This window comes from Myodes glareolus, chromosome 11 (genome assembly GCF_982192425.1).
Source record: "Myodes glareolus chromosome 11, mMyoGla1.1, whole genome shotgun sequence".
Classification (NCBI taxonomy): Eukaryota; Metazoa; Chordata; class Mammalia; order Rodentia; family Cricetidae; genus Myodes; species Myodes glareolus.
In genome coordinates, this window is record NC_142036.1 from 9,788,873 (window position 1) to 9,860,961 (window position 72,089).

The 72,089-nt window shown below is 38.9% G+C and overlaps 3 pseudogenes across 3 annotated transcripts; all 3 read left to right on the top strand.

The window, feature by feature from the left end:
- Positions 1-1,794: 1,794 nt before the first annotated feature.
- LOC148120362 (immunoglobulin heavy variable 3-64D pseudogene) lies at positions 1,795-2,412 on the top strand (annotated as a pseudogene). Its single transcript, XR_015739282.1, has 2 exons — positions 1,795-1,929; positions 2,030-2,412. The product of XR_015739282.1 is annotated as an immunoglobulin heavy variable 3-64D pseudogene (transcript).
- A 15,156-nt stretch (positions 2,413-17,568) lies between these two features.
- Positions 17,569-18,162, top strand: LOC148120363 (immunoglobulin heavy variable 3-23 pseudogene; annotated as a pseudogene). Its single transcript, XR_015739283.1, has 2 exons — positions 17,569-17,670; positions 17,771-18,162. The product of XR_015739283.1 is annotated as an immunoglobulin heavy variable 3-23 pseudogene (transcript).
- Positions 18,163-33,516: 15,354 nt separating this feature from the next.
- On the top strand, positions 33,517-34,114 carry LOC148120364 (immunoglobulin heavy variable 3-21 pseudogene; annotated as a pseudogene). The gene is made up of 2 exons (XR_015739284.1): positions 33,517-33,627; positions 33,732-34,114. The product of XR_015739284.1 is annotated as an immunoglobulin heavy variable 3-21 pseudogene (transcript).
- The last annotated feature ends 37,975 nt before the right edge of the window (positions 34,115-72,089 follow it).

Genomic DNA, 72,089 nt, shown 5'->3' on the forward strand with positions numbered 1-72,089 from the left:
CTCACCAAGGCCAGCAGGACAGGGACTGATGGAGCATGTGATCAAACTGGACTCTCTGAATAGGGCTGACAAAGAGGGTTGACTGAGAAACCAAGGAAAACACACTGGGTTTTGATTCTACTGCATGTACTGGCTTTGGGAGAACCTAGTCTGTTTGGATGTTCACCTTCCTAGATCTGGATGGTGGGGGGGAGGATCTTGGACTTTTCACAGGGTATTGAACCCTGACTGCTCTTTGGACTGGAGAGGGAGGGGTAAGGGAATGGACGGAGGGGGGGGGAAATGGGAGGAGGTGAGGAGGTGAAAAATTTTAATAATAATAATAATAATAATAATAATCCACATATTTACTAAAAAACACAAAAAACAAAAACAAAAAAAAAAAGAAATAAGTGAAACACCCCACCAGTTCTTAGTTGGATGAGAAGATGGTCCCAGATAAAGTTGCCTACGAAGTTATTTGATACTTATTAATGATCCTTAATTGCCTTCTGGAATTTATTGTTTTGAATCTCAGTTATACAGTTTTTACTATTTTTCTTTATTCCTTAGGATCTCTAAGTGTGATATTTTTCCACCCAGTTCCTCCCTCATCTTCCAATCATGGGTCCCTACCAATCTTATTCTTATTTAAGCACAGTTAGTGTTGTCCATATCTGCATGTGTGTGAACCCAAACACTGCAACATAGGAAATACACCAGGGACTATACCCTCAAAAAAGAGTGACTATATCTCTTGTGCAGAAAATAAATTTCCATCTTTTTTCAGTAAGAAATAGGGTTGAAGAATTATCAGTGCTATCTATACCATGGTTTTGACTGGTTTGTACTTATTTGGGTTCAATGGAAAACAGCAGCCATTACGGACCCATGATTGTAATATCCACGACATTTCCAGAAGACAGCATTTCACAGCACCCCTCCCTGTGTTCCACTCCTTACATTCTTCCCACATCCTCTTCATCAGTATTGTCTGAGCCGTGGAGGAACTTGAATGATACTGGAAATCTTGTATCATACAACATATTGAAGATGGGGAAGGACAGTTTCTGCCTCATAGAGAGAATCCAGATTGAGTTTTCGAGACTCTGTGTGTTTGGTGCTCTGGCTTCCGTAGAAATAGAACAGTAGTCAAGACAGGAAAAGGCATCTTAAGTGAAGGGTAAGAGGGAAAAAGCACAGGGTAATACAGAGGTTTTGAAAGGAAAATTTGGGTATAATGAGAGAAAGGGACTGCATGGGTAGAAAGCATGACAATTTGGGAAAATAAAAACAATGTCTTCTAAAAATACAAACTTGATGCAAAAGTTTGGCGTTTGTTACAAAAATGCATTAAATGTCCCCATTGTGCTGACTATATAAATATGCAGAAATAAAAACTGAACTAAGACAGCATGAAGACAGACATGTGTTGCCTGGTATCAAGATGGGAAAGGGAAAGGCAGAGTGGGTAGTAAAATTTGATCATAGGAAGAATTTCAGGATGCAAACAATTAAGTGCTGCAAATATAAATTTGTCCCCACAGCAATCACTGAGAGGAAGACAGACAGCAACAAGAACATTTTCCATGCTCATAGTGAAAAGAGAACTAAATAAATTGTGGCGAATCCCTAACAAGGAAAATGTGTACACAGAGCTACATTAGTGCTTTACTTTCTATAACTCTCATCAGTGTGTATGGTGTCTCATATCTGCTCTGAGTACTGCCTTCTGCTCAGGTCCAACTACAGAGTCGGTTATGGCAGAAAAATATGCAAATAAGGCTTCTGTGCGCCCATAAAATTCAGTCCTGCCCTGACCCTGCAGCTCTGGCGGAGGACACAAGCCCTGGAATTAAAAGTCCTCCCAGACAGGGTTTAGCATTGAGCACAGGACACTCACCATGGACATATGGCTTATAATGGTTTCCTTTGTCCTAATTTTAAAAGGTAATTCATAAAGATGAGACGCTGTGTGTTGTGTGGACATGAGAAAGAGAAAAAAAGTCTTCTGTGTCAGTTTTCTAACCAGAATTCTTTGTTTTTACAGGTGTCCAGTGTGATGTACAGTTGCTGGAGTCTGGCGGAGGCTTAGTGCAGCCTGGACAGTCCCTGAAACTCTCCTGTGCAGCCTCTGGATTCACCTTCAGTAATGCTTACATGAACTGGGTCCGCCAGGCTCCAGGGAAGGGACTGGAGTGGGTTGCACGTATTAACACAAATGGCGGTAGCACCTGGTATACTGATGCTGTGAAGGGCCGGTTCACAATCTCCAGAGACAATGCCAAGAACACACTGTACCTGGAAATGACCAGTCTGAAATCTGAGGACACAGCCACGTATTACTGTACAACAGACACAGTGAGTGAATGTTACTGTGAGCTCAGACAAAAACACATCTGTGGGCAACACCGGACCAGCAGAGGGCGCTGAGAGCACTTAGAGATCTTAGTCACAGAAGCTGCCACTCAGAGAAGTATGGAAGACTGGACTTCTCTGTGCCTGCACTGCCTCTCCATATCACACTTAGGGATTTTCTCTGGAGATATAGTGTGGAGTAATCCCTGAATGTCCACATTATTATTTAAATTTCTGCTTCCAGTTGTGTTGTGTGTGTTTATTTATTATAGTGTTTCTCCTTGTTTCTTTTTATCTCTCTCTGTCTCCCTACCTCTGTCTGTGTCACAGTATCTATCACTCTTCCTCTTCCTCTCTCAATCTTTCCTATGAGTCAGAAGGTTAACAGATAGCTCTGGGAACCCAGAGGAGAGGTGATGTCCTCATGAGCACACAGTGTTCTGCCCTCCATCCTCTGTTTGAGATCATTCACCTTGACCCGTGGAAATGTACAGAAGAGGATGCATAAAGCTGACATTTTTTTAATAACCACAGAAATGAATCTTAAACCCAAAAGAATGAGTTGACTGTAACTAATGGTATGAGTGCCATTTACCAAAGGAAAGAATGAGACCATATTATGGGAATGGTGGAGAAGGGAAGCCTGTGCTGTGGAAATGGCAATGTGGTCCTACTAAGACGTTATAAAAACTGGGGACTTCCTCAGGGAATTACACAAGATGATGTGACTCTGCAATCTCACTTTTTTATCAGTAGAAAAAGAAGCATAGTTGGTATAGGAAGACAGTAAAGAAGGGAGAAGAGAAAAGAAGAGACATGTCAGTAGGAGAGGACAGAAGGTTCAAATGAGTGAGAGAAAGAGGAGAGCAGATAGTGGGATGAATCAATGTAATTGCAGTACATTATTAATGAGCATGGCTATTTGTTTTTAAGTAGAAATAATGACAAAGGTGGGAAAATAACATTTTCAAATATCCTATGAACTTAATATACATGTATCCATCTGCCCTTGTAAGTTTGTTTTTTTTGGGAAGGATTGTCTCTGTGGTTGTATATCTGTCTGTGTATATGTGTCTGAGTATCTGTGTGCTTGCTTCAGATAGGCATACTTTTTCATCATCTATAATTAGTTTACATTACAGAGGTTACTATAACATGATCACCACAGAAACATGCTCTGAGGTCAGGTGAGCAGCAACACTGGGATTCAAGTTTGCCTTCAGGCTCAGGGCCTCCATTACCCTAGGCAAGCTCTGAAGACAGTTTGGTTCCCATTCTTCCTTAAGATCCCAGCGAATAAGGAGAACACAGCACTCATAGCCTTGGTTCCCCATCAGTATTTGCCAGGAATACTGCCTCACCTTTGTTAAGATCTAACTCCATCACTGCCACTCACAAAAACAGATTATGCACAAAAAACTGAGGGACATAAAATGTATAGTACCCATACACAAGAAACGGTGGATATTCTCCAGGATCTGACAAGACAAGTTGGTTAGAGCTCCTCATTTCCCTTCCCTGGTGATTTACATTACCAAGACATGGGAGAAAGTCCTGCAGTCCATGTCCTCTATGGTTATCCTCTCCAGAACACAAACAGTTCCCACTGTTCAAGAATGTCATCCTTCCATGTCTTGTCATCACTCTGCCTCCTTATTACTTCAGATCACATAACCCTGAAGCCTGACTGGATGCTATTACTTTTCATGGGGTTTTATGAACTGAAAACTTTCTCATTCCTTGACAATGCAATATTCATACAACCTGGGTTCTTATGTACTACAAGTTGAAGCCAGAGAAAGTGAGATATAAAAATACAAAGAGAAAAGCAGACTGCTGTAAATAAAGATGTTCAATGAAAAGTGTGCATGTATTGTGTCACCAATTATGAAGGTAAATAGTCTGAGCCTAATAAGACAGGATCCATGTCAGTCAGTTGTGTTTTTTCCTAGATGAACACATGGAATTTCATGTACTCAATGTTCATTATCACAAGTTATATTCTGGATGAGGGAAAGGAATAATGTCTTTACTGAAACCTAAATAAGAAATTTTAAGTTTTTGTAAGTATGATTTCTGGCCATTATGAGCCCAAACTCCAACAGAAATACACGTTATGAATTTTTGGTGACATTAAAATACATCCAGTGAGTGATACCTTGCTCTACCATCATTGATTGAGTGTGGACTCACTGTAAACATTCCCATCTTTTGCCTGATATGTCTGCATAGTGTGACTCAAAATATTTCTTGTTTGTCAGGGATTAGAAACCCAGCCAGAACCAGGAAAATGTTCCTGAGTATCTACTTCCATTTCTACTAAGAAGCACAAACAAAATTCTGTCACCTTAAGTGAAAAGCAAAACCTCCTTTGCTTCCTTTTATCTTCTCAGGAACCACCCCTAATGCAATGCAGCCCTCAGGCTGAGAAGACCCATCTCGTTCTTACTAGAGCTTTCAGCAAAGCATGACTGTCCTGGTGCTGATCCTCTACCTCATGACCTTTTCTAACTGTAAGTGTTTCAGAGTTTCAGGAGAGAGAACCAGGTACATCATGCATGTAATATTTGAATGATAGTGATCTTCGCTTTCCCCAGGGGCACTGTCCAAGGTCCATGTGAAGGTATCAGAACCTGACCTGGTGCAGCCATAATACACCCAGACCCTTACTTCTACCTGCACTGTCTCTGTGTTCTCATTAACCAACTGTCATGAACACTGGTTTCAACAGTCTTCAGGATAGGCTCTGGAGTTAATAAAAATAATATGATATAATGAGAACACTGATTGTAATTCAGTTCTAAAGACCAAGGTCACCATCTGTAGGAACACCCCCAAAAGCCAAGATTTCTTAAATCTGAAAAACCGCAAACTGAGAACAAAGCCATATGTTACTCTACCAGAGACACTGTGATGGAACTCAAGTGTGAAACTGTATAAAACCCTCCTACAGAAATTCAGGACCAGCAGGAAATACTAAAGGCCAATAGAGACTCCCCAGTACTATCACAGGTCTTTTCAGAGTGTTGAATCAAAGCAGGTGCACAAGTCCAGGAATTATTGGTCTCTCAGTTTCTTGGCTTGCTCTGTGTATGAAAGACATTTTTCCTATTGTAATCTTCTAGAACTTAGTCTGTATTAATTTTTTAATGCATCTGAATATTTATGAAGTCTTGTTTTCTACTGTAATATTTATTTTTCTACAACTCTCAAGCGCATCTGAACAAGATAGAGTGCATCATACATGGCAGACCTGGATATGCTGTGGGTACCAGGATCAATCTTGAAGAGACTAAGAGACCATTGAGACTATGGTCCTTAGTTTCACAACAGAGGTTCAGTTAATTCTCCAGTTAGAGCAGAATTTAGGAATTGGTAAGAGTCAACAGATCATGCAGGACTGGATAAACTGATAAACCATTAACCTTGATTTCCTCCAGTCTCTCTATCATCCCCATGTGAAACATGAACATCAGTTTTATCATTGATCCTGGTTAGACTCTGGTACTTATACCATGGAACTAATGCGGCTAGAGATAGCAGCTGAGCTTCAGGAGTCTGCAGAAGGTTTTTGGATAACATATTGCATAAGTTGTTCCTGAGTTTCATGTCCCTTTCTGGAAATGCTGTCAAATCACATTGTAATTTGTAGGTCTTGGGGTCTATTCTGGTCTTCTCAGGTTCCTGGCATGCAATCAATTTGTTTTTGGATAAAATAAAGTACCCAGTCTCTATAAACTATAAATGAAACATCACTACACCTTTCAATGGGAACATGCATCCGCTCTACATATGTATATAAGGACTTTCAGGAAATTAGAAACAAAGGCCATGCCATTAGCAATTTCTAAATGAGATAAATGAGTTGCTTGGACAAGGGGCAACATTTTCATTTAAATTATATGTTTTTTTTTACATTTCCATGCTCATTTCCTGATATCACAGTGACATTGTCTCTCCAGCTGGATCATCTGTCTGAAAGACTTAGGTGTAAATTCCTATAAAGACAGCCACAATGAATGGTGCTTCTACCTCACACTGCTTGTTTTCGCCATATTCAAATTGTAGATTATGTGTGTTTGGTGTTATGGCTTCTGTTTTGCAGATTTTGAAACTAAAATGGAGACCGTAGGAAGGGAAGACCTCTTAAGTGAGAAACAGAGAGGATCAATGTTAGAGGCACATAGATAATGGAAAGCAAAAGTGAGGTTGCTGAGAGAAAGGGGATGAGTAGGAAAGAAACAAGAAAATTTTAAAAAATTGTTAAAATCTTAACAAAGAACAAGTTCATCCTAAATCTTAATCAAAAGCTCAGGTTATGATAATTATATTGATTGGAGAAATGAAAACTAGGCTAACACAATATAAAAGCAGTCATGAGATGCCTGGTATAAGCAAGGAAGTAGATAATGGCAGAGAATTTAAATAAATCAATGAGAAAACATCATGAGGCAAACACAATAGAAAATAGAAATATGTTTACATAGTAACCACAAAGTGGTAGAGGGACAATAACTAGACTTGTCTTATATTAAGTTTTCAGCTGCCTAAAGACAGTCTCAGAAGTGACAAAATTTGCAACTGTTTCCATCGCAGGCAAGGAGTTCTGCAAACATCAACCGGCAGATCTGGGAAAGACACATACCAGGAAGAAGGTATGTCCAGTATGATCACCACTGAACGCAGAAAACTCATCACGGACTTTACACTCAGTTGAATTTCCTTAAAATTATGTTGAAAGGTAATTCATAAATATGAGACATTGTGTGCTATATGTGCTCGAGAAAGAAAAATGACTCCAGGATAGTTTTATGATCATATTTCTCTGGGCTATCAGGTGTCCAGTGTGAGCTGTCACTGGTAGAGTCTGGGGAAGACTTAGTACAGTGTTGAAAGTACCTGAGACTGTCCTATGCAGACTCTAGATTCATGTTGCGTGATTACTGGATTAAGTGGGTTTTCCAGGCAACAGGGAGGGTATGCAGTGGTTAGCATGCTTTAATGGTGATAGTAGTTCAATTTACTCTGCTGATGCCATGAAGGGTGAATTCACCCTCTCCAGAGACAATGCCAAGAACTCTCTGTACCTTGAAAAGAGCAGTCTGAGGTCTGAAGACACAACCATATATTTTTCTGCAAAGCACACAGTGAATACTATTGTGAGCTCAGACACAAACCAACTTGCAGTGTCTTAAGAACTAGCAGGGGGCACTAAAAGCACAAAGAGCTCTGTTTCACAGCAGAGCCTGTTCAGAGAGGCATAAAAGACTGAACTCCTCTGAGACTGGGCTCCCTCTCCCCATCACATTCAGGGATTCTCTCTACAGGTGTAGTGTGTAGTAATTCTTGAAGTGTCTAAATGTTTATTCAAATTTCTATTTTCAAGTGTGATGTGATTTTGACTTATTTATTAAACTGTTTTCTTCCCCTCTCCTTCCCTCTCTCCCATCTATGGATTTGTGTACATGTTGATATGTGATTCATTCATCTATCAGTTTGCACCATATTTTTTAAAGAGAAAACAGTCAAATTACTTTTATTCAAAAAGGATAACAGAATATCAAATGTGGAGAAACATAATTCTAAGGAAACAATATCAAAGTTCCCAGACATAGTGGGATACATAGCTCTAGCATCAGACAATCAAAGGTAAACAGACAAATTGAACACAGTCAAGTAATGTGATTCCCTTTTTTCTTGTTTATTTTTATTTATTTATTAACATTTTCCACCTCCTCCCCTCTTTCCATTTCTCTCCCTCTCCCCCTTGCTGCTTCTTCTCCAGTACTAAAAGTAGTCAGGGTACCTTGCTCGGTGGGAGTCCAAGGACCTCCCCCCTCCATCCATGTCTTGGAAGGTGAGCATCAAAACAAACTTGGCTCCCAAAAAAGTCAGTACATTCAGTAGAATCAAAACCCAGTGCCATTATCATTGGCTTCTCAGTCAGCCCTCATTGTCAGCCACATACAGCAAGTCCAGTCTGTTCACATGCTCGTTCATCCCCAGTCCAGCTGGCCTTGGTGAGCTCCCTTTACATCAATCACCCCATCTCAGTGGGTGGACCCATCCCTCGTGGTCCTGACTTACTTGCTCATGTTCTCCTTCCATCTGCTTTTCATCTGGACCTTGGAAGCTCAGTCCAGTGCTCCAATGTGGGTCTCTGTCTCTATCTCTATCCATCGCCAGGTGATGGTGATCTGCAAGACATTCATCAGTGTGGCTATGGGAGAAGGCCAGTTCATACACCTTCTCCTCTGCTGCCCAAGGACCAAGAGGGGACATCTCCTTGGACATCAGGGAACCCCTCTAGAGCCAAGTCTCTTGCCAACCCTCTAATGGCTCCCTTAATTAAGATATCTTCTTCCCTGCTCCAATATCCACCCTTCCTCCATCTCAACAATCCCATTCCACAAAGCTCTCCCCAGTCCTTCTCTTCTCCCTTCTCTCTCCTCACCCCACCCTCACCCCCGTGTACCCAACTTTTGTCTGGCTATCTTGTCTACTTCCAATATCCAGGAGGATAAACATATGTTTTTCTTTGGGTTCACCTTCTTATTTAGGCTCTTTAGGGTCTCAATGTTCTTTGTTCATGGCTAGAATCCACTAATGAGTGAGTACATACCATATTCATTTTGGGGTCTGTGTTATCTCACTAAGGATAGTGTTTTCTATTTCCATCCATTTGCATGCAAAATTCAAGATGTCACTGTTTTTTACCGATGAGTAGAACTCTAGTGTGCAGATGTGCTACACTTTCTTTATCCATTCTTCCATTGAGGGGCACCTAGGTTATTTTTAGGTACTGGCTATTATAAATAGTGATGCAATGACATAGTTGAATAAATGTTTTTGTAGTATGATTGTGCGTCTCTTGGGTATATTCCCAAGAGTAGAATTTCTGAGAAACTGCCACACTGATGTCCAAAGTTGTTATATATGTTTGCATTCCCACCAGCAATGGATGAGTGTTCCCCTTATTCCACATTGTCTCCAGCATAGGTTATCACTGGTGTTTTTGATTTTAGCCATTGACAGGTGTAAGATTATATCTCAAAGTTGTTTTGATTGCATTTCCCTGATTGTTAAGGAAGTTAAACATGACCTTAGGCATCTTTTGGCCACTTGAACTTCTTCAGTTGATAAGTCTCTGTTCAGTTCAGTACCCCATTTTTAATTGGGTTATTCATAATTTTAATGTCTAGTTTTTTGAGTTCTTTATATATCTTGGAGATCAGGTCTTTCTCTGATAGGGAGTTGGTGAAGATCTCCCATTCATAGATTGCCTTTTTGTATTACTGACAGTATCTTTGCTTTACAGAAGCTTCTCAGTTCCAGGAGGTCTCATTTATTCATTGTTTCTCTTATTGACTGTGCTACGGAAGTGGTCTTCTGTGCTCATGTGTTGCAGACTATGTTCCACTTTCTCTTCTATCAGGTTCAGTGTGGTCAGATTTATATTAAGGTCTTAAATTCATTTGGACTTAAGTTTTGTGCATGGCAATAGATATAGATCTAATTTCTTTCTTCTACAAGTTGACATCCACTTATGCAAGCACCATTTGTTGAAGAAGCTTTCTTTCTTCTATTGTATAATTTTAGCTCCTTTGTCTAAAATCAGGTGTTCATAGTTTGTAAATTAGTATCCAGGTCTTCAATTCGATTTCATTGGTCAATGCCTCTGTTTTTCTGCCAATACCAAGCTGTTTTCCTTACTGTAGCTAAGTAGTAGAGTTTGAAGTCAGGCATGGTAATACCTCAGGAAGTACTTTTATTGTATAGGATTGTTTTGGCTAAACTGGTTGGTTGTTTTTTCCATATAAAGTTGATTATTGTTCTTTTAAAGTCTGTGAAGAATTTTATTGGGATTTTGTTGGGAATTGCCTTGAATCTATAGAATGCTTTTGGTAGAGTTACAATTTTTACTATGTTGATCCTACCCATCTAAGAGTATGGGAGATCTTTCCATTTTCTGGTATTCTCTTCAATTTCTTTATTCAAAGACTTAAAGTTCTTGTCAAAAAAAGATCTTTCACTCTCTTAGAGTTACCCCAATATACTTTATGTTATTTGTGGCTATCATGAAAGTTGATGTTTTTCTGATTTTACTCTCTGCTTCTTTATTCTTTGTGTATAGGAGTGCTACTAGTTTTTGGAGTTGATTTTGTATCCTGCCACATTACTGAAGGTGTTTACCAGCTGCAGGAGTTTTTTGGTAGAGTTTTTGGGGTCGCTTATTTACACTATTTTATCATCTGCAAATAGCAAACGTTTGACTACTTCCTTTCTAGTTCGAAATTCCATTGATTTTCTTATGTTGTCTTATTGCTATTGCTAGAACTTCAAGCACTACATTGAAGAGGTATGGCGAGAGTGGACAGCCTTGTTGTGTTCCTGATTTTAGTGGAATGGCTTTAAATTTCTCTCCATTTAATTTGATGTTAGCTGTCGGCTTGCTGTATATTGCTTTTATTATATTTTTGTGCTTACCTTGAATTTTTAATCTCTCCAAGACCTTTATCATAAAGGGGTGTTGAATTTTTTTCAAATGATTTTTCAGTATCTAATGAAATGATCATGTTTTTTCTTTAAGTTTATTTAAATGATGGATTAGATTGATAGATTTTCATATGTTGAACTGGCCCTGCATCTCTTTGATGAAGTCTACTTGATCATAATGGAAAATTTTTTGGATGTGTTCTTGGATTCAGTTTGCCAGTATTTTATTGAGATTTTTTGTGTCAATATTCATGAGTGAGATTGGTCTGTAATTCTCTTTTTTAATTGAGTCTCTGTGTGGTTTTGGTATCAGGGTAACTGTCACTTCATAAAAGGAGTTTGGTAACGACTCTTCTGTTCCCATTTTGTGAAACACAATAAGGAGTATAAGTATTAGCTCTTTTCTGACGTTCTTGTAGAATTCTTCATTAAAATCATCTGGTCCTGGGCTTTTTTTTTTTTTTTGTTAAAGAGGTTTTTGATGACAGCTTCAATTACCTTTGACTAATGTGTCTATTTAAATTGTTCACGTGGTCTTGATTTAATTTTGGTATATGGTACTTATCTAAAAAGTTGTCCATTTCTTTTACATTTTTCAATTTTGTGGCAAACAGGTTTATTGTAGTAAGATCTAATGATTTTCTGAATTTCCTCTGTGTCTATGGTTATGCCTCCCTTTTCATTTCTGATCTTGTTACTATGCATGTTCTCTCTCTGCCATTTAATTAGTTTGGATAGGGGTTTGTCAATCTTGTTGGTTTTCTTCAAGAACCAGCTTTTTGCTTCATTGATTCTTTGGATTGTTTCCTGTGTTTCCATTTTGTTGATTTCAGCCCTCAGTTTGATTATTTCCATTCTCTACTCCTCCTGGGTGAGTCTGCTTCTTATTTTTTTCTAGAGCTTTCAGCTGTGCTGTTAAGTCTCTAATGTCAGCTTTCTTTGTTTTCTTTATATGGGCAGTTAGTGGTATGAACTTTCCTCTTAGTACTGCTTTCATAGTGTCCCATAGGTTTCGGTTTGTTGTGGGTTTTTTTGTTTGTTTGTTTAATTCAAGGACGAATTTTATTTCTTTTATTATTTCCTCCTTGACCCAGGGGTGGTTCAGTCGTTGACTGTTCAGTTTCCATGAATTTGTAGACTTTCTGGGGGTAGAATTGTTGTTGAATTCTGACTTTATTCCATGGTGATCTGATAGTACACAGGTTGTTAATGAAATTTTTTTGTATCTGTGGATGTTTGCTTTGTTACTGATTATGTGATCAATTTTTGAGAAGGTTCCATGTAATGCAGAGAAGAAGGTATATTCTTTTCTGTTTGAGTGGAATATTCTATAGATGTCTGTTAAGTCCATTTGGTTCATTACATCTGTTAGTTCTCTCATTTCACTGTTAAATTTCTGTCTGATTGATCTGCCCATTGGTGGGAGAGGAGTGTTGAAGTCTCCTGCTATTAGTATGAGAGATTTGATGTGTTCTTTGACTTCTCGTAATGTTTCTTTTACATATGTGGGTGCTTTTATATTAGGGATATAGATATTCAGGATTGAGCCTGCCACTTGATTAATTGTTCCTGTTATGAGTATAAAAGTGTCCTTGGTCTTGGATAGATGTGTTGCAGACACTAAGAGACCATGCATGGATACAAGCCCAGACTACTATATCCAGCAAAGCTTGCATTCAACATTGATGGAGAAAATAAGATATTCCAGGATAAAAACAGATTTAAACAATACGTAGCCACAAACCCAGCCTTACAGAAAATATTAGAAGGAAACCCACAAACCAAAGAATTCAACAACATCCACAATAACACAGGCATCTGAGAACCCTCCACCAGCACAACTCAAAGAAGGGAAACACACAAACACTACCACCACTAAAAATAACCAGAGATAACAACCACTGGTCATTAATATCACTTAATATCAATGGACTCAATTCACCTATAAAAAGGCACAGGTTAAGAGAATGAATACAAAAACAGGATCCAACATTCTGCTGTTTACAAAAAAACACACTTCAACCTCAAAATCAGACACTACCTCAGAGTAAAGGGTTGGGAAAAGGTTTACCAATCAATTGGACCTAAGAAATAAGCGGGTTTGGCTATACTAATATCTAACAAAATTGATTTCATTCTAAAATCAATCAGAAGAGATGGAGTGGACACTTTATACTCATAACAGGAACAATTCATCAGGAGGAAGTCTCAATCCTGAATATCTATGCCCCTAATATAAAAACACCCACATATGTAAAGGAAACATTACTAGAACTCAAAGCACACATCAAACCCCACACTTTAATAGTAGGAAATTTCAACACTCCTCTCTCCCTAAAGCTTCTCTTGGAACTAAAAAGGATATGCACTTAGGATATGATATCCTCTGCTGTCTACACAGCATGACTGTGGAGTCACTCAATGTTTTGCATTCAAGATCTGTACAGTGTAAATTATATAATTTCCTATTTATATGCAAGTAAGAATCTAGACAGTGCAACAAATATGTTTCTTCTTCTTCTTTTTTTGAAAGTAATTTAATTAAATTATAAAAGTTTCCATTTCCGCCCCTCTTCCCACCACCCTCCCACTCCCCCCACTCCCTCTCCTCCTCCCTCTCCATCCCTAAGAGCAGTCAGGGTTTCCTGCCCTGTGGGAAGTTCAAGTTCCTCCCCCTTCCCTCCAGGTCCAGGAAGGTGAGTGTCCAGACAGACTGGATCCGCAAAATCCAGTATATGCAGAGGAAACAAGTCCCAGTGCTATTGTCAATGGCTTTTCAGAAAGCCTCCGGGCCAGCCACATTCAGAGAATCCGGCCACATTCAGAGAATCTGGTTGGATCGCGTCCTCCTTCAGTCCCAGTCCAATTGGCCTTGGTAAACTCTCATTAGATCCATTCCCTTGTATCAGTGGGTGATCGCATCCCTCGCAGTCCTTATTTCCTTTTTCATTTTCTTCAGTCCCAGAACCTTCATCTGTCGATGGATGGAGATAGAGACAGTGACCCACATCGGAACACTGGACTTAACTCCCTAGGTCCAAACGAGAAGCAGAAGGAAAGAGAACGTGAGCAAAGAAGGCAAGACCAGAGAGAATCTTCTTTTTTTTTTTAACTCCAGGTCATCGAAGGAACTATGGTCAATTTTCAGAAATTCAAGGGAAAAGTGCAAGCCTTGCCCAGGACTTCCCTTTATCCTCTCAGGAACCTCCCTCAATGCAAAGCAGCCCTCCTGCTCAGACTAAGAGCCCAGGACTGAGAGGCCCCATCGCCTTCTCACTTAGTCCTCCAGTAGGGCATGCTTGTCCTGGTGCTGCTTCTCTGCTTGGTGACCTCTCCAAGCTTTAAGTGTTTCAGGGTTTCAGGAATGAGACCCAGGCATATCATCTGTGGGGTGTATGAATCAGGAAGATTGTACTTATTCCCAGGTGCCCTGTCCCAGGGACAGCTGAAGGAATAAGCCCCTGGTCTAGTACAGTCCTCGCAGACCCTGTCCCTCACTGGAACTGTCAGTGGATTCTGATTAACTAGCTATTGTGTAAGCTGTGTCTGTCAGTCTCCGGGAAAGACTGGAAAGTTTCTGAAGTGGATACGAAGAGTGTGGAGAGGTGGAAGCAGAAATTATAATTTCGTTCTCAAATCCCAAGTCAACATCAGCAGGGAAACCTGCTGTTGCACAAATTCTAACTGTTCTTAGTGGTAAAAATCCTGAGTCAGTTATCAGGGGCAAAAACTGAAGGATCAGAAAAAGAAGAGTATTCAGTCAGTAGAGAGTTCTTATCTCTACCAATGCTCAGACCAAATGGGGAAGATTCTGTCTGTACAAATCCTCTGATTGTGTGCTGTCTCTCCAAAATCTCAGACTGCCTCTCAGACTGAATCCTCAGACTGCATCTAAGTTTTTGTCTCCTTCTGTCTTATATTCCTCTCTCTGCCCATTCAAGTCACTCCTGTGTCTGTTTCTCTGGTACTGAGATTAAAAGCATATAATCCCAGGTGCTGGGATCACCTTTGTATGAGCTCTGTTTCTAATTTTCACAAATTCAATCTCTTGTAGGCCAGGGTAGGTTTGCACTCACAGAGATCTGTCAATCTCTATCTTCCTAGTGCTGGGATTAAAGCTTTGTGCCACCACTGCCTGGCTTCTATGGCTAACTAGTGGCTTAGTTCTGCACTCTGATCATCAGAAAACTTTATTTGTTAGATCACAAACAAAATGTCACTACACCTCCATAGCGATGTTTTCATAAAACTGAGCAATCTTCAAACTTTGGACACAGCCATGCATTACTGTGCCAGAGACATGCTGAGAGAACTCCAGTGTGAGCTTGGGGAGAAACCTATATACTCAGACCAGCAGCAGATGTGAAGGACCAACAGATACTCCCAGAAACAGTGGTCATCTGGAATATGCTACATTTGCAACTGTTTGATGTCATAACCTTTGTTATTTTTTCTTTTACACAAGGAAATCCTCTAGAGTTCACTTTACTTGTCATAGCCTATTAATTTTGCCTTTTAATTATACACTAATCATCTGTGTAATCATCCACACAATCCTCTAGATGTCTAATTGCTCCTTGTCAAACAAATCAGCAGAGAGAAAGAGGGAGAGAGAGAAAGAGATAGATAGATAGATAGATAGATAGATAGATAGATAGATAGACAGACAGACAGACAGAAGTCTGTAATTATGAAACCTTTTAAGACAGTTTTGTAAGAATTTTGAATAAGCTTTAATTCAACCTCTTAATTTTTAAACTAGTGATAGAGAAATCACAACTTCCTTGAATTGATGTTACTTTTCAAAGTTAGCTTAAAAAATGAACCACCCACAGTTTCCTACTTCTAAACTAATAGGACCTTGATAAAAGTGTACAATTGTTATAACTGTTGCAGAATTAAATTTTTTTAAACATTTCCATTTTGGTAAAAATTACCTTCCACATTGAAATCCAAGCTAATGATTCCTTTATGGCATATCGTGCGACTCAGACCACAAAAATCTCAGCCACAATTAAGCACATCCTTGAAGACATCAGCTGTGGTCCCTGGTCCATACGTCTTCAGCCCTTTCCATAGCAGCTGAGTTTTATGACTTTCACAGTTTGTGTTTTTCGTAGTGCTTTTGTTGCTCCCATAATTATTCCTCTGGATGCACTGTTGTTAGTTTGTGTTTGGTGTTCTGACTTCTGTTTTGTAGACTTGAAACTAGAGTGGAAATCAAGACAGGAAAAGACATCTTAAGTGAAGGACAAGACAGAAAAAGCACAGGGTAATACTGAGGCTGTGAAAGGAAAAGTTGGGTGTAGTGACAGAAAGGGGTTGAGAGGGTAGAGTGCATGAAAATTTGGGAAAATAAAAACAAAGTCTTCTGAAAATCTTCTGAAAATACAAAATTGATGTGAACATCTTGTGTTTTGTTACAAAAAATGTATTAAATGTCCCCATTGTGCTGACTATATAAATATGCAGAAATAAAAACGGACCTAAGACAGCATGAAGACAGCCTTGTGTTGCCTGGTGTCGAGGTGGGAAAGAAAAAGGAAGAGTGGGGAGTAAAAGGTGATCATAGGGAGAAATTCAGGAGGCAAACAATTGAGTGCTTCAAATATAAACTTATCTCCATAGCAACCACTGAGAATACAGACGGTCACAAGAAACATCACATTTGCAAACTTCCTGATGCTATAGGACATCATCTCTAAGAACTGTGTAAAATTCTCCCTCCTTTCACTCTTCAACTGGACCTTGGGAACTCAGTCCAGTGCTCCAATGTGGGTCTCTGTCTTAGTCTCAATCCATCACCAGATGAAGGTTCTATGGTGATATTCAAGATAGTCATCAGTCTGACTACTGGATGAGCAAGGAAGTCAGGACCACGAGGGGTTGGTCTATCCACTGTGACAGTGTGCTTGAGCTAATGGGATCTCACTAACTCCAGCTGGACTGGGAATGAACAAGCATGGAATCAAATTGGACCATGTGAATGTAATTGACAATTGGGGCAAACTGAGGGGCCAATGATAATGGCACTGGGAATTGTCTCCACTGCATATACTGGTTATTTCAGATCCTATTCTTTTTTGATGCATCCCTTCCTAAGCCTGAATGTATGGGGGAGGCCTTGGACTTCCCACAGGGCCGGGTGCCTTGGCCTCTTTTAGGACTGGAGTGGGGGGTGAGTGAGGGGATGGGAGGAACAGGAGGAAAGTGGGAGGAGGAGAAGAAATGGGAATTTTGATTGGTATTATTTTAAAGTAATAAAAACAGAAAAAAGGAGAACGAAGTAAAATTGACTTCAGTAGTCTCAAGTGTTCCTATCACAGTAAAGGAGTTCTTCTTAGATGGAGGGTTGTGATTCTATGCAAGATTTACCTCAGGAAGAAGCCCTGTCCAACAGAAACAGAGGGACAGAAAGAACTAATATCTAGAAACACAGCTGAGTGTGGAGCTTTTTAATTTCACATTTTCCTAAAGAGACATGAAGTGTGAAAACACAACATTTTCTATGTATCAAGTAAACCAGGAACTAAATAAAGTGTGGTGAATCCCTAACAACGAAAATGTGTACACAGAGCTACATTAATTCTTCAATTTCTGTAACTGTCATAGGTGTGTATTATGTCTTATATCTGCTCTGAGTACTGACTTCTGCCCAGGTACAACTACAGGGCCTGATGTTATGAGTGGAAGATATGCAAATAAGGCTTCTTTGTGCCCATAAAATCAAGCCCTGTCCTGACCCTGCAGCTCTGGCAGAGGAGTTCAACATTGAACACAGGACACTCACCATGGATTTAGGGCTCATATTAGTTTACTTTGCTCTTTTTTTAAAAGGTAATTCATAAAGATGAGATGCTGTGTATTGTGTGTACTCGAGAAAGAGAAAAAAAGTCTTCTGCATCAGTTTTATAACTAGAATACTTTGTGTTTGCAGGTGTCCAGTGTGAAGTGCAGTTGCTGGAGTCTGGGGGAGGCTTAGTGCAGCCTGGAAAGTTCCTGAAACTCTCCTGTGCAGCCTCTGGATTCTCCTTCAGTAGCTGGTGGATGGGTTGGGCCCGCCAGGCTCCAGGGAAGGGGCTGGAGTGGGTCGCATCCATTAGTAATGGTGGTGGTAGCACCTACTACACCGACGCTGTGAAGGGCCGGTTCACAATCTCCAGAGACGATGCCAAGAACACTCTGTACCTGGAAATGAGCAGTCTGAAGTCTGAGGACACAGCCACGTATTACTGTGCAAAATACACAGTGATTGAATCTTACTGTGAGCGCAGACAAAAACACCTCTGTGGGAACACGGGACCAGCAGGGGGAGCTGAGAGCACTTAGAGATCTGGAACACTGCAGAGCTTGCTTAGAGAAGCATGGAAGACTGGACTTCTCTGTGTCTGTACTGCCTCTCCATATCACACTTGGGATTTTCTCTACAGGTATAGTGTGTAGTAATCCTTGAATATCCAAATGATTATTCAAATTTCTGTTTCCAGTTGTGTTATGTTTATTTGTTATAGTGTTTCTCCTTGTTTCCCTTTATCTCTATCTGTCTCCATATCTCTGTCTATATTTCAGTTTCTCTCCCCCCCCATCTTGGTCTATGTGTCAGTCTCTCTCCCTCTCCCTGTTTCTCTCTCTCAATCTTTCTCACTCACTCCTCTCCATGTACGTGTGTGTGTAAATGGGTGGGTGTGTTGACATATGATGAATCTTTCATGCCTCTCCATGTACGTTTGTGTGTATGAGGGTGGGTGTGTTGAAATATAATGAATTTTTCCTAATGATCCTTACCACTTATTGTGAGAGAAATTCTATCACTGGCCCTGGTTCTTAATGACTAGATAGTCTTGTTTTCCTGTGAGACCCAGTGATTGTTCATTCTCTACATTGCCTATATGGTACACCTGGTTGACACCCATTTCTTTATATAGTTATGGATTCTGAGTTCTCTGTTTAGAATACACTGAAGTGTTCTTGTGTGGCAAAAACTTGATTTTCACAGCCCCATTGTACTTGCTTTTTAAATTTAGGGTGTGCTTTTACCTGAACTTAATGCAGATCAGATCATCACACAGAGCAAAATGATCCTGTTTAGTGATGAGCATATGTTCCCAAAGAAGCCAAAGAAGATTGTAAGCCCTAGAAGATGAAGGCATCTCAGAGCCTCATGTGAGTCCGGTGGACTCTGTGGTATCTGTTTATCTTCATGAGCACTACACTACCCACACAGAAACCTATACCCTTAATTAAAACAGTGTATTTTTAAAAAGTTCTCCTTCAGTGCAGTGATTTGGCCCAATGGTCTACTTATTGTGTAGTTTATATGAGACCTTGATTCAAATGGTAATATTTCAAAATATATTTATCATTTTTATTAAAAAATACCGAGTTTGAAACATCAGTACTCCCCATTAAAGGTTATGACAAAATTTCTGTTATCCAAGAGAACAGTTTAAATTTTCTTTTCAAGAAAAATTCCTTTCTCTCACTTTTCTAAGTTTTGAGTCAGGAGGTTAACAGATAGCTCTGGGAATTCAGAGTTGAGAGGTGAGGTCCTCATGAACAAACCATGTTCTGCCCTCCATCTTCTGATTGGGATGCTTCACCTTGATCAGTGAAAATGGGCGGAAGTGTTACATAAAGCTAACATTTTTCGTAACCACAGAAATGGATCTTAAACCCAAAAGAATTAGTTGTCTGTAGCCAATGATATGAGTGCCATTTGCTCAAGGAAAAAAATGTGACCAAGTGTTATGGGAATGGAGGAGAAGGGATGCCTGTGCTGTGGAATTGGGAATGTGGTTCTACTAAGACATTATGAAAACTGCGGCGTCCTTCACAGAATTACACAAGGTTATGTGACCCTGCAATCTCATGTCTGGATGAGCAAAAAAAGAAGCAGAGTTGGTGCAGTAAATCAGAAAAGGAGGGAAGAGAGAATGGAAGAGACATTAAGTAGGAGAGGACAGAGGATTAAAGAAGTTAAAGAGAAAAAGGGGAGAGAGGGTAGTGGGATAAATCAATGAATTCACAGTACATCATGAATGAGGACGGTGATTTATTTTTAAGTAGAATAAATAACATAGGTGGAAAGAGAATATTTTCAAATATTATATGATATTAATATGCATATAACCACCTGCCCTTGTATGTGTGTTTTAGGAAGGATTGTATCGGTTGTATATCTATCTTGTGTACATGCATCTGAGTGTCTGTGTGCTTACTTCAGAGATGCATACTTTCTCATCATCTATAAATAATTTACATTACAGAGGTTACCACAGCATCATCTGACCACAGAAACCTGCTCTGAGATCAGGTGAGCAGCGAGGTTGGGATTCAAGGTTTGACTTCAGAACCAGAGCCTATCTTACCCTGATAAAGCCTCTGAAAACATTTCAGTTCCTTAAGATCCCAGTGATTCTCAAAGCACCTGAGGCAGAGAACCCAGTTCAAAAGTATCTGCCTTCTTCTTTTAGATTTGTGGCAGATACTGTTACTCATATGTGCACTCTGCTCTTATTTTTCTTTCATTCAGGTGTGTGGTGTTGAAAATGAGTAGTGAGACCCCAGCACATGCTGTGATTCAACTACACAGTAGTCTTGAAAGGATTATGGAGTCCAGACTCAGGAGTCACCAGCTGAGGATGAAGTTTCCCTCTACTTCTCCTTGTCCTCTTCCTTCTGTTTCTTCATTTGGTTTGATTTATCTTCTATACCCCAAAATTCTCAAGATCCATGCTCAGTAAATTGATCCGTTTTTTGTTTGATTTAGTTTTTGTGTTTTTGAGATAGGGTTTCTCTGAGTCTGCTCTGGAACTAGCTCTTTGTATACCATGCTGCCTTCAAACTCACAGAGATCAGCCTGCCTCTGCCTCCCGTGTGCCTGGATTATAGGTTTGTGCTACCACTGCCTGGCAATAAATTGATTCTTTACAGAATCAGTTATAAGTGCTGGATGTCAAAGAAGAAGTAATTGTGTTTCCTGGTGTTTGTTTTAGTAGTGACTAAATTCAGTCATCAAAAATTATTTTCTGTAGAAAAATGTAATGTTTTATAAGATTGAGCTAGGCATATAGCTTTGTCGTAGAGTGCATTGTGACAATGTGAAAGACCTTAAGTTTAAGAAACAAACTCACTTAAAAATAGGAATTAAGCACTCAGAAAAATATCATTCTTACTTTCATACTCGTAAATGAACCACTCTATGCCTGGAAAAGGAATGGAAGTGCCCCCACTGAGAAGTGCACTTAGAAAGCTGTGGAGAGGAAACAAGTCTACAGGAGTTCATCTCTTGGTTTCCATGGTAAGGACTACAGCATCCATGGCATAATTATGTATAACTACAAACCATGAATCCAGTGCCAAGTAAGGACAATGTTCGACTGGCTAGAAGTGCTAATTGGCTAGACTATGTGTGCAAAGTACATGGTTTGCACATGTGTCAGGAGGCTAGAGTTGAGTTTGTATATGATTACCAGTTGATTTCTATCTTATTTTTGAGTAAGGATATCACAGTGAACCTGGAGCATAAGTGCTCAGACAGAATCTTTGGCTGGCAAGACTTGGAGTACCTCCAGTCACAATGCCTTCAGTGTGGGAATATAGGATAAACATTCACACCTAGCTTCTAAGCTAACTGTTGTGAATCAAGCTAAGATTTTAGTACTGAGAGGAACGTGCCTTACCACTGAGCAATCTTTTGAGCCCTGGATATTATCACTGTACATTGTAATCTGTAAAAGCAAATATGTATACGGTATATTAATTTTTAAGAGAAAATATATTGCAGATTATGGATTTTTCAACCATTAACTGTCTATATGGAAAAGAATATCTCATGTCCAAACCCTTACATGTTTTCGTAAAAGACTCTTAAAGCTCTGAGTTTTTATGAAAATCTGGAATTGTGGAGATGGGCAGGATCTGTCAAAGAAGATAGAAAGTAAATAATTATCAGAATATATTGTGTTAAAAGTTTCTCAAGAAAATAAATTCAATAATTATTAACAACGCTGAATTTAATGGTTGGGCATGGTGAAATATAGTTTTAACTTGGGAAACAGAAGCAAAAGTCAGTCACCTGAAAAAGAAAGGGAAACCTCCTGGGCTTCCTTTATCATCTCAGGAACTTCCCCAATGCAAAGTAGCCCTCAGGCTCAGAATGAAAGCCAAGCCCTACCTGAGAAGCCCCATCTCCTTCTCACTGGAGCTCCAGCAAAGCATGTCTGTCCTGGAGCTGCTCCTCTGCCTCTTGACCTGTCCAACCTGTGAGTGTTTCAGGAGCGAGAACCAGGTACATTGCGTATGGAATATTTGAACATTTGCACTATCCCAGTTGCAGGTGAAGGAGACAATACCTGAACTGGTGCAGTCATCACCGCTGACCCAGACCCTCTCTGTCTCTCACCTGCACTGTCTCTGTGTTCTCATCAACCAGCTGTCATGTACACTGGGTAAACCAATCTCCAGGAAAGGGTCTGGAGTTAATGGTAATAATACAGTATAATGAAAACACTGATTACAATTCAGTTCTCAAATCCTAGACAACCATCAGCAAGACATTTCCAAAAGCCAAGTTTTCTTAAAACTGATCAGTCTACAAACTGAGAACAAACCCATATACTACTCTTCCAGAGACACTGCGATAGAAATCTAGTGTGAGCCTCTCTTATAGAGAGCTCAGGGCCAGCAGGCAGTACTAAGGGCCAGGAGAGACTCACCATTGCAATATTCTAGAACTTAGTTTTTACTAATTTTTAATACACCTGAAAATTTTTGAAGTCCTGTTTTCCCCTGTAATGTTTATTTTTCTACACAATATGCAATCTCATCTGAACAATACAGAGAGCAATAAACAGGGCAGACATGACTATGCTGTCGGTACCAGGATCAATTTTGAAGAGATTCGGAGATCAATGGGAGTAGGGTCACTATATTTGTAACAGAGCTTCTGTTAATTCTCCAGTTAGAGAAGAATATAGAATTTTAGTAAGAGCCAACAGATCATGCAGGAATACTCTGGTATTAAAAATTAACTTTGATTTCCTCCATCTCTCTATCATCCTGACATGAAACATGAAGATCTATTTTATCATTGATCTTGGCTACAGTGACCACCATGAATGTCAGTTCTTTCCTGAGCATAGTTCACTTTTTGAGCCTAGGTAAAGAGAACATAAATAGCAGGAAATTGCAAACAGGATCTCATTCTCCTCACAAAAATCAGCCTGCTTCTTACACTGAAGCTCAGGAAGAGGAGCCCAGTCTAGGATTTTCATGTCTGTCCATCATTGATAAACACTGAACACAAACCATTCACCATAAAACTGAGAATGAGCTGGGGTTTTCTTGGTGCTCTTTTACAAGGCAATTTAAACAAAAACGAGATGCTGAGTTTGTAAGTGTACATGAGTAAGAGGGAAGGTAGACATGTGTAACAGCTTCCTTCAGTGTTTTCAGGTGTCCTGTGGGAGGTGAAGCTAGTGGAGTCTGGAGGACGATACTTGCAGCCTGGGTCAACCGTGTAACTTCTCTCTGTGCCATGTAGATTCACCTTCAGTGATTATTATGTGCTCTGGGTCTGTCATGCTCCAGGCCAGGGACCAGAGTGGATCTAATACATATAAGGCCGGTGTCTCAATAAAATATACAAATTCTGTCAAGGACCAATTGACCAGCGCTGGAGACAAGAACACTTTGTACCTCATAACTGATATTCTGAAAGTCAATGATGAACCAAGTGTTGCTTTGTCAAAATGCACATTGAGGAGAATAAGTATGAACCTAGACACAAGGTTCCCTGCAGGGTGTCCTTATGAACAGAAGGGAACAGTGAGAACATAAGTAGGTCGTAGTTACCCTGAACAAAAGAAGAGGGACATAAAAGGCTATACTTCATATGTCTGAACTGCCTCTGTAAATCACCCAGAAAAATATCTCTTCAAGTGTGGTGTGTAGACATGTTTGAATTTGTCATATTTAAAAATGTATTTTCAACTGTGGCATGTGTATTTAAATACAGGTGTGCTCTGTAACAAATGAGATGGAGACCATCATGGAGGGAAGAACTGACTGTACATTGGGCACCAGGATCAGATATGAAACAATTTAGGATCTAAAAAGTGGGTTCCCTAGACTCAGGACAAAGTCTCATATGGGTTTTATGGTTGAATCAGTATAGAATTCATGTTTAACAGAAAGGTTGGACATGGTCAGTGATCCATGAGTCCAGCAAAGCTTTAAAATCAACATAGTCTTCACACAATGTGTACACATCAAAGCAAACACTGAACATGTTGTCTAACTTGTCATAACTTGTGTGGAAAGTCATTGATCCTGGACAGACTTCAGCATGGAGACTCAAGAACAATGCAGCCGGTGACAGCAGTTGTGCCCCAGGAACTTGTCCTACTCATCAGGTAAGGCATCTTCGTGCCTCACCTCCCATTCAAAGATAGCAGGTGGATCACTCTGTTGATTGGAGTTTGCAGGATCTTCTGTGATGCTAGGAGCTCGCGTGTGTGGGAATCATTTCTCTCTTCATCTTTTCTTTTATATATTTATTCATATGCTTTTTCAATACAGACCACTGAATTCACCAGCACAAATGAATTTTCCTTTTAATATACATTCATTATTTCCTATATGTTTTCTCTTTCATACACCTTCATTTCAAATCTCTTCCCATCAGGATGGGCTGTGTGGTCTCTATATAAGAATTACAGGCTCAATTAATTATCTCATCATTAAATTTAATTTTTTTAAAAAAATATGATACTCATTATTCATGTTTTTGAAGAAAGAGATGAATCTTCTCAAAAGCAAAAATATATTTGTTTTAGATATGTATCCCTTGTAAACAAAATAATAAGAAAATAAGGAATGCAGTAAGGAGAGAGAGAGAGAGAGAGAGAGAGAGAGAGAGAGAGAGAGAGAGAAACTTGCTAGCTTTATTTGAGAAAACCACAAAGAGTAGAGGAAGAAATTGGAGATGCTCTGAGTATCCAAATAAAGATTGACAGCCTGGAGTGAAAGGAAGGAAAGAGAGAGGAACATTCCTAAGAGTCCTAAGAGTCTGTGTTTTTATGAGTGTTCTAGGAAGTGGTTAAAGGAATTGTCCTCAAGGCACAGGAGCCATTGGGAATCGTTCACCCAGAACTCAACCTTCCAGGTGCTTCATAGGAATGCAGATTCCAAGAGAAGTGTGGGGGGATGTTCAACAAAACAGTTACACTGTCAGTATCTGTTGAAAATAAAAAAAAAGACTTAAGATAGGGATGTGTCCAGCATTCGTGGAGACAGTAGAGATTTAAAGGACTTCAATTTGTGAGGGTAGGAAGACACTGCAGGTGAATGAGCTGCTCATCAGAACATTGGAGTAGAAGGACTTTAATGTTCTACACTAATTTACTTTAAATATACTATAATATTTCAAAAACATCTTTCATATTTTTTGAGAACTCATACACATCAGCAATGTATCTTCGTCATATTCTCACTCTAGTTTTTCCTTACAATTTTTTTCTTCCTGGCACTTGCAATATATTTTCCTCCAAAATTCACGTTCTTTTTTATAACTCAACAAAACCAAATAGCATTGCCCATATGCCTGTGGTTGTGGATTTTCATAATGGTCAAAGGCAACCAACCAATAGGGACACCTGCAAATAAAATGAATCTCTGTCCTCTAGCAACCAAGATTGAATGCAGAGAGTCCATGACTATTCACTACTAAGAATAAACAACTGTGTGAGTGCTTGTCCACAGACAGAATGTCTACATCAAAACTCCCACATACCCCACTTCCCTAACCCTCCATATTTCTCCCACAAGACACAAGGAACATCACTGAAGAGTGAGTTGAAAGAATGAAAGTACCATAAAACGGGGAGGAGTTCTGTGATATAGTTACCTCTGGACATTGCATGGTCATTATATACATAAATTATTGTGTGTTCCTGTACAAGATATGTATAAAACCAAGCTAGTTAAATGGTCCAGGAAGTAGAGGAAAGGAACTATACATGCCACACCCACCTGAGGTCCTCAATATATTTAACTGAGCTAATCATGTTTCAAAATTAATACATGTTTCAATATTTTTAAAAATTATAGCACATTTATGTTCAAAGATCAACAGTACTATGAGAAAATCTGTTATTGTCCTTTAGCCAAGGAGCATATACTAACACTGTCTTTTATACTTATACCAATATGTTAGGGCTTCTCTCAGCCTTGGTCAATGAAGCTTTTCTGAAGTGTGTTACATGTAAAGCATGGACCCATGACTGCCCCAGTACTGAAAATAGGTGACTGCTGAATACTCACCCCAAAATATATACACATTATGTATGTTCTGAAGCCCAAGAAAGGTAACAAGAGACAGCTGGAAGAATGTGATAGAGTTAGGTGCTGTCTTTTAGATACAGTGGAGCCATTACAATTATGCAAATATAGCAGAAACAGCTTGTAACATGTAGCAAGAAACAAGGGAACTGAAGGAAGTGATGGAAGAAAGGATTTGGAAGAGAGTGTGAGGGAAGAGAGGAAAGGAAATAAGGAAGCTTATCAAGAAGGCAGGGAAGGAGGGGAGGAACAAATAGAAAGAAAAGACATGAGAGTAGGAGTGGCCAGAAAAGGACATCAGATGTGAGTAGCAGAGTAAAGAGGGAGGTAGGAAGGACTGATTCATAGATTAGCATGAATAAGATTTGTTCTGTCTAAATATACATAAAATTTCTGCTTCTGCAACAAATTCCCTTTTCCTGTTCCAAATGAAATATTTTCCAGTTCCTTCCTCAATGATATAAAAGAAATTGTGCCATTCCAATGTCCCTAAAATGACGCTAGAGGCTTAACTACATGCCAATCTAGTGGGAGCATTTGCTTCCAACTGATGTTTGCAGTTCCCAGATGATCATAGATTTTTCTACAATGACAAATTCTAACCACATACAACCATAATATATTGTGCTGTCATTGTAACAGGAGTCATTAACTGAACGTGCATGAATCCAGGAAACGTGAGTGAATAAATGACTGGACAAACTCAAGTATAGGGATGCAGCTATCAAATGGAAGATAATTGTAAGTAATGTGCAGATTTAGCGTGAAAGCATTCTGTTGAACATATTTTTCTTATTTATTCCCTCTAGATAGTTTCATTGAGGAAGGGACCCCTAGAAGCATGAGAAAACAAAATGTGGACACAAACTCTGAGTAACCAAAGAAACAATTCTTGAATAAGGGGTCACATACCAGTTCTCTAGGATGGTATGAAAAAGATGCAATCATTCTTGTGATCTTTTCCAAGATCTAAAAAGCACACTGAAAAATTCAGATAACGCAAAAATGAGACACACTGAGCATAATGTCTGAACAAGGTTAACAAAGCACTTATGGGGTACGTACCCTTCAGAGCTTGCACAGGAAGGCAGCCTCCCCACCACTGCTACTCACAATATAGAACATGCTCAGAGGATTAAAAGACACCACATATGGGGTGTTCAGTGTGAAATATTTGGTGGTTTTCTCTGTGATTTACTGATAGATTGTTTTGAGCTATTCTCTGTCATTTTCTGATTATTTACATTACCAAGGCATGAAGAAAAGACCTTAATTCCATTTTCTCTATGGTAATCTTCACCTCAAGACAAACATTTTCTATTGTTCAGCATCTCCTCCTCTTCACTTCTTGTCATCACTTAGGGATCTCTGTCTTTTTATTGCTTCAGCTAACATAACCTACAAGACTGGTCACATGCTACTGCTTTTTATGAGGAGTTATGAAGAGCTGACCCTCCATTCCTAATCAATACAACAATCATATGTAGAAACTTGCTTTTGCAGTGTTCTTTAAATGGTGAAGAGACAAGGATGTAAATGTAAAAGTACATAGTGACAGAGACACAGACAAACAGAAAATAGGAACTAGTAAGTTTCCAGGTATGGTGTCCCTAAGCGGGACAGTGAATACTCCGAGAACACTTATGTGTATAAAATCAATCCCTGGAATCTCCTCTCAGATTAAAATTTTAAAATCACATGCCACTAGAAAGTTCTTATCTCTATCAATCCTCTAACTAAAAGAGGAAGATCCTCTCCCTACAAATGTTCTCACAGAATGCTGTCTCTCCAACACCTCAGACAGCCTCTCAGACTGAATCCTCAGACTGCATTGGGATCTTGTCTCCTCCTGTCTTATATTCCTTTCTCTGTCCAGCCATCTCACTCCCCTCTCTACCTCCCTAGTGCTGGGATTAAAGGCATATGATCCCAGGTGGTGGGATCACCTCTGTGTGAACTCTGTTTCTGTTTTTCACAGATTCAGTCTTTTGTAGCCCAGGGTAGCATTGCACTCACTGAGATCCGTCCACCTCTATCTTCCTAGTGCTGGATTTACTGGTGTGTGCCACCATTGCCTGGCATCTATGGCTATCTAGTGGCTTAGCATTGCAGTCTGATCTTCAGGAAGCTTTATTTGTAAGATCAGAAACAAAATATCACTGCACCTCCAAGGGCTATGTTTTCATAAAACTGAACAATATGCAAACTTCAAAGAAAGCCATGAATTACTGTGCCAGAGACACAGTTAGAGAACTCCAATGTGAGCTTGTACAGAAACTTCTCTACTTAGACCAGCAGTAGATGCTGAGGATCAACAGGTACTCCCAGAAACAGTGGTGGTCACTTCAGAAACTAGGAAGTACTGGAATATGCTACAATTATACTTGTTTGATGCCATGACCTTTTCTTTTCCTTTACACAAAGAAATCTTCTAGAGTACCTTTACCTCTAATAACCTATTAATCAGGCTGTTTAATTACACACTAAACATCTTTGTTCTCCCACAATATTCTAAGATGTCTAATTGCTTTTTGTCAGACAAATCAGCACGTTAATTAAATATATAATATATAATATTATAATTATATATATATGTCATCAAGTGTCTGAAATTATGAAACTTTTTGACTATAAATTTTGTAAGACAGCTTTGAAATTTTGAATAATCTTTAATTCATGCTGTTTCTTTTTAAAATTGTGGTAGAGAAACAACAACTTCCCTGAATTGATGTTAATTTCCACACTTAGTTTAGAAAATAAGCCATCCACAGTTTTCTACTTCTAAAGTAATAGGAGCTTATAAAAGTGTACAGTTGTGAAAATTGTTGCAAGATTCTATTTTTGAGCCTTTGCATTTTGGTAAAATTAGCTTGCACCTTGAAGTCCAAGCTAATGAATTCTCTATAGACATATTGTGCAACTCAGACCATAAAATTCTCAGCAAAATATGCACATCCTAGCAGACATCAGCTCCAGGCCTTGGATCATCTCTCTCCAACCCTTCCCATAGACAACTGAGTTCTAAGATTTTCACAGTTTGTTGGTGCTTTTGTTGCTCTCAGAATTACTCCTATGCACTCTCTGATGTGTCTGACAGTAAGATCCTGGCTTCTCATGTGTGAGTTAGAGAAATGTCTTCAGAGAAGATGTGTTTGTTGTGGGTTCTGTGTTAATGGATCATAAATTTGGGGCAGGTTTAAAAAGAAGAAGAAATTCTTTAGTTCCGAGGCTTAAGCTTTTCCAGAAATTCACTCATTGACACCAATAGTATGTGACGAAGCTTTAGAGACCACATTGAGTACATTCTTAGAATCCTGACAGAAGAACACATAACCGTGAATTGAATAACTCCACACTATGTTGAACCCAGAGGTTCCACTGTCTTATTGTCCAGGGTCAGTGTGAGGATCAGCTTACACAGTTGCTCCTAAAATGGATGAACAAGGTAAAGTTTTAAGTGAGTTTTTTTGGACATAAAATATATCAGAACTAATACATCTAATTTAATAACAAGGATTTTACTTTTGAACAAGAATATCCAGAGAGCCTAACTATATTAATTAAAAGACTATGTATATCCACATTAAGGTAAATAAATCATTGAACAAATAGGCACAGGCACAGTTTTCCATCTGTAGTAGAAAAGAAGTAATAGTTATTTATAGAGATGCCACTGAAATTCTCTTATCTTCAGCTTGTCCTTTGATTTGCTCTAGATAATTTTAAAGAAAAGGAAATACCTAGATGACATATATGTATAATCTAAAACCAGAATAACTGTTATTGCAGCATGAGACCTGAAAGGGAAGGCAGGATTGATATGTCTTTCACCTAATTCTGAATGATGATGGGATAATGTCACCTTAGAGTAAAGTAACAACTAAACAAATGTGAAAAGAGATTTTACAAACAATGTATAGGATTATCTGCAAATAGATTTCCTGAAACTGAGGAGCCTCTTTAAAGCAAAGAACACAGTCAATAGGACAATAAGGCTTCCTACTAAATGGAAAAAGATCCATATACCCTCTTCAGACAAAGGACTGATCTTCAAAATATATAAAGAACTCACGAAATTAGACATAAAAATTTGAAATAACAAAATTAAAAATGGTGTACTGAACTAAACAGAGAATTCTCAACAGAAGAATCTCAAATGGCCAAAAGATACTTAGGGAATGTTCAACATCCTTAGCTATCAGGAAAATGCAAATCAAAACAATTCTGTGAAACCATCTTAAACCTGTCAGAATGGCTAAAATCAAAACAAAAATAATAGCTTATGCTTGAGAGGATTTGGAATAGATGAACATTCATCTATTGCTGGTGGGAATGCAAACTTATACAACCACTTGTTTAATCAGTATGGTGGTTTCTCAGAAAATTGGGACAACTTACCTCAGGATGCAGCAATATCACTCTTGGGCATATACCCAAAAGATGATCAATCATGCTACAAAAGCATTTATTCAACTATGTTCATAGAGGCATTATTGTAACAGCCAGAACCTGGAAAAAAACCTAAATACCTCTCAGCCAAAGAATGGATAAAGAAAATATGGCACTTTTACACATTAGAATACTACTCAGTGGTAAAAATCAATGGCATCTTAAATTTTGAATGCAAATAGGTAGAATTAGAAAACACTATATTGAGTGAGGTAAGCCAGATTCAAAAAGATGAAAATGGTATGTACTCACTCATAAGTGGATACTAGCTGTAAACAAAAGACATTCAGTCTAGAGAGGCTAAGTAATAAGGTGGGCACAAAGAAAAATATATAGAGACCCGCCTGGAAATTGGAAATGGACAGGATTGATTGTCACGGTTGGGAGCATAGGGTGGGGGTAGAGGGGAGGGTAGGATGAGATGAGAAAGGGAGAGGTGGAGGGTAGAGGAGAACTTGCAGGAATGGGATGGTTGAGATGGAGGAAAAACAAAGATGAGAGTAAGGAAAGAGATATCTTAATTGAGCGAGCCATTACAGGGTTAGCAGAAACCTGAATCTAGAGAAATTCCAAGGAATCAAAAAGAATGTCCCCCCAAGAATCCTGAACAATAGAGGAGAGAGTGTCCATACTTGACTTGCCTTGTATTCAGACTGATGATTATCTTAAATATCACCATAGAGCTTTCATCCAGCAACTGATGGAGGCAGAGGCAGAGACCCACATAAGAGAACTAGTCTTAGCTCCCAAGTCCAGGTGAAGAATGAAAGGAATGAGAATATGAGCAAGGAGGTCAAGACCATGATGTGTTCAACCACTGAAACAGTTTGCTTGAGCTAAAGGGAGTTCACCAACTCCAACCAAACTAGTAAGGAACAATAATAGTTCCTCTGAATGGGGTTGACATTTGCAAGACTGGGTTAGACTAAGAGTTCACTGGCATGGCACCAGGATTTATCCACACTGCATGTACTGTTTTTTTGACATCTTATTCTCTTTGGATGCATACCTTGCTCAGCCTAGATATGGTAGGGAGCGCCTTGGACCTTCCACAAGGCAATGTGCCTACCCTCTCTGAGGATTAAATGGCGATAAGATGGGAGCGTGTGTGGAGGTAATTAGAGCATGGGAGGGAGTGGGAACTTGGATTGGTAGTTTTTTTAAAAAAAAAAGTTTAATAAATTAAAATAAAACTAAATAAGTGAAGAACTCCACCCGTTCTTAGTTGGATGGGAAGATCGTCCCAGATAAAGTTGCCTACCAAGTTATTTAATATTTACCAGTGTTCCTTAATTATTTGCTTTCTGAATTTGTTGTTTGAGCCTCAGTTACATAGTTTATATTATTTTCCTTTATACTTTTGGATCTCTACTTATGATATAATTTCCTCCAGCTCCTCCCAAATCTGGCAAGGATGGGGCCCTATTAAACTTACACTTATTTAAGTACAGTTAGTGCTGCCCATATGTGCATGTGTGTGAACCCATGGACTGCAATATTGGAATCATACTAGTGACCATACCCTCAAAACAAAGGAACTTTATCTCTTGTCCAGAAAATACATTTACATCTGCTCCTCAGTAAGAAGTAGGGCCAAGGAATTATCAGCCCTATTTATACCAGGGTTTTGGCTGGCTTGGCTCTAGTTAGGATTTTACAAACAACAGCAGTCATTATGAGTCCATTATTGTAATATCCATGACATGTCCAGAAGACAGCATTTCACAGCACCCCTCCCTGTGTTTCACTCATTACATTCTTCCCTCCTCTTCTTCATCAGTGTTCTCTGAGCCTTGGAGTATCTTGAATGAATCTGGAAATCTTATATCACACAACGTATTGAAGATTAGGAAGGACATTTTCTGCTTTATAGAATATTCAGATGTGTTCTTGAGACTGTATGTGGTGTTCTGATTTCTGTTTTGTTGGCTAAGAACTAGAATAGAAGTCAAGAAAGGAAATTACATCTTAAGTGAAGGGAAAAGGGGAAATGACACAGGGTGAAACAGAGGTTTTGAAATGAAATGTTTAGTATAGTGAGAAAAAGGTGATGAGTAGGTAGAAAGCATGAGAATTCAGAAAAATAAAAACAGTCTTCTGACAATACCAGACTGATGTCAAGCTCTGTGTTTTGTTATAAAATTTATTAAGTGCTCCCATTATGCTGACTATATAAATATGCAGAAACAAAAACTGACCTAAGACACATTGAAGACAGCCATGTGTTGCCTGGTATCAAGTTGGGGGAAAAAGGCACAATGGGGAATAGAAAGAGATATTAGGGAAAATTTCAGGATGCAAAGAATTATGTGCTGAAAATATAAATATATCTCCATAGCAATTATTGATAAGAAGGCAGACAACGACAAGGAATGTCTCATTTGCAAACTTTTTGGTGTCATAGGACAGCATTTCTCAGAACTGAGGAAATATCAAAGAAGTCTCAAGTGTTCCTGTCACAGAGAAGGAGTTTTACTTAGAGGTAAGTGTCACCCTACCTAAATTCCATCTCAGAAAGTAGCCATGTCCAGCAGAGACAAAGGGATAGACAGAGATAATATGTAGAAACCCAGCAGTGTGGAGCTTTTCAATTTCACATTGATCCTAAAGAGACATGACAGTGTGGAAACACAACATTTTCTATGCTTATGGTGATAAAGGAACTAAATAAAGTGTGGGGAATCTCTAAGAAGGAGAATGTGTACACGGAACTATGGTAATACTTCAGTTTCGATAACTGTCACCAGTGTGTATGATGACTTATATCTGCGCTGGGTACTGACTTTTGCCCAGATCCAACTACAGAGCATGTTATAGCAGCAAGATATGCAAATAAGTCTTCTTTGTGCCCATAAAAACTAGGCATGTCCTGACCGTGCAGCTCTGGCAGAGGAGACCAACCCTGGATTCCCAAGTCCTCCCAGTCAGGTTTCAGCACTGAATACAGGCCATTCACCATGGACTTAGTGCTTAAACTGATTTTCTTTGTCCTTATTTTAAAAGGTAATTCATAAAGATGAGATACTCTGCGTTGTTTGGACATGAGAAAGAGAATAAAAAAAAGTCTTTTGTGTCAGTTTTCTAACCAGAATTCTTTGTGTTTACAGGTGTCCAATGTGAGGTGCAGTTGCTGGAGTCTGGGGGAGGCTTAGTGCAGCCTGGAAAGTCCCTGAAACTCTCCTGTGCAGCCTCTGGATTCACCTTCAGTAGCTATGCAATGGGCTGGGTCCGCCAGGCCCCAGGGAAAGGGCTGGAGTGGCTAGCAGTCATTAGTAGTGATAGTAGCTACATCAACTATGCAAACGCTGTGAAGGGCCGGTTTACAATCTCCAGAGACAATGCCAAGAACACTCTGTACCTGGAAATGAGCAGTCTGAAGTCTGAGGACACAGCCATGTATTACTGTGCAAGAGACACAGTGATTGAATCTTACTGTGAGTTCAGACGTAAACAACCCTGTGGTGAACACTGGACCAGCAGAGGGCGCTGATATCACTTACAGAAAGAGGTCACAAAAGAGCCTGCTCAGAGAAGCATGGAGGACCAGACTTTTCTGTGTCTGCACTGCCTCTCCATATCACACTTAGGGATTTTCTCTACAGGGATCCAAATGTTTATTCCAATTTCTTTTTCCTGTTGTGTTCTGTGTGTTTATTTATTACAATGTTTCTCCTTGTTTCCCTTTAACTCTTTGTGTCTACCTATCTCAGTGTCTCACACTCTCTCTCTCTTACTCTTCTTTCTTGCTCTCTCTCTCTCTCTCTCTCTCTCTCTCTCTCTCTCTCTCTCTCCTCTCTTTCTCTCTCTCCTCTCCTCTCCGTGTGTGTGTGTGTGTGTGTTTGCTGACAAATGATGCTCAACAGATCCTGTCTTCACTTTATAGTCTGTGACACACACTGTAACTCATATGTGCAATCTGCTCTCATTTATACATTTCTATTCAAGTGTGTGAGTTGAACATGAGTAGTGAGATACAACAACAGGCTGTGGTTCAACTACAGGGTAGTCTTGAAAAGGTCCTGGAGTCCAGAATCAGAATAGGTGTCATCAACTGAGGGTGAGTTTTCCTCTACTGCTCCTTGTCCTCTTCCTTCTGTTTTCTTTCTTTAGTTTGATTTATCCTCCCCACCCCAACATTCTCGAGATCCATTCTCAGTAGATTGATCCTTTAGAAAATCAGTTATAAATTCTGGGTATCAGGAAGAAGAATTTGTGGTTCCTGGTGTATATGTTAGTAGTACATAAATGCTCTCTTCAAAAAATAATTCTGTACAATAATGTGATGTTTTAAAAGATTCAGCCAGGCTTGTAGCTTTGTGGTAGAGAGCTTTATGATCATGTGAAATGTCTTAAATTTAAGAACCAAACTCTCTTAATAATATAAATTAAGCAATTAGACAAATAACATTTCTCACCTTCAGAGACTTAAATTAGCCACTCTCATGGCTGGAAAAGGAATGTATGTCCCCAGAATAGGAAGTGCAGTTGTAAAATTGTGGAGAAGGAACAAGTCTAGAGGAGTTCATCTCTTGACCTCCATAGCAAGCAGTTCATCCAAGGTCTGGAACTTCCATGACACAGTTCTAAATATCTATAAACCATGAACCCCATGCAGGGTAAGGACAATGTTTGGATGGCTTGAAAACCTAACTGTCTAGACTATGTGTGCATTGTGTATGGTTTGCACATGTGTCTGAAGGCTAGATTTGAGATTGAGTTTGTTTATTGGTTCATTTCTATCTTATTTTTGAGACATTATCTCACAGTGCACCTGGAGCACATATGTGCAGATAGATTCTTGGGTTGGATGGCAAGATTTAGAGAACCTCCAGTCACCACACCATCCAGTGCTGTGAATATAGAATAAGCCATCACTTCCAACTTCTAAGCTAAGTTTTGTGAATCAAGCTAAGACACTAATACTGGACGGCAAGCATCTTACCATTGAGCCAACTTTGGGGCCCTGGATACTCTCATTATACATTGAAAAAAGAATTGTAATATGTAAAAGCAAACACATGTATTGTAAAATAATTTTTAAAAGAGAAAATGTATTGCCAATTATGGATTTTTAAACCAGCCATTAACTGTCTATATGAAAGTGAATGACTTGAGTCCAAACCCTCATAAATAACCCTTAAAACTGACCATTATGGAAATCTGGAAATGGTGAAATGGGTAGGATCTGCAGAAGAAGAGAGAATTTAAATAATTATCAGAAAATATAGTATTAAAAGATTTTCAAGGTAATAAATTCTTTAATTATCGACAACAGTGCATTTTAAAGTAGGGCACGGTGAAATATAGTCTTAATACATTCAATAGAGAGATAGATCAAGAAAATCTCTCATAGCTTGGTCTATATGGAAAATCCCTGCCACTTAGATAAGTTGGCTTCTCTGTTCCTTGGCTTGCTCTGTGCATCAAAGTCATGTTTCTCATTGCACTCTTCTAGAATTTAGTATGTACTAATCTATAATGCATCTGAATATTTTCAAAGTCCTGTTTTCCACTATAATGTTTAGTTTTCTATGTAATTTCCAATCTCATCTAAACAAGACAGATACCATCACATAGGGCAATCCTGGCTGGACTGCAGGCACTAGAATGAATCTTGAAGAGACTCAAGGATCATTGGGAGTGAAGGGGGTCCTTTGATTCACAACAGAGCTTCATTTAATTCTCCAGTTAGAGCAGAATTTAGGATTTTGGCAAGAGTCAAAAGATCATGCTGGAATACCCTGGTAGGACCTATAAACCATTAACCTTGATTTCCTCCAGTCTCTACACAATCCTCACATAAGGCATGAACATCAATTTCTTTATTGACCCTGGCTATGCTCTGGTACTCAGACCATAGAAAAATGCAACTAGAGACAGCAGCTGAGGTTCAGGAGCCTACAGGAGGTTCGTGGCTAACACACTGCTTAAGGTGTCCTTGAGCCTCAAGTCCCTTTCTGGAAATTCTGTCAAATCACAATGTACTTTCTATATATTAGGGTCTATTCTGGTTTTGTCAGATTCCTGGTCTGTAATCAATTTGGTTTTGGCAAAAATAAAATACTCTACCCTACCAATGTATTTAAACACATTTTAAAAGGTTACAGGATTGTAATTTCATCTTGTTGATGCATTTCTAGATCCATGGATTCCTCCACAGAGTACTTACTTACACTCATTCACTTGCACTGAATTTTGTGGCCTCTGCAGTGATATTTGCGTCATAAATCCTTGGTCTGAATATCAGATGTACCAACTTGTGGCACCTCTAGTATTCAGGTAAAGGGATGTGTCTTGTGGGCTATCCTCCATCACATACTTGCAACCTTCGGATTGATCTCACTGACCAAGTGGATATTCAAAGCAAAGAGATAACATTTTTCAACTCAATTGTGATGAAAGGAAGGATCTGCTGTTGGTCTGTTCACTTGTGTCATGGAGTTCTACAGCACAGCACTCCTCCTCATTCTCTGGGTCTTACATATTCTCCACCCTCTCTGAGGTATTCTTTTGCCATGGAGGAGTTGATATTGATGACCAATAGACCAGAACACATTCACTGGAATTTGAAAAGTTATGTGTCTCAGGATTAAGCGTTATTCCACTGCAAAAGAGGCTTATCCAACAAAGGCTAATATCAGCACTAACTATGTGTTCAAATGTACACATTTAAAATATATTTACCAATATGACCAATTAGCAAAACAACTGTAGTAGGTTCTTCTCTAAGAACTATGACCTCATTTTTTAATTGGGTTAATTAGAATATTAATGTCTAGTTTCTTGAGTTCTTTATATATTTTGGACATCAGACATTTGTCTGATGTGGGATTGGTGAAGATCGTTTCCCATTAAGTAAGATGCCATTTTGCCTTAATGACAGTGTCCTTTGCTTTACAGAAGCTTCTCACAAAAGTGATACTTGAAACTTAGACTATATTCCACCTTTCCTGAGACACATCTTCATCTCCACACACACACACAATGAAGAAACAATTTATCCCATAATTGAATTTTGTAAATATTACGACATGAGCATATAGTGGTTTGGTTAAAAAAAAGCCATCAATGTGAGTCTTGATACAATACTCCACGACTGCTTCCCAGGACTAGTAGTGAATGATTGGTTGAAGCAAAGTGTAGTATATTCAATAAATTCTTTCTCATATCCTGATGTCAGTAGTGAATTCCTTCCCTGTCCTCCAATGCTTTTCCTGGACTCTACTACCTGGCTATTCTGTTCCCTATACCACCAATAACAATCTGAAGTTTGGTTTTTATGCTGAAACCATGAGTAGCAGAATCAAAACCAAAATTCACTAGAGAGGACTTTGTTTAGACTTGACCCTATCAAACTGTCAAGTAGTGAATTCGGGATGTATGATGATGTCCCAACCAGTAGGAAATGAATCTGAGTCCCTGGTAACCTGGAAGAGAAAGGCATGGAGGGGCAAGAGACACAAGAAATGGACAGCAAGTCTGTATTTCTGATCAAGCTGCCAACTTTATTTTTTCTCAGGGGCATTTATATAGCAAACAGGCACGGGGAGGATAGGAAGCCGGAATGTCAGGTCTGGAGGCATCTCTTGCCAACATAAAAAGTTTACAGATATACTGAGGGTTGGTGACTGTTAATTAACAAATGGAATGTTAATTCTGAAACCTGGGGCCTTCTTATCTCTCATAGGGAGATAAGAAGAGAAAGGGTTATTTCCTACTCCTGGAGCTTGTCCTACAGAGCCTTCTGAATAGCTTACTTAACTTGTGAACTTAAGATGTCTATAACCAAAATAAAGATTTTTGCTTCTGGCATCATGGTAAGGGCATCACTCTGCAAGAATGCAGGACTATGTAGGTGATCTCAGACTGTTCACTCTGAGTCCTTGCAGTTGGCCCGTAACATACCTCCTCCCATCATATTGTCACACAAATGTCCTGAGTAGTGTGAGCTATATCAGTGTATAAAGTATGAATTGGTTATATTAGAGAGATTGTACTGGATGCTGAAGGGCCAGTCAGTTTCATTGATATCCCACATGGAAGATGGAGCAGCGTGGTTTTGGTCCTCTCATAACAAGAAAAACTAAGAGAAATGAGAATATATCGTAGGATTTTTAACATGGGAGAAAATCAGGAATTTTATGAGTTTCAGTGAAATTAGGAATATCAATAGTACAAGAGAATCCTGGGCACTGTCCTAGTGCATACACAGACTAACAGGAAGACGGTGGTTCAATAAAAAGGAAGATAATAACAGTCATAGATGTCATTACAGTAACACCAAGGACCACATGCTCTTTTCTAGACTCACGCATCAATAATATTGTGACAGTTATTTCATCTTGAAAGAACTTGGGTAGTCAAATTTCACCCACTAACTTAAAAAGAAAATGCTGACATCCTGCATGAAAATTTATCTTCCAGTTCTGTTATATTCTTTCCTGGGCTGTGGGATCTCATAGATCTCTCACAGAAATTACTAACCTAAGTTCAAAAAGGAGTGCTGTCTATTGATGAGACTGTTGGGTCTTCTCCTGTGACTGGTATACCGGTATACCAGTATTCTCCTGTAGGAGAATCTACCACTGATATCTTTTAGCAGTCTGAGATTGATTAAGAGTAGGCACAGCTAAGGCAAAAATTTCTCTGTTTTTTCTTGTAAAGATATAGTGAAAAAACAAACTTTTAAATCAATGACTATAAGAGGCCATCCTTATTATTCCTGGAAGGCAAAGGAATTCCAGATTGAAGAGAGGCCATTGGCAGAATAACATTTTATTAAGACATCTTAGATCTGTTATCATTCTTCATTTTCCAAATTTCTTTTTAACAACACATACAAGAGAATTCCAAGGGCTAGTTGATTCCTCGATATGCTGAAAATCTTATTGTTCTTATACCAGATATCTTAAAGCCTGTATGTTCTCTATTTTTAAAAGCCATATAGAGCTTTCTTCATTAACCATTTTAAAGTTAGAGCCATTGGTTTCTATGAGAGTATGCCAGTTGTTCTGTTTGTTTGGAAAGCATGAATGTTCGGTGTCTGTTTTTTATAGTAACTTATAATGTCTTTCCAAAACTGTAAGTTGGTTTGTGGTCTGTTCTGAGATTACATAATTGCTTAACTGGGTATTCCATTGTTATAAAAGGTCAAAAAGCCTTAGCATCTGTACTATATTAGTCACATATGGCCAAAGCCTTTCTCTCTGTCCTCCTGGCCCTGTGCAATCAGCCTAACTCATGTTGAATTTATCTGAGAAAGGTTTTCAGTTCTTAAGAATTGAACTCTGCCTTCTATAGAGGCTAATTTAGATACCAAGATTCTGTAGTAATTATAGTCACATCTGCACCTGTATCTAATATTGCTTCAAATACAAAGTTATTTATTTGTATTCTTAGCTTTTGTCTGTGACCATTTATAAAAGTCTGCCAAAATATACTTTTTCAATTTCCTGTTAACATTTTTGATTTTTACTCCATGATTATTCTATAATTTAGAAAAGTACATTCTTCTAATAACAGGAAATGAATTTTCTGATTTTCCTTGGGAGTCCTGTTCTCCACAGTGACTGGGAATGACTGGACCACATTTGACCTGGGAGCCTGCAAGAAACCCCTCAAAGAGTTTTTCAATGATAACAAGTTGCCTTGTTTTTGTTTTTGCTCTACATTCATTGGTCCATTTGAGCCTTTTCCATATTGTTTACATAACACAGAAGTTTGGGGCCTACTATTTGGGTGATTCCTACACAAACCATTGATTATAGGCATGTAGGTTTACAATCCCTTCTCAGATGGCCTGTTCTACCACAGTTAAAACATTTGGGATTTTGATATGTCGTCATAATTTTGGAAATCGCTCCTTCTACCTAAGCCTCAGAGTTAAGGTCAAAGGATTCAACCTTGCCTATGTGTAGGATCCATTTGTACATTGGTGCTGATTTTAACTTCAAGGATCCAAGCATCTTTTTTGCATTATAAATTATCATTTTTCAAAGCCAGCAACTCAATGTGTACCAATCTAGCTTCTGGATCTGCTACCCCTATTTGTACAGCCTTCATTAATCTTTACAAAAAGTCACTAAAGTTTTCTCTTAGGCCTTGTACAACATTAATTGTAGTGAGGAGCTGCGGGTAGGCCTGCTTTCATCCTGCCCAGCTCCCACAAAGCTAGCTTAGCCCCAAAAATAATAACACACAAATTGTACTCATTTAAACACTGCCTGGCCCATTATCTCTAGAGAGTTAGTTACTGACTAACTTTCACATCTTGATTAACCCATTTCTAATAATTTGTGTAGCACCATGATGTGGTGGCTACTGGAAAAGATTCAGCATGTCTGACCTGGTGGCTGGCTCCATGGCGTCTGCCTCATTACCCTCTTCCCAGCATTCTGTTCTGTTTACTCTGCCTACCTAATTTTCTGTACTATCAAAGGGCCAAGACAGTCTCTTTATTAACCAATGAAAATAACACATAGACAGAAGGCCCATCTACATCAATTAATATATGATTCAATTCTTTGTCTTCATTCTTGAATCTTGTCCCAAGCAGTCCAGATTGTTGTATGGCATAGGAACAATATGTATGCATTTTTTGCACTTTGGCTATCTGGACCAGAATTATGGCCATCACCAAGAATTTGATCTTATGAGGTCTCAAAACTTCTGACTCTATGATGTTCAATGACCTTATCTTCCCCTCTCAAATAACACTTCTCCTGAAGTTGTAGGCCATGGTATAGTGAAAATGAGACTAGTTAAAGCCAATCATACTGAGTGATCTTATTTTTTTAAGCCCATGTCTTTACCAACTCACTCACATATGATTTATGTATGCCACACGATTCTACTTCTGGCTCAATATCTTTTAGATCATTTTAATATATAAGTTCTCATTTACATTCTGCATGTCCTTTGGGTATGTGATATTTGATGACTTTTCAGAGGTGTTAACAGGAGAAGTATCTACAACTGACTTTAAAGGGACTGGCAATACTAAATCTTTACAGTCATCTTTTGCCTGTACTTCTCCTTGCTTATCACTTTCAACAAATTCCTAAGTTGGTTCAGATTCCTGTCTTTTGTAAAGTCTGTAGCTCTTGATCTTTAAATATTTCTAATGATTTCCTCAAATCAATTAATTCCTTGTTCTCATCTTGTACACATGACAAGATTTTTTTTAATTTTTCCATTAATGATATCTTCTTTTCCTTAGAGATAATTTGGATGACATGGAAATATCCTTCCAGAAGTGATGTTCATTGTGCTAGCTTGCCATAACTTTTTTACAGAGTTTGATTGTCAATCTCAAAACTAAGGATTCTTTTAGATAATCTCTCTATAAAGTTTCATAATCCATTAGCATGAATTGAATTTTTCCAGTCAAATTAAGGTTGCCATTTTCAATGGTATGAATCTTTTTGGCTAACTTCTCATTATCAGTTTGTAAAGACAGTAATATTTCTAAAATTTCACATTATTGACTCTGTTTTCAAATGATTTCTGAAAAGATATAATATGAATTATCAAACTTATAGCAGCTATGGAAAAGAATGTATGTGTCCCATTTAGGTAATATACTCTCATAGAATTCAATCAATAATTTAAGTAAAAAGGTTACTAAATTTCTGGATGGAGACCCAGGTGGTGGTAGTGTATTCCTTTAGAAAGAACTTAATACCAAACTGAACATAATTTTGTTAGACACAGCCAGGGAAGCCATCCAACAATGGTGTATGGTACACAAGAGTCAGAAGAAGCTGTGGTAGCCACATGGGATTTGCATGTATGTGGGACTAGGAGCAAGCCATGGGGACCTAGGAGCCACAAGAGGTTCTGGGGCAGTGTAGGAAACCACATGGATGATATGTGGGTGGCAGCAAGGGCAGGTGTTTAGCATAGAATTATTTTTTTTTTGCATTTCCATGTTTATTTCCTGATACCACAGTTACACTATCTCTCCATCTGGATTCTCTGTCTGAAAACCTGAACCCTATAAAGTCCCATAAAGACCCCCTCAATGAATGGTGCTTCTAACTCACACATCCCCATATTTCTTATACTATGTGTCATTAGCATGGAGCTTTTCCTTGCATGAAAGTGGGGACTTGCAATGAACCAGCTCAGCCAGGGCACTAGGATCAATGGAGCAGGGTCTCAGGAATAGGTGGGTAAGGAGTCAGTGAATGACAGACACAAGACTCAAAGGAATTGCATCGGAATGCATTTTATTAGGCATGAGGTTCATCATTTATACAGAAAAAATACTTAACAGCATATATTGTTTTTCATGTGATGCTGATTATTCTTAGAATCCTTATCTAGGTTATGAATTCATTGCATTTTGAGCTAAGGGAAAGTAGTCAGGGTAAATAGTCAAATAGTCTACTTTTTTTTATATTTCTGCAATATTTGCAGAAGAACTTCTTTTCTTCCCCTCCATGTTTCTTACTCCTTTTCAAACCTTCCCCAAAACCAATGTCAAGACATTACAGGCATTTACCTCTCTCTCCCTATACTCATTCCATCTTTGCTAAATCTATCTCCATTCCTTAATTAAGTTTGTCATTTGTTCTTTATTTACTAAGAACCACATTGAACCTGGAAACTTTTTTCTCTTGAATGTTAACCCATTGTCTTCCATTAGCATTTTATACTCCTGTATAGGGCAATGGCTCATCAGTAGACTCTGGAAACATAAACATACTCTCTTTCTTTCCAGAAGAAACCAGACTGTATTCCTTAGAACATAAGCAGGTAATTCCCAAAGTTCAAGGGCTCCAATACAGAAAGGACAGTACACTCACACCTTCTCTGTGGGTACTCTTCCTTAAAGATTCTGCCACATCTTACATGAGTGACCACACAGACACACCAGAAGGTGGCATGGCAGGAACTGAAGTTATGTTAGTAAGAATTTTAAAAAGAAATTTACTGAGGTATTTTCAGCATACTACCATCTCTGCTTACTAATGTGTATCTTGATGTACATTGCAAGAGTTGTCTTGTGAGTAAACACTGGCAAAACATTAATTTCTCTCCTGAAGTTCCCATCATGATTACACTATACAATTTTTTAGTCACTTTGAAGCATATGTATTGAAATGTTTATACTTTCTGGATGAGTGTTCCTGTTTTTTTTTTTTACCCTTAGAAAACTTTATAATGGATTTTATATTTTTTATAATTTTCTAATCTCATAAATTGTTTGTCTTAAGTCTTTCTGATCAAATACCTGAGTCTTCAAGGGTGTGAAATCTTTGTTAGGAAGCATCTTTGCTTCCAACTATCTTGAAACTCAGCATATATTCAAGAAATTTTAATTAAATGTGCTTTTTACAAATTAATGAAACATAAAAGTTTATGGTTATTGTCGTTTTCTCATTCCAGAGATCCTACAATTATCTCATAAGCCTGTAAAGCCCCATGAATACACCTGAACCTCCTAATCACTCTTACTAATAGGGAATTCCCAAATCCCCATTCACTGTCAACCAATATCTTATATTTCTCTTCCTGCTCTCTCTTTATTGAGGCATCCCCAGATTACAAGCACAGACTATCAAGGGTCCTCTACTTTTCTCACTAAGCCAGCAGAACAATACAATGAATGATTTTACAACTTTACTCTGTGAACATCTCTACTAAGGAACATCATAAAGTCCTACTTGCAAATGCCCCACTATTCTGTCTCGGGCCCTCTCTGTTAAGAGTCTCTAGCGTTATATTTTCACCAGCTACTGATCCTTTAGTTGCCCTGTGTGTCAAGGAAGTATAAGTGGTAAATTTTGATTTCCTCCTGGTCCCTGGGCTCTTCCCCAAACTCAGCCATCATCCTTTACCCTGCACATCTTCTGGTTTTCTACACTTCAAGTATCCCCAATGTCCCGCATCAGTATATCTGTTAATCCTTAGATGGCTAAGGTAATGCATTTAGTCACCTAGCTAAACTCATTGTACTCTTGCCATCTCCCTAAACATCAACCACCAGAATTGACCTCAATCTGTTCTCCCAGACACTCTTATTGTCTGGGTTTGTGCTAGTACTAAGTTGATTTTACTATAATGGAACTGCAGTATAGCACCTGTAGTAAACCTTCATCGTAATTCCTTTTACTGAGGGTTACCTTGCTACCCTGTATATTGCATTTAGCAGAGACTTACTTAAGAATTTTCTTTGAAGATTTTTTTAAATCATTCAGTCATTAAATAGATACTTATTTTTCTTTATTTGAAAGGATTGTTTAGCCTTCATGTATACAATTAAATAGGATTAAATTACTATACTATTTCCCCTTTAACTCCCTTTAATATCTTCCAAAAATGTATCACACCACTTCATGACATTTAGAAAGTCAATTAATGTTGGTCATATGTGCATGTGTGTGGAAAGAAGCATTGTAATACAGGAAGCTTCCAATGACCACAGTCTCTGAAAAGAAGCATTCTTCTGCTCCACAAAAGGTCTGCATTCAACATCTCTTCAGTAAGAGGTAATGTCCAAAAATAATCTCTGGTAGGGTTTTGGCAGACCTGGTCTTAGTAGGGCTTACACACAAAACAGGATCCATTATGAGTCCATGAATGTGATTACCATGTCACATCCAGAACACAGGATTTCACATCACTGCTCCCCATGCTCCACCTTTTATATTCTTTCTGCCTCCTCTTCCTCTGGGTTTACACAGCCTAGGAGGAACATGAATGACACTAGAAATTCATGTGTCAAACAGTAGTTTAAAGATTGGCAGGGGAGACACACTGCCTGTTTTGATCATTTTTAGAACCTAGATTATGTGTTTGGTGTTTTCACTTCTGTTTTGTAGATTTTGGAACTAGAATGGAAACCCTAGGAACAAAAAACACTTTATATGAGAAACAAAGAGTACAAAAGGCAGGGTTATACTGATTTTGTGAAACCAAAATGAGGTGCGTTGAGAGAAAGGGAATGAGTAGGGAGGAAACAAGAGAACTTTTTTTTTGTTCTGCCTGAGTAGTTTATTGGAAAATGATTTGTTTCACATCAGCTTTGGCATCCACTATTCAATGTGAATTATATGATTATGGCCCATACACACACACACACACACACACACACACACACACACACACATATATATATATATTATATATATAACATATATAAATTTCCACCTCCCCCCCACCTCCCATTCTTTTCCCAGTCCCCTCATTCACCCTCCGCCTCCCTCTCCAGTCCTAAGAGCAGTCAGGGTTCCCTGTCCTGTGGAAAATCCAAGGTCCTCCCCTCTCCAATCAGGTCTAGGAAGGTGAGCATCCAAACAAACCAGGCTCCCACAAAGCCAGTCCATGCAGTAGAATCAAAGCCCAGTGCCATTGTCCTTGGCTTCTCAGTCAGCTCTCATTGACAGCTTCATTCAGAGAGTTCAGTTTGATCACATGCTCCATCAGTCCCAGTCCAGCAGGCCTTGGTGAGATCCCATTAGGTCAGTCCCACCATCTCAGTGGGTGGACAAACCCCTCGTGGTTCTGACTTCCTTGCTAATGTTCTCTCTGTGTCTGTTCCTCATTTGGACCTTGGGAGCTCAGTCCAGTGTTCCAATGTGGGTCTCTGTCTTTATCTTCATCCATTGCCAGAAGAAGTTTCTATGATGATATGCAAGATATTCATCAGTGTGGCTATGGGACAAGGCCAGTTCAGGCACCCTCTCCTCAGCTGCACAAGGAACAAGCTGGGGACATCTCCTTGGACCTGGGAACCCCTCTAGAGTCAAGTCTCTTGCCAACCCTAAAATGGTTCTCTTAATTAAGATATCTACTTCCCTGCTCCCATATCTACCCTTCCTCCATCCCACCCATCCCATTCCCCCAAGCTCTCCCCAATCCTCCCCTTCTCCCTTCTTCCTCCCCATCTCCCCTTACACCCACCCCACACCCACCCCCGTGCACCCAACTTTTGCCTGGCAATCTTTCTGCTTCCAATATCTAGGAGGATAACTATATGATTTTCTTTGGGTTCACCTTCTTATTTAGCTTCTCTAGGATCACAAAGTATAGGTTAATGTCCTTTATTTATGGCTAGAATCCTCTGCTGAATGAGTACATAAGCAAGGTCATCCCAAAACTTAATCAAAATCGCAGGACATGCTTATTATAGTAATTGGATGAAATAACAACCAGATGAAAACAACATCAAAATAGTCATGAGTTCCTGGGGGTAAATATAAAGAAGATAAAGTTAGCACCTTTAAATGATTCAAAGAGAGAACGTAAGGATGCAGAAAGTGAGTTTGATGAAAATAGAAATATGTAACTGAAAGTGGTAGTGAGACAATGTCAGGACTTGTCTCATTTCTAAGTCTCCTGTTGCCTGCAAAAAACATTGTCTCAGAAACGAGTAAAGTTCAGAAAATTCCCAAGTGTTCCCATAACAGATAAGGAGTTCTGCAAAGATCACATTGCAGGTCTGACCCTATCTAAGAGTCACATCAGGGAGTAGCAAAGTCCAGTCCAGACAATGGGAAAGGATGAGCTCAGGTATAGAAACAGAGATATGTGTGGAACTCTTTAATTATACATTAATACAAATGAGACATATATCATGGAATAAAAGCAGATTCTGTGAATTAACACAAAAGATGATGAATCCTTAACCAGGAAAGGATGAATACTGAACTACAATACTGTGTCAATTTCTATAAATGTCATCATTGTCTTTGAAGACTTATATCTGTTCTGAGAAAAGCCTTCTGCTGAGATCCAACTCCAGTGCTTCCTATAGCAGGAAGACATGCAAATAAGTCTTCTCTGTGCCCATGAATACCAGCACTTCTCTGATCCTGCAGCTCTGGCAAAGGAACTGAGCCCTAAATTTCCAGGTCCTCCCATTCAGTGTTTAGCAATAAAAACAGTCTATTCACCATGGATTTGAGGCTTAGCTCACTTTTTTCTTGTCATTATTATAAAAGGTAATTTATAGAGATGAGACAGTGTGTCACATGTATGCATCAGAATGAAAAAATGGTTTTTGGTCAGTTTTATGATCAGATTTCTCTGTGCTTTCAGGTGTCTAGTGAGAGGTGCAGTTGATGGAGTCTTGGGGATTCTTAGTAAAGCCTGAAAAGTTCCTGAGACTCTCTGGATGCTCTTTCAGTAACTATAATATTAACTGAGTCTGCCCAGCACCAGGGAAGGGCCTGGAGTGGTTTTCATGCATTAAGGGTGGTAGTACTTCAACAACTACTATGCTGTTGCCATGAAGATCTGATTTACCATCTCCAGAGATGGGGAGAAGAACCCTCTGTACCTGGAAATAGGCAGTCTGAGGTCTGAGGCCACAGTCATGTCTGAATTACTATGCAAAGTACACAGTTACTGAATACTACTGTGAGCTCAGATGCAAACCTTCCTGCAGGTACCTAAGAACCAGCAGGGGGCACTAAGAGTACACAGAGCTCTTGGTCACACAAAAAAGGCCAGACACCTCTTGTCTGTGCTACTTCTCCAAATCGTGCTCAGGATTCTCTCTACAAGTTTGGTGTGTAGCAATTTTTGAAGTGTCTAAATGTTTATTTAAATTTCTGTTTTTTCTGTTTTTTAAGTGCTTTTGTATTTATTTTATAAAATTGTATTTATATATTATATATTCCTTATACTGTTTTTTTCTTCCTCTTTCTCTCCCTCTAACTCCAACCCCATGTATTGTGTGTATTTCAATGCATTTTAATATGTGATTCATTCATCTATCAATCTGTACCTTATTTTAAATAACAATCTGTATCGCATAGTCTTGTTGCCAGAGGCTGTTTATTTCCCACTCTCCCAGACTCCCAAAATAATCACACAGAAACTATATTATTTAAATCACTTCTTGACCCATCACTTAAGCAAGTTGATAGTTAGCTCTTATATCTTTGATTAACCTATTTCTATTTACTTTATATTTTACCACAATTGCAAGATTATGGCTGGTGACTAACATCTCTCTCCTCTGGCAGCTACACGGAGTCTCACTGACTTTGCCCACTGTTGCTACATATATATGAATTACAGCCTGGCTATATTTTGTTAAGCCATTGGCCAAATTCTTTATTTATGAACCAATAAAAGCAACACATAGACAGAAGGACTTCCTGCACCATGGCCTGGAGACCACAAATAGTTAGACTAGTTTTAGTGAGTTCCAGTGATTATGCTGTCTCCACATCCCATGAATGGGAGAACTTGTGGACTGACACACAGCTCTTTTTGTAGCCTTGAAGACTTGAGTTCATAATTAAGATCCCAGTTGAAGATGCTGCTTCAGCAAGAACGTGAAGGGCAGAGCTATTTCCATTGCCCCATTTAAGTTGCGTTTTTTGTTGCTTTTTAAATTTAGGGTGTACTCAGACATGAACAAAATGAAAACTATCATAAAGGGTGAATCTGATATTGTAGTGACCAGCATCAGATCTAAAAGAAACAAAAGAAACAGGTGATTGTAAACCCTAGACTCAGGGCAGTTCATAACCACATGTGAGTTCAGAGGAACCTGTGACCTCTTTTTTCTCCACAATCACTAAACCATCCACACAGAAGCATGTATACATAACTCAAATTAATGTATTTGTCTGGTGGTGGTGGCACACATCATTAATTCCTGAACTCAGGAGTCAGAGGCTGGCAGATCATTTGATTTCAAGGTCAGCCTGGTCTGCAGAGCCAGTTCTAAAGCAGCTAGAGAAACCCTGTCATGAAAAAATAACAAAAATGTATTTATTTAAAAAAATTACTCATCAAGTGTTGGGAGCTAGTTTGATGGAAGAGTTATTGTGTAGCATAAATGCTGTTTTGATTCAAAAAGAAACATTTCAAGTATTAATTTCTCATTTTGATTAATAAATGTTGTGTTTGAATCATCACTACTCCCTGTTAGAGATTAGGACACCTTTTCTCATGAAAAGTACTGTCTCTTTTTTTTTTTCAAAGTTTATTAAATTATGAAAGTTTCCATTTCAGCCCCTTCTCCCAACACCCTCCCCCTCCCCCTTCCCCCTCCTCCTCCCTCTCCATCCCTAAGAGCAGTCAGGGCTTCCAGCCCTGTGGGAAGTTCAAGTTCCTCCCCTCTCCCTCCAGGTCCAGGAAGGTGAGTATCCAAACAGACTGGATCCCAAAAATCTAGTATATGCAGAGGAAACAAGTCCCAGTATCATTGTCAGTGGCTTTTCAGAAAGGCTCCGGACCAGCCACATTCAGAGAATCTGGCCACATTCAGAAAATCTGGTTGGATCACATGCTCGTTCAGTCCCAGTCCAACTGGCCTTGGTGAACTCTCACTAGATCAGTCCCCTTGTATCAGTGGGTGATCGCACCCCTTGCGGTCCTGAGTTTTTTTTTATGTTCTTCCTCCTTCTGCCCCTCATTTGGACCATGGGGGGCTCAGTATGGTGCTCCAATGTGGGTCTTCGTCTGTATCGCCATCCATCGTCGGATGAAGGATCTATGGTGATAAGCAAAATCTTCAGAACAACTCATTTCAATCACCTCTCTGAGATTTCAGTCCACAAGACAACATATACCTCAGAGAACACAGGGTCATCCAGAATAGTACAGGAGAGAGAGGATACTGGGATGTATCACTATTACCAAGCTATATTACAAATGGACAAGACATTTTAAGTAGAAATAAAGATATTCAAATAACATGTTGACATACATATATCTGTTTGATCTGCTATATATGTCTTTATGTAGGTTTGTTTCTGTTGTTATATGTCTGTCTGTGTCTATGTCTGGGAATTTTGTTTGCTTGAGAGAGGCACATTTTCTTATACTCAGTTAATAGTTTACATTACTGAGGTTACCACAGCATCCTCTGATCCCAGTACCAAGCTTGGGTGTCAGTTGCCCTGGGAGACTTGGACTGCAGGCTTGACTTCACAGTCAGGGCATCCCTTCCCATTATAAAGGCTATAAATACAACCCAGATTCACTTTCTGCTTAAGATCCAAAGTGACGATCAGAACACCAGTGATAAAGAGCACAACTCAGTAGCCACTACCTTCCTCAGTTCAGTAGGTTGCAGACAATGTGTTGTTCATGTGCACAGTACATTCTTATTTTTTACCATTTTATTAAAGTATGTGGTGTGGTGTTAAATACAAATAGGGAGATTCATGCATGGTCTATGAATCTTTACAATGCGTGATGATTTCATCATTTAATGTAGTCTACATTCTGGTGAGAGCTACAAGCTGGGAAGCAAGTTTCTTTCCCCTGTCCTCATTTTATTTCTTTGGTTTTGCTTTTCCTACTCTACATTCTGGATATTGATGCTCAAAATATTGATTCTATACTTTTTTCTGCCATGTTACATGCAGTCGTAAGTGCTCAATATCAAATAGAACTTGGAGAGGCTGATATTTGTTTTTGAATGTTATAAACAAAACATGATTTCTGGTGGAAAATGTGATATATTAAACAATGGGAGGACCAGGCTAGCTCTGAGTTATAGTAATTGCATTCCATCTACAAGGTATTAAGTTTAAGAACCAAGATCAAACTAAAAAAATATCAGTATTATATACAGAAAAATATCATTTCTCACATTAATACACTTAAAACAAGCAATCTTGTGACTGGAGAAGGAATGATAGTTCCTAGAGTAGGAAAGAAAGGTGAAAGTTTTGAAGTGGTAATAAGTATACAGTGAGTCAGAAGTGTTCTGCTCTTGCTTCCCATAACAATCAGATCTACCTAAGTGTTGTATAAGGAGCAAAGGTCTGCATCCAACCACTTGGCTATCAGCTGCCTGGATTGCTTAACCCTCGAAATAATTACATAGAAATTTAAAAACTGTCTGGCCTATTTGTTCTAGTCTCTTCTTGGCTAATTCTTACCGCTTGATTCAATCTATTTCTAATAATCTGTGTTCAGCACGAGGTTGTGGTTTACCGGGAAAGATATAGCATATCTGACCTGGCAGTTGGCTCCATGGCGACTCTTCCTGCCTACCTTCTTCCTAGCATCCTGTTCTGTCTACTCTGTCCACATAATTTTCTGTCCTATCAAAAGGCCAAGGCAGTCTCTTTATTTAACCAATGAAAGTATATACCAAATATATAATTACAAACAGTAAACAATATTAAGGAAGGAACACATGACAAAAGTTTTACTAAACATTCTATTTCAAGAAGTCTAAATAATTTATTGAAATTAAGTTTGGCTAAATCATGAGAAGATAACTGCAATTATCTAATCTTCAACTCCATCAAAGATCTGAGAAGGGAAGCAATATTACTTGAGTAAACAGGAAGTACAATGGAGAAACTTCCAAAATGTGCAACAAATGACAAAGACAACTGATTACTTAGGCAATCACCCAAAGTCTCATTTGCAATGTTGAGGCAACCAACTTTGGTTAAGGCCTAACATAACAGACATACCATTTTCAAAGGCAACAAACTTTTCAAAACTATCTTACCCTGTCTTGGCAGGATATGACAGTCCTGTTTAATCCATTTGCAAATACTCTGTATCTTTGTCAGTGGTTGAGGTATGGGCATTTCTTTGCCCAAAGGCCAGTTCTGCCAAGCAGAAAGGCTCTAGGTAGAGTGTCTTTGGTGTTCAGCAATCTCTCGGGAGTAGATTGGTGTTGCCAGGAGTGATTGTGTCTCACTACCTCAGAACTATAGGTTAGATTAAAGGGCATTTTCCACAGTTCTTTGAAGAGGTTGAAGATTATAGTATCTATACTGAATATTATCCTTATGTATCTAAAGAACCTGATTAGTCTAAATATAAATATGACAAACATAGATGATTATTGATCTATAATTCTCAATACCTATCTAACTTAAAGACTAAGACAATAAACAATTGTGCAATAAATAAGAACAATAACCTTTAAAAGTAAACAATGTATAAGTATCTTGTTCTGAGGTAGTAGTGTACACTGCAATATGGTAAATATATATGTCAGTAGATAAACAATGTTGCAAACAGAGGTAGAAGCATACATGCATACAGTATTCAATATGATTTAACTTTGTATAAATATACAAGAATCATTACCAATATAATTGTCTAAAAACAATAACTCACAAATACCAATTTATTATCCCTCTTTTTTTTCCAAGAAGACCCCTGAGCCTATAAAATTCCTTCCCTATCCCTCAACCATATACCAATTATAACCAACCCCTAAATGATGCCCCTAAACCTGAGGGCAAACTTTGTTGCGAGAGGGGACGTCGTCCTCTAAAATTGCTACCAACTGGGGGGCAATGTTCTTCCTAGGGGATCCTGTGAAAGTGAATGATGGTTAAATTCCAAGATTAATATTTAGTCTGGTAAAATTTCAAATAGTCTCTAAGTGTTCTTTTGGAAGTCTGGCAAGAATGTTGTAAAAGATGTGCATCATTTCAGCTAACCAAGTTGGAACCATCTTGTATAGCTGGTACCAAAAACAGGTCTCGTAGTAGCATTATCAGCATCATGACGTCATATTAACCAGGAGGAGTTGTTGTTGTGGGGCTCCATCTTCTTCCTGAAAACTTCAAAGATTACTGCAGGAAATGCATTGTTTATTGTGTAAAACTTAAACATGGTCTATATAGACATATACAGACATATATATCCAAGGAAAGGTATGATAATGACAAAAAATATGAGGAAAGGCAAAGAAATTTTATAATTTTTTTTTCTTCTGTCCCATATCATGGCTCTTGACATGAGACAGAAACTCTGGGTTTTCTCTTAAAAACAGGCTTGGAATTGGAGAGGGACTGAGTTAGGGTTCAACACCAAAACCAGCTCTACATATTTATATTATATATTTATAGATTTATAAACATCAGTACATTCACAGATATGAATATGTTTAGCATAATTTCAGTTACAGAACCTATTCGATTGTCTTATTGATCCTTATTAGGTTATAAATTACTTCCATCTGTCTGTATTAAAACATCCATGGTCCCTTGAATTTTTTGAAGATGAGTGTTTTCCTGCGGAGATAAGAACAGAACCCTGCACCCAACCTATATGCTTTTCTTACCACGTGTATGATTATCATTATTGTGGATGAATTGTCATTTCTCCTTTGCAAGAGGCTCCTCCTCTTCAAACTTAATCTTTATTAATTTTGATGGTGTCAACAATTTTTCTTCTCCTGTGGAAAAAAGAGCAAAAACTTTTCCACAACACAGCACATCTCCTGGCTTCCACTGTGAGGTAGGCACATCCTTTAAACAAACCAGTTTATTTAACTCAGCAGACTTTTTCATTATCCAACGTCTTTCTGCATCCATTGTCCCTTTCCCATTAGTGTTAAAAAAATTAAAGGGCCATCCTTCTGGAGGGCTGAGTGAGTGCCTGACCAGTGGCTGGCCTGAGGACCGGGAAAGCAGAGCTCAGGCACTCCCCCCATTCCCCTAAACTTTCTGACCATTCAGCGGGGACTTCCCCCTGGCTGCTGCATTACTCTTCTTATCCCATCCCAGCTTCCCCCTCAAACACCCTTCTTCATCTGCGGGGTCAGAGGATTCCCCAAATCAGCCTGCTTTGGGGCTGAGGGTCTGGGGACAAAGTGGTGAGGAAAAAGCTGCAGGACTTTCTTTGTCCCACTGAGACTGCAAGCAGCAAGTATGCCGTTTACTCTGTGAAGTCCCTGGCCAGCAATTGGCCCTGATCCTGTACAAGAAGATGTGTCCTTCTGGAGGGAAAGCATGTCCTTTTGCCTGCGAAGTCTTTGGCCAGCATGCAGCCTGTACCAGAAGATCCTGTACCAGAAGATCTGTCCTTCAGGAGGGCATCTGAAGGAAGAGATGGGCAGGTGCCAATTCAAGAATTCTTCCAACAATCTAAAAAAAAATGATAACACCAGAATTCAGCGAACATACAACAGGAAGACTTGAACAACCTAATCCAGAAGACATAGAAGAAATAGACTTTAAACATAACATTATGAAAGTGATAGAGTCCCTTAAACAGGAAATGGAAAAACTCCCTTAAAGAAATGAATGAGAAGAATAACAAAAAGTACGAAGAAATTAAAAGATCCATCAAAGATACCCTAGGAAACCAAGGAAAAGCAATCAAACTGATAATGGAAAGAGTTCAAGATATGATAACTGAAATGGAAGTAATGAATAAAACACAAACTGAGGGACACAACATACCCAAACCTATGGGACACAATGAAAGCAGTGCTAAGACGAATATCATGGCACTAAGTGCCCACATAAAGAAAATGGAGAAAGCTCACATTAGAGACTTAACAGCACACCTGAAAGCTCTAGAAAAAAAGAAACAGACACACCCAGGAGGAGTAGAAGACTGTAAATAATCACACTGAGGGCTGAAATCAACAAAATTAAAGCACAGAAAACAATCCAAAGAACCAATGAAACAAAAAGCTGGTTCTTGGAGAAAATCAACAAGATTGACAAACCCCTATCAAAACTAATCAAAAGGCAGAGAGAGAACGCGCAAATTAATGAGATAAGAAAGGAAAAGGGGGACATAACAACAGACAATGAGGAAATTCAGAGAATAATTAGATCTTACTACAAAGGCCTATATGCCACAAAGTTGGAAAATGTAAAAGAAATGGACTTGTTTTTAGATAAATACAATATACCAAAATTAAATCAAGACCAGGTGAACAATTTAAATAGACATATAAGTCGTGAGGAAATAGAAGCTGGCATAAAAATCTTCCCAACCAAAAAAGGGCAGGAACAGATGGTTTCAATGCAGAATTTTACCAGAAATTCCAAGAAGAGCTGGTACCTATACTCCTTGAGGTGCTTCACAAAATAGAAACAGAAGATTCATTTCCAAACTCTTTTTTGAAGCTACAGTCACCCTGATTCCAAAACCACATAAAGTCTCAACCAAGATAGAGCATCTTGCTCATGAACATCGATGCAAAAATTCTCAATAAAATACTGGCAAACCGAATCCACAAACACATCAAAAAAATAATCTATTACTATCAAATAAGCTTCATCACAGAGATGCAGGGCAGGTTCAACATATGAAAATCTATCAATGTAATCCATCATATAAATAAACTGAAAGAAAAAAATATGGTCATTTCATTAGATACTGAAAAAGCATTCTACAAAATTCAACACCCCTTTATGAAAAAGGTCTTGGAGAGGGTAGGGATACAAGGATCATATCTAAATATAATAAAAGCAATATAGAGCAAACCAACAGCAAATCTCAAATTAAATGAAGAGAAACTCAAACCATTCCACTAGAATCAGAAGCAAGACAAGGTTGTCCACTCTCAACATATCTCTTCAACATATTGCTTGAATTTCTAGTAATAGCAATAAGACAACATAAGGAGATCAAGGGAATTCAAATCAGAAAGGAAGAAGTCAAACCTTCGCTATTTGCAGATGATATGCTTGTGTACATCAGTGACCCCAAAAACTCTGCCAAAGAACTCCTACAGCTGATAAACACCTTCAGTGATGTGGCAGGATACAAGTCAACTCCAAAAATCAGTTGATCTTCTATACACAAAGGATAGAGAAGCAGAGAAAAAAATCAGAGAAACTTCATCTTTCACGATGGCCACAAATAGCATAAAATATCTTGGGGTTACACTAACCAAGCAAGTGAAAGGTCTATTTGACAAGAACTTTAAGGCTTTGAAGAAAGGAACTGAATAGGACACCAAAAAAATGGAAGAATCTCCCTTGATCTTGGATGGGTAGGATCAACATAGTGAAAATGTCAATTCTACGAAAGGCAATCTATAAATTCAACACAATCCCTATCAAAATCCCAACAAAATTCTTCACAGAGCTTGAGAGAACAAATTCAACATTAAATGTAAAAACAAAAAACCCAGAATAGCCAAAACAATCCTATACAATAAAGGAACTTCTGGAGGCATTATCATCCTTGACTTCAAACTCTATCACAGAACTACGTAACGAAAACAGCTTGGTATTGGCATAAAAACAGAGACGTTGATCAATGGAACTGAATCAAAGACCCAGATATTAACCCACAAACCTACGAACACCTGATTTTCAACAAATAAACTAAAATTATGCAATTTAAGAAAGAAAGCATCTTCAACAAATGGTGCTGGCATAACTGGATGTCAACCTGTAGAAGAATAAAAATAGATCCATGTCTATCACCATGCACAAAACTAAAGTCCAAATGGATTAAAGACCTCAATATAAATCTGACCACACTGAACCTGAAAGAAGAGAAAGTGGAAAGAGACTGCAACACATGAGCACTAGAGACCACCTCCTACGTGTAACACCAGTAGCACAGACATCAAGAGCATCAGTGAATAAATGGGATCTACTGAAACTGAGAAGCTACTGTAAAGCTAAGGACACTGCCATTAAGACAAAAAGGTATCCTGCTGAATGGGAGAAGATCTTCACCAACCCTGCAACAGATAAAGTCTGATCTCCAAAATATATAAAGAACTCAAGAAACTGGACATGGAAATTCTAATTAACCCAATTAAAAACTGTGGTACTGAACTGAGGAGAGAATTTTCAGCAGACGAATTTCAAATGGCCAAAAGACATTTAAGGTCATGCTCAACCTCCTTAGCAATCAGGGAAATGCAAATCAAAACAGATACCATCTTACACCTGTCAGGATGGCAATAATCAAAAACACCAATGATAGCCTATGCTGGAAAGGATGTGGAGCAATGGGAACCCTCATCCATTGCTGGTGGGATTACAAACTTGTGTAACCATTTTGGAAATCATTGTGGTGGTTTCTTAGGAAATTAGGAATGAATCTACCTCAAGATCCAGCTATACCACTCTTGGGAATATACCCAAGAGAGGCCCAATCGTACTACAAAAGCATTTGTTCAGCTATGCTCATAGCAGCATTATTTGTAATTGCCCGATCCTGGAAACAATCTAGATGCCCCTCATTGGAAGAATGGATAAAGAAGGTGTGAAATATATACACATTAGAGTACTACTCAGCAGTAAAAAATAAGGCCATTTTGAATTTTGCATGCAAATGGATGGATATAGCAAACATTATCCTGAGTGAGATAACCTAGACAAAAAAGATGAATATGGAATGTACTCACTCATTAGTGGACTCTAATCATAAACAAAGGACATTGAGACTATAGTTTACAAGTCTAGAGAAGTCAAATAACAAGGTCAACCCAATTAAAAACATATATAGATCTTTGAAATTGGAAGCAAACAAGATTGCCGGGGAAAAGTTGGGAGCATGAGGGTGCTAGTAGGGTTGGTGGAAGGGGAGATGGAGAGACAGAAGGGAAAAGGGAAAGACTGGAGAGTGTTTGGGGGAGTGGCAGATTGGAGATCGAGGAAGAACAGATATAGGAGTAGAGAAAAAGATATCTACATTAAGGGAGCCATTTAGGGTTGACAAGAGACTTGACTCTAGAGGGGATCCCAGGTGTTCACTGGGTTGTCCCCAGCTAGGTCCCTGGGCAGCAGAGTAGAAGGTGCTTTAACTGAAATTGCCCCACTATCACACTGATGATTATCTCAAATATCATCATAGAATGTTCATCCAGCGACAGATGGAGATATAGACAAAGTTCCTCCACAGAGTAACAGACTGAGCCCCCAAGGTCCGGTTGAAGAGCAGAAGGGAGAAGATGAGCAAAGAAGTCCGGACTGCGTAGGTTTGGTCCACCCATTGAAACAGTGTGCCTATTCTAATGGGAGTTCACCAAATCCAGCTGTACTGGGACTGAATGAGCATACCATAAAACCAGACACTCTGAGTGTGGCTGAAAATGGGGGCTTACTGAGAAGTCATTGATAAAGGCACTGGGACTTGTTTCTACTGTATGTACTTGCTTTTGGGGACCCTAGTCTATTTGTCTATCTGGATGCAAAGCTTCCTAGGACTGGATGTGGTGGTGGGGTCTAGGACTTCCCACGGGGCAGGGTTCCCTGTCCTCTCTTAAGGACGAAGGGAGAGTGAAGAAGGGGAGTGGGGGAGTGGGAGGGGAATGGGAGGAGGGGAGGAAGTGTAAATTTTTTAATGGAAAAATAAAAAAAAGAAAAAAGAAAATTCAAGGTTAATAAATCATTATGTAATCTATTTCTGGGGGTATTTTCTACCCATCTCTACTTGTTTAACATATCACTTATAGTTCAATTTCATCTTTCTATGATGGCTTGACCTGTAGGATTGTATGGTATACCTGTAATACGCTTAATATTATAATAAGCAAAAAAGGTTTCGTTTTCTTAGAGACTTAAGATGGACCATTATCTGTCTTTATCTGTGCAGGTATACCCATGATGGCCATGACTTCTAATAAATGAGTGATTACTGAATCAGCTTTTTCTGAGCTTTAAGAAGTTGCCCACCGAAAACCTGAATAAGTGTCAGTGGTGTGGTGTACATATTTGAATTGGCCAAATTCCGCAAAGTGGAACACATCCACCTGCCAGATTTCATTCCTTTGAGTACCCTTTGGATTAGTCCCTGCATGTAGTGGTGTTTGGTTATAGAAAAAGCAAGGAGGGCATTTCTTTATAAAATCCTTAGCTTGTTGCTTAGCTTGTTGCTAAGGAGTTATAGAAAATTCTTTCTTCAAGTCTTTGCTATTGACGTGATGTTTTTTTATGAAATTCAGAGGCCTGCAGCACACTTCCAATCAACAATTTCTGCATTTCCTTGTGCTAGAGGACCTAGCAGACCCATATGGGGTTGGATGTGCTTTATGTACATAGGGAAAAGTCCTGATTATGACTTGCACCTGGATAAACAATGAAGCCAGTTCTGTATCATCTGGTATAAATTCAGCACTTTCAATATGCAAGATAACTCTGCATATTGCGAGTCAATGACTATATTAAGAGGTTCTTAAAATTTCTTAGCACCATATGAATGGCATATAATTCTGATTTCTGGACAGAATTATAAGGTCTTTGTTTCACCTTACTCAATTCTTCTTATTTGTAACCTACCTTCCCTGATTTACTGGCATCAGTACAAAATGTATGGTCTCCAGTTATTGGAGCATCACGTAGGATTCGAGAAAGAATCCAAGAAGCTCTCTTTATAAAGTTAAGCCTATTGCTTTTGGGATGGTTGCTATTAATTTCTCCCCCAAAATTAGCACAAGCTCTTAACTTCATTAAGAAGTTAATTCATTGTCTTCCTATAACTTTCTTTTTTTATTTTTTTGATTTTTTTAAGTAAATTTTATTAAATTATAAAAGTTTCCATTTCCACCCCTCTTCCCAACACCCTCCCACTCCCCCCACTCCCTCTCCTCCTCCCTCTTCGTCCCTTAGGGCAGTCAGGGTTTCCTGCCCTGTGGGAAGTTCCAGTTCCTTCCCCCTCCCTCCAGGTCCAGGAAGGTGAGTGTCCAAACAGACTGGATCCCCAAAATCCAGTATATGCAGAGGAAACAGGTCCCAGTATCATAGTCAATGGCTTTTCAGAAAGACTTCGGGACAGCCACAGTCAGAGAATCCGGCCAAATTCCGAGAATCTGGTTAGATCATGTCCTCGTTCAGTCCCAGTCCAACTGGCCTTGGTAAACTCTCATTAGATCCGTTCCCTTGTATCAGTGGATGATAGCATCCCTCGCAGTACTGATTTCGTTTTTCATGTTCTTCCTCCTTCTGCTCCCCATTTGGACCTCGGGGGGCTCAGTCCGATGCTCCAATGTGGGTCTCCAACTGTATCGCCGTCCTTCGCCAGATGAAGGATCTATGGTGATAAGCAAAATATACATCAGTATGGTTATGGGCCACGGCCGATTCAGGCACCCTCTCCTCTGTCCAGAGAACAATCTGGGGGATCTCTCCTTGGACCTGGGATCCCATATATAATCAAGTCTCCTGTATACCCTAAAATGACTCCCTTAGTTGAAATATATTCTTCCCTGATCCCATATTCATCCTTCCTCCCCCCCCCATCCCAGCCCACCAAGCTTTCCCCGTTCCTCCCCTACTCCCTTCTCTCTAACCCTCTCCCCTTCCATCAACCCTCCCTCCCCCCCCCATGCACCCGAGGTTACCTGGGACTCTTGTCTATTTCCTACCTCCTTCAGCTATGCAAGCACCATTGGTTAATTATGCTTTCTTTTTTCCATTTTATATTTTTTATCAAAACTCAGGTGCTTGTAAGTGTGTGGATTAATAACGGGGTCTTAGATTCAGTTGAATTGAACCTCCTGTCCGTTTTTTGCCAAAACCAGGGTGTTTTTAATACTGTAGCTCTGTAGTATTGCTTGAGGTTAGCGATTGTGATACCTCCAGAAGTACCTTTATTGTACAGGATTTGTTTGAGTTTCTTGAAATTTTTGCTTTTTCATACGAAGTTGAGAACTTTTCTTTTGAGTTATATGAAAAATTTTGCTGAAATTTAGATAGGCATTGCACTTAATCTGTAGATTGATTTTGGTTAGATTGCCATTTTTACTGTGTTAATTTTACCTTCCATGGGAGATCTTTCAATTTTCTTGTGTTTTCTTCAAATTTTTTCTTCAAAGATTTATAATTCTTAGCATACACATCTTCCATTAGTGTGTTTAGAGTTGCTCCCAGATATTTGTTGCTTTTTGTGGCTATTGTGAAGAGTGATGTTACACAGATTTCTTTCTCAGTCTTTTTGTCACCTGTGTAATGGGGGGGCTGCTGATTCTTTTGAGTTAATCGTGCATCCTGGTACATTACTGAAAGTCTTATGGGTTGTAGAAGTTCGTTCATAGAATTTTTGGGGTTGTATATGTAAACTATCATATGAGCAAATAGTGAGAGTTTTACTTCTTTTCTGATTTGGATTCTATGATCTACTTTTTTGTCTTATTGAAATAGTTAAGACCTCCAGAACTATATTGAATAGATATGGAGAAAGTGGACAACTTTGTCTTGTTCCTGATTTCAGTGGAATCACTGCAAGTTTCTCTCCAATTAGCCTGATGTTGGCTGTTGGCTTGTTGTATAATTGCCTTTATTATGTCTAGATGTCTTCTTTGTATCCATGTTATCTCCATAACTTTTATTATGAAGGGATGTTGTTTATTCTGAAAGCCTTTTTCAACATCTAATGAGATGATTATGTGGTTTTGATTTTAAAGTTTGCTTATATGATGGATTACATTGACAGGTATTTATATATTGAACCATTCCTGTATCTCTGGGATGAAGGCAATTTGATCATGGTGGATGACTGCATTAAGTCTATATATTGCTTTTGGTAGGATTGTCATTTTTATCATGTTGATCCTAATATACAAGAGCATGATAAATGTTTCTGTTTCCTAGTATCTTCTTTAATTATTTTCAAAGACTTAAAATTCTTGTCAAATTTGTCTTTCACTTTTTTGGTTAGAATTAATCCATGATATTTTATATAATTTGAGGTTATTGTAAAGTTGGAAGTTTCTCTGATTTCTATCTCAGCTTCTTTATCATTTATATAAATGTAGGTTATTAATTTTTTTTAGTTGATGTTGTATATTGCCAACATTACTAAACGTATTTATCAATTACAGTAGTTCCATGGAAGAGTTTTTGGGGTTCTTAAAGAAAACTTGCGTAGATTCACAAGGAAAGGGGAAATTGACAAGATTGCCTGACAAAATTGGGAGTATAGGATTGGGGGGAAAGGGAGGGTGGAAGAGGAAAAGGAAGAGAGAAGAAAAGGAGGAGGAGAACTTGAGGGAACAGGATAGTTGAGATGGAGGAAGGACAGCGATGAGAGCAATGAAAGAGATATTTTGATTGAGCTAGTCATTATGATTCCAGCAAGAAACCTGGCACTAGAGAAATTCCCCAAAATCCACAAGGATGAGCCCAGCTAAAACCCTAAGCAATAGAGAAGTGGGTGCCCAAACTGGCCTTGACTGTAATCAGACTGATGAGTATTTTAAATATCACCATAGAACCTTCATCTAACAACTAAAGGAAAGAGAGGCAGAGGCCCACAATAAAGCACTGGGCTGAGCTCCCAAAGTCCAGTTGAACAGTGATAGGAGTGAGAATATCAGCAAAGAGATCAAGACCATGATGGGTCCACCCACTGAAATAGCTTATCTGTGCTAATGGGAGCTCACAAACTCCAGCAAGACAGGGAATAAACCAGCATAGGTCCAAACTGAATGGGAGTGACAGTTGTATGGTTTAAGAAGACCATGGGGCCAGTGACAGGGGCACCAGGTTTTATCCATTTTCCTTTTATTGGTTATTTGGGAACGTATTCTTTTTGGATAGATACCCTGCTTAGCCTAAATATAGTAGGGAGGGCCTTGGAATTTTCCTAAAGCAATGCGTCATAGGGTCATAACTTCTTTGAGCAGTTGATGGAGGTGGTTTGGGGGAATAGGTGGAAAGGATGGGAGGTGGAGAGGGAGTGGCAACTGGGATTGGTATGTAAAATTAAAGTATGTAAATTATAGTTCATTTCAGTTAGCATTACTTATATAAAAACTACTTGAAAAATAAACCCAAGAACACATAAGAAAAGCATCCACGGGAGGGGTGAGTTTGCTTCTGGCCCGCGGCAGGGGCCTGGCGAGGAGGAGCTCGGACTTTCCCCGACCCCATAGACTCCCAGGTCACCCTGCACTGCTGGCTCCACCCTGCTAGCTCCCCCGCCAGCCATCCCAGCTTCCATCCAGAGGGCCATCGGAGGGGTGAGTTTGCTTTGGGCCCGCGGCAGGGGTCCAGCAAGGAGGAGCTCGGACTTTCCCCTACCCCATAGACTCCCAGGTCACCCTGCACTGCTGGCTCTACCCTGCTAAGCTCCCCACGCCAGCCATCCCAGCTTCCATCCAGAGGGCCATCGGAGGGATGAGTTTGCTTTGGGCCCGGGAAGGGGCCCAGCAAGGAGGAGCTTGGACTTTCCCCGACCCCATAGACTCCCAGGTCACTCTGCACTGCTGGCTCCACCCTGCTAAGCTCCCTCACCTGCCATCCCAGCTTCCATCCAGGTACAAATTCCTGTATTTCTCCCTTCCCACTGGGGCCATAAAATTTCTCCAGCTCAGCTGCCTTGCACGCTGGGCATGCTCTGTAGGCGCATCCCGGAAAGAGGGAGTGCCTGTTCTTCAATAGCCTGCCTGAGGAAAGGTAGGCATTCTATCAGTGAATTCCCTGCTCAACAAGGGAAACTGACTCGCTACCAGAAGTTCCAATAGAGAGCATTTGAACGAAGAGATGGGCAGACGCCAAGGCAAGACCTCGTCCAACAATCTGAAAAACAACATGAAAACACCAGATCCCAACGACCCTACAATAGAAGGACTTGAACACTCTAACCCAGAAGAAGTGGAAAAAAGTGCCATTATGAAAGCAATAGAGTCCCTTAAACAGGATATGAATAACTCCCTTAAGGAACTGGTCGAGAAGTATAACAAAAAGTTTGAAGAAATGAGTATAGAAATGGATGAGAAATATAACAAAAAGTTTGAAGAAATAAGTAAATCCGTGAATGATACCCTGAGAAACCAAGAAAAAACAATCAAACAGGTAAAGGAAACAGTCCAAGAATTGAAAACTGAAATGGAGGCAATGAAGAAAACACAAAACGAGAACCAGCTGGATATGGAAAACCTAGATAAACGAACAGAGACTACAGAATCAAGCATAACCAATAGAATACAAGAGATAGAAGAACGAATCTCAGATTCTGAAGATACCATAGAGAAAATAAATGTTCTGGTCAAAGAAAACGGCAAATCTAACAAATTCTCTTCACAAAACATTCAGGAATATCTGGGTCACAATAAAAAACCAAATCTAAGAATAATAAGGATTAAAGAAGGAGAAGAACTACAGATCAAAGGCCCAGAAAATATATTTAACAAAATAATAGAAGAAAACTTTCCCAATCTAAAGAACGATATTCCTATGAAGGTTCAAGAAGCATACAAAACACCGAATAGACTGGATCAAAAAAAAAGTCCCCTCGCCATATAATAATCAAAACTCAAAACATACAGATTAAGGAAAGAATATTAAAAGTTGCAAAGGAAAAAGGTCAAGTGACTCATAAAGGTAAACCTATCAGACTTACATTGGACTTCTTTATGGAAACCATGAAAGCCAGAAGATCCTGGATAGAGGTACTGCAGAAACTAAGAGACCATGGATGCAAACCCAGACTACTATTCCCAGCCAAGCTATTGTTCACTATCAATGGAGAAAACAAAATATTCCAGGATAAAAATAAATTTAATCAATTTGTAGCCACAAATCCAGCCTAACAGAAAGTAATAGAAGGAAAACCACAACACAAGGAATCCAACATTGTCATCACTGCCTACAATAACCCAGACATCTAGTGACCCTTCACAACCACAACTCAAAGAAGAGAAACACACAAACTCTACTACACACACACAAAAAAAATAATAACTGGAATCAACAACCACTGGTCATTAATATCACTTAATATTAATGGACTCAACTCACCTATAAAAAGGCACAGACTTAGAGACTGGATAAGAAAACAGGATCCAACATTCTGCTGTTTACAAGAAACACACCTCAACCACAAAGACAGACATCTACTCAGAGTAAAGGGTTGGGAAAAGGTTTTCCAAGCAAACGGACCTAAGAAACAAGCTGGTGTGGCCATTCTAATATCTAATAAAATTGACTTCAAATTAAAATCAATCAGAAGAGATGGAGATGGACATTTCATACTCATAACAGGAACAATTCATAGGAGGAAGTCTCAGTCCTCAATATCTATGCCCCTAATATAAAAGCACCCACTTATATAAAAGAAAAACTTCTAGAACTCAGGGCAGTCATCAAACCACACACACTAATACTAGGAGACTTCAACACACCTCTCTCACCAATGGACAGGTCAATCAAACAGAAACACAACAGAGAAATAAGAGAATTTCTAGAGGTAATGAATCAAATGGACTTAACAGATATCTATAGAACATTCTACCCAAAAAGGAAAGAATATACCTTCTTCTCTGCAGCTCATGGAACCTTCTCGAAAATTGACCACATACTCAGTAACAAAGCAAACTTACACAGATACAAAAAAATATTAGTAATCTCCTGTGTCTTGCCGGATCACCACAGAATAAAGTTAGAATTCAATAACAATTCAAACACCAGAAAGCCTACAAACGTGTGGAAGTTGAACAGTCAACTACTGAATCATCCATGGGTCAAGGAAGAAATAAAGAAAGAAATTAAAGTCTTCCTTGAATTTAATGAAAATAAAGACACAACATACTCAAACCTATGGGACACAATGAAAGCAGTGCTAAGAGGAAATTTCATAGCACTAAGAGCACAATTAAAGAAAACGGAGAAAGCACATATTAGAGATTTAAAAGCACACCTAAAAGCTCTGGAAAAAAAAGAAGCTGATTTACCCAGGAGGAGTAAAAGATTGGAAATAATCAAACTGAGGGCTGAAATCAACAAAATAGAAACAGAGAAAACAATCCAAAAAATCAACGAAACAAAAAGTTGGTTCTTGGAGAAAATCAACAAGATTGACAAACCCCTAGCCAAACTAATCAAACGGCAGAGAGAGAACACTCAAATTAATGAGATCAGAAATGAAAAGGGGGACATAACAACAGACACAATGGAAATTCAGAGAATCTTTAGATCTTACTATGAGAGTTTATATGCCACAAAGTTAAAAAATGTACAAGAAATGGATTGGTTTTTAGATAAATACCATTTACCAAAGTTAAATCAAGACCAGGTGAACAATCTAAATAGACCTGTTAGTCGCGAAGAATTAGAAGCTGTTATCAAAACCCTCCCGACCAAAAAAAGCCCAGGACCAGATGGTTTCAATGCAGAATTCTACCAGAACTTCCAGGAAGAGCTAATACCTATACTCCTTAATGTATTTCACAATATAGAAACAGAAGAATCATTGCCAAACTCTTTTTATGAAGCTACAGTTACCCTGATACAAAAACCACACAAAGACACAACCAAGAAAGAGAATTACAGACCAATCTCACTCATGAACATTGATGCTAAAATACTCAATAAAATACTGGCAAACCGAATCCAAAAATACATTAGAAAAATTATCCATTATGATCAAGTGGGCTTCATCCCAGAGATGCAGGGCTGGTTCAACATACACAAATCTATCAATGTAATCCATCATATAAATAAACTGAAAGAAAAAAACATATGATCATTTCATTGGATGCTGAAAAAGCATTTCACAAAAGTCAACACCCCTTTATGATAAAGTTGTTGGAGAGATTGGGTATACGAGGATCATACCTAAATATAATAAAAGCAATATACAGCAAGCCGACAACTAACATCAAATTGAACGGAGAGAAAATCAAAGCCCTTCCACTAAAATCAGGAACACGACAAGGCTGTCCACTCTCACCATTCCTCTTCAATATAGTATTGGAAGTTCTAGCAATAGCAATAAGACAACATAAAGGGATCAAGGGGATTCGAATTGGAAAGGATGAAGTTAAACTTTCGTTATTGGCAGACGATATGATAGTGTACATAAGCGACACCAAAAACTCTACCAAAGAACTACTACAGTTGATAAACACCTTTAGTAATGTGGCAGGATACAAGATCAACTCCAAAAAATCGGTTGCCCTCCTATGCACAAAGGATAAAGAAGCAGAGAGGGAAATCAGAGAAACATCACCTTTCACAATAGCCACAAATAGCATAAAATATCTTGGGGTAACTCTAACCAAGGAAGTGAAAGACCTATTTGACAAGAACTTTAAGTCGCTGAAGAAAGAAATTGAGGAGGATACCAGAAAATGGAAAGACCTCCCCTGCTCTTGGATTGGGAGAATCAACATAGTAAAAATGGCAATTCTACCAAAAGCAATCAATAGATTCAATGCAATTCTCATCAAAATCCCATCAAACTTCTTCACAGACCTTGAGAGAACAATAATCAAGTTTATATGGAAAAACAAAAAACACAGGATAGCCAAAACAATCTTATTCAATAAAGGAACTTCTGGAGGCTTTACTATCCCTGACTTCAAACTCTATTACAGAGCAAAAGTATTGGAAATAGCTTGGTATTGGCATAACAACAGAGAAGTCGATCTTTGGAATCGAATAGAAGACCCGGGTATTAACCCACAAAAGTATGAACACCTGATATTTGACAAGGGAGCTAAAGGTATACAATGGAGGAAGGAAAGCATCTTTAACAAATGGTGCTGGCATAACTGGATGTCAACCTGTAGAAGAATGAAAATAGATCCATATCTATCACCATGCACAAAACTCAAGTCAAAATGGATTAAAGACATCAACATTAATCTGACCACTTTGAACCTGATAGAAGAGAAAGTGGGAAGTAGTCTACAAGATATAGGCACAGGAGACCACTTCCTAAGCAGAACCGCAAGAGCACAGACAATAAGAGAAACAATGAATAAATGGGATCTACTGAAACTGAGAAGCTTCTGCAAAGCAAAGGACACTGTCAGTAAGACAAAAAGGCTACCTTCGGACTGGGAGAAGATCTTCACCAACCCCTCATCAGACAAAGGTCTGATCTCCAAAATATACAAAGAACTCAAGAAACTAGACACTAAAACTCTAATTAACCCTATTAAAAAATGGGGTACTGAACTGAACAGAGAATTCACAACAGATGAACTTCGAATGGCCAAAAGGCACTTAAGGTCATGCTCAACCTCCTTAGCGATCAGGGAAATGCAAATCAAAACAACTTTGAGATATCATCTTACACCTGTCAGAATAGCCAAACTCAAAAACACCAATGATAGCCTATGCTGGAGACGATGTGGAATGAGGGGTCCACTCATCCATTGTTGGTGGGAATGCAAACTTGTGCAGCCCCTGTGAAAATCAGTGTGGTGGTTTCTCAGGAAACTGGGAGTCAACCTCCCTCAGGACCCAGCAATTCCACTCTTGGGAATATACCCAAGAGATTCCCTAACATACTACAAAAGCTTTTGTTCAACTATGATTATAGCAGCACTTTTTGTAATAGCCAGAACCTGGAAACAACCTAGGTGCCACTCAATAGAAGAATGGTTATAAAAGGTGTGGAACATATACACATTAGACTTTTACTCAGCGGTAAAAAACAATGACATCTTGAATTTTGCATGCAAATGGATGGAAATAGAAAATGCTTTACTGAGTGAGGTAAGCCAGACCCAAAAAGAGGAATATGGTATGTATTCACTCATAAGTGGATTCTAACCATAATTAAAGGTCTTTGAGCCTATAATTTGTGATCCTAGAGAAGCTAAATAAGAAGGTGAACCTGATGAAAATCATGTAGCTATCCTCCTGGCGATTTGAAATAGACAAGAGTCCCAGGTAAACTCGGGTGCTTGGGGGGGGTAGGAGGGTTGTTGGAAGGGGAGAGGGTTAGAGAGAAGGGAATAGGGGAGGAATGGGGAAAGCTCGGTGGACTGGGATGGTGGGAGGGAGGAAGGATGGATATGGGATCAGGGAAGAATATATTTCAACTAAGGGAGTCATTTTAAGGTTTACAGGAGACTTGATTATAAATGGGATCCCAGGTCCAAGGAGAGATCCCCAGATTGCTCTCTGGACAGAGGAGAGGGTGCCTGAAACGGCCTTGGCCCATAACCATACTGATGAATATTTTGCTTATCACCATAGAATCTTCATGTGGCGATGGATGGAGATAGAGACAGAGACCCACATTGGAACACTGGACTTAACTCCCTAGGTCCAAATGAGAAGCAGAAGGAAAGAGAACGTGAGCAAAGAAGGCAAGAACAGAGAGAACCTTCATCCGACGATGGATGGCGATACAAACGGATACCCACATTGGAGCACCTGACTCAGCCCCCCAAAGTCCAAATGAGGAGCAGAAGGATGAAGAAAATGAAAAAGGAAATAAGGACTGCGTGGGATGTGTTCACCCACTGATACAAGGGGACGGATCTAATGAGAGTTTACTAAGGCCAGTTGGACTGGGTCTGAATGAGGACACAATCCAACCAGATGCTCTGAATGTGTCTGGATTCTCTGAATGTGGCTGGCCCGGAGTCCTTCTGAAAAGCCTTTGACAATGACACTGGGACTTGTTTCCTCTGCATATACTGGATTTTGCGGATCCAGTCTGTCTGGACACTCACCTTCCTGGACCTGGAGGGAGGGGGGAGGAACTTGAACTTCCCACAGCGCAGGAAACTCTGACTGCTCTTAGGGATGGAGAGGGAGGAAGAGAGGGAGTGGGGGGAGTGGGAGGGTGGTGGGAGGAGGGGCGGAAATGGAAACTTTTATAATTTAATAAAATTACTTTAAAATAAAGAAATAATAAAAATAAGAAAAGCATCCACGAGGACCAGGTAAGCTTCATCCCAGATTTGCAGGGATTTTTCCAGCATACAAAAATCTGTCAATGTAAATCACCATATAAACAAAATGGAAAAACAGCAACAACATGATAATCTCAGTATAGGCTGAAAAAGACCTTGATAAAATAAGATATTGCTTCTTAATGAAGGACTTGCAGAGATCAAGAATACAAGTAACATACCTAAACACAATAAAGGTAATATACAATAAGCCAACAGCCAACAACAAACTAAATAGAAAGAGACTCAAAATGATATCTCTGAAGACAGTATAAGACAAGGCTGTCTACTCTCTCCGTATCTATCCATTGTAGTACTTGAGTTTCTAGCTAGAGCAATAAGACAAAAAAAATACATCAAGGGGATACAAATCAGAAAAAAGTCAATTTCCACTATTTGCTGATGATACGATATTTACATAAGTGACCCCAAAATTCTACCCATGAAATAATAACACTCCTAAACACCTTCAGTAATGTAACAGGATACAAAATTAACTCAAAAAAAATAAATAGCCCTACATTAAACAGATGATAAAGGGGCTGAGAAATAAATCAGAGGCACATTACCCTTCACAATAGCCACAAATTGCATAAAGTATTTTATGGTCATTCTAACCAAGCAAGTGGAAGATCAGTATGACAAGAAATTTGAATCTCTGAATAAAGAAATTGAAGAAGATAACAGAAAATAGAAAGATCTTTCATGCTCTTTGGTGAGTAGACATAACATAACAAAAATGGCAATTGTACCAAAAAACAGTCTACAGACTCAATGCAATGCCCATCAAAATCCCAGCAAAATTCTTCACAGACCTATAAAGAGCAAAACTCAACTTAATATGGTAAAGCAAAAAAAAAAAGCTGGATAGTCAAAACAATCCTCTAAAATAAAGAAACTTCTAGAGGTAACACAATTCCTGACTTCAAACTCTACTACAGTACTACAGTATTAATAACACCCTGGCATTAGCATAAAAACAGACAGGAACACCAATAGATCTGAATTGAAGTCTCAGATACCAATCTACACAGCTAGTTACACCTGATTTTTGTAAAGAATTAAAAAATATCAAATGGAAAAAACAAAGCTTATTTAACAAATGGTGCTGGCATAACTGGATATCAACATGTAGAAGAATGAGAATAGATACATATCTATTGCAATGCACAAAGCTCAGATCCAAATGGATCAAAGACCTCAACATAAAGCCAACCACACTGAACTTCACAGAAAAGAAAGTAGGAAATACACTTGAACACATTGGCACAGGATACCACTCCCTAAATGTAATTCCAGAAGCACAGACAATGAGAGAAATAATTTCTAAATGGGACCTCTTGAACCTGAAACACTTTTGTAAAGCACAAGACAATGTCCACAAAGCAAAACAGCAACCTACAGAATGGGAAAAGTTTGTCACCAAACACACCTCAGAAAAAGGGATTATCTCCATAGTAAGGAAAGAATGCAAGGAAATGGTTATTAAAAGAGCAAATAATTCAATAAAAAGTGTGGTACAGATCCAAACAGAGATTTCTCAAAAAATGAGTCTAAAATGGCTGAAAAACACTTAAGAGAACTCACATTATACTTAGACATAAGGGAAATGCAAATTAAAGTGACCCTGAGATTCCATTTTACATCTGTAAGCATAACCAAAGAATGGATAAGGAAAATATGGTACATTTACACAATGGAGTACTTACTACACAGCAGAAAAAATAACTTGAATTTTTCAGACAAATTGATGGAACTAGAAAACATCATTTTGATTGAGGTAACCCAGACCCAGAAAGACAACGATCACATGTACTCACTCATAAGCCTGAGGAGTGAAGCCCCATAAAGATCCCCTCAATGAATGGCGCTTTTCCCCCTCCCATTGTCATGATCCTTCTTCTATGTGTCATTAGTATGGATCTTGTCCTTAACTAGTACTTAACTACTCTTAAAAGTAGGGAGAGAAGTTACATTAGTCAGAATTTTAAAAGAAAATCAGTCGAGGTATTTTCAGCGTACTATAATCTCTGATAACTAATGTACATCTCATTGTATATCACAATAGCTGTTTTGTGAGTAAACAGTAGTGAAACCATTGTTCTCTAATATAGTAAAACATTCCTTTCTCCCCTGAAATTCCTATTAATAACACATTGTATAATTTTTTTGA